General features: G+C 40.4%; 3 protein-coding genes across 4 annotated transcripts in view; 1 reads left to right on the top strand and 2 right to left on the bottom strand.

Annotated features, from left to right (window-relative positions):
- Window positions 1–17,620, top strand: part of SEMA4D (semaphorin 4D) — a 20,265-nt gene extending 2,645 nt beyond the window's left edge. Inside the window, exons 3-14 of the mRNA XM_009947854.1 lie at window positions 18–80; window positions 3,193–3,291; window positions 4,521–4,614; window positions 5,567–5,680; window positions 7,036–7,187; window positions 8,910–9,085; window positions 9,199–9,355; window positions 10,151–10,373; window positions 10,831–10,946; window positions 15,142–15,314; window positions 15,545–15,588; window positions 16,704–17,620. Coding sequence (XP_009946156.1) covers window positions 18–80; window positions 3,193–3,291; window positions 4,521–4,614; window positions 5,567–5,680; window positions 7,036–7,187; window positions 8,910–9,085; window positions 9,199–9,355; window positions 10,151–10,373; window positions 10,831–10,946; window positions 15,142–15,314; window positions 15,545–15,588; window positions 16,704–17,620 — 2,328 coding nt within the window. The remainder of the gene's footprint in view (window positions 1–17; window positions 81–3,192; window positions 3,292–4,520; window positions 4,615–5,566; window positions 5,681–7,035; window positions 7,188–8,909; window positions 9,086–9,198; window positions 9,356–10,150; window positions 10,374–10,830; window positions 10,947–15,141; window positions 15,315–15,544; window positions 15,589–16,703) is intronic.
- Window positions 17,621–35,509: 17,889 nt separating this feature from the next.
- SECISBP2 (SECIS binding protein 2) lies at window positions 35,510–63,520 on the bottom strand. 2 transcript variants are annotated; one of them, XM_086479162.1, is made up of 18 exons: window positions 63,479–63,520; window positions 61,664–61,809; window positions 59,609–59,801; window positions 57,493–57,622; window positions 56,847–57,070; window positions 55,656–55,743; window positions 53,208–53,353; window positions 52,504–52,662; window positions 49,511–49,612; window positions 47,227–47,346; window positions 45,952–46,084; window positions 43,387–43,556; window positions 41,642–41,780; window positions 41,055–41,184; window positions 39,033–39,253; window positions 38,219–38,373; window positions 37,466–37,667; window positions 35,510–36,621 (listed from the first exon to the last, which is right to left on the bottom strand). In XM_086479162.1, the coding sequence occupies exons 1-18, from the start codon at window positions 63,518–63,520 to the stop codon at window positions 36,512–36,514; spliced, it is 2,610 nt and encodes an 869-aa protein (XP_086335288.1). In that variant the 3' UTR covers window positions 35,510–36,511. The 2 variants fall into 2 exon arrangements, with proteins under 2 accessions (XP_086335288.1, XP_086335289.1); XM_086479163.1 differs by lacking the exons at window positions 59,609–59,801; window positions 61,664–61,809; window positions 63,479–63,520 and having other exon boundaries at window positions 52,504–52,659; window positions 53,208–53,356; window positions 57,493–57,510.
- Window positions 63,521–65,351: 1,831 nt separating this feature from the next.
- CKS2 (CDC28 protein kinase regulatory subunit 2) lies at window positions 65,352–68,242 on the bottom strand. The gene is made up of 3 exons (XM_009960775.2): window positions 68,088–68,242; window positions 66,441–66,568; window positions 65,352–65,808 (listed from the first exon to the last, which is right to left on the bottom strand). Exons 1-3 carry the CDS (start codon window positions 68,144–68,146, stop codon window positions 65,756–65,758), a joined length of 240 nt encoding a protein of 79 aa, XP_009959077.1. The 5' UTR covers window positions 68,147–68,242; the 3' UTR covers window positions 65,352–65,755.
- Between the last annotated feature and the right edge of the window lie 2,863 nt (window positions 68,243–71,105).

Below are 71,105 nucleotides of genomic sequence, written 5' to 3'. Positions count from 1 at the left end.
CTTGTTTTTTCACTTAGTTACACTGGAAGGTCACAGAAGATAAAAGGACTAAATGTGCAGTCAAGGGCAAATCGGAACAGGTATGTGCTTTTATTGAGCTTCGAGAAAGATGTTAGAAGTTTCACTTCAAGAGGAGTGGTGTTAAAAGAAGAAAGGCTCCAAATGTTTGAAATTAAAATTTTCAAATAATCATCTAAATTCTTTAATTAACTTGAGCTTTAGAAACTGCAGCATGCTTAGTTGTATTTTTTTAATTCTTACTTTATTTTTTTCTTGCTGGTGAATATTATTTGAATGTTTGAAAATCAGAACACACCTTGATGTGTGCTTAATGTAACAAGTTTTTCTATTAAAGTGATAAACCAGTATTACTTTCACTGAGGTAATTGATAGCAACTGTTGTGTTTTGTTACTGCAATAATTCCTCCCCAGCATTTGATTTTACAAAATGACTGATAATTTTGTTTGCTTTGCTTTAGGGCATAGGGTTTCTTTATTAGGCTCCTGCTGTTCCACCAGTATGTTTTTCACTGACTACATATATCCTTATTGCAGTGCTTAGCAGGTGTGCCCTGTGGGGCAGCAGCTTGCTGGTGGGACTGCTCACATGTCTCCCTGGCACCTGGGCTGCCTGATCTCCTGATGGCTGGACAGTGCAGGCAGCTCAGCCCCAAGGGTCCCTTGGTGTTTGTGGGAACTGTGGGCTTCTCATGACTGACAGCGCACAGGCTGGCTTGCTCATTTTGCCTTTCTGTGGAGAATGGCTTACTTGTGATTGACAACGGTGATTGACTATATGTGGGTGCAGCTTTCCCCTTGTGTAGCGCCACTGCATTCAATGATACGGTAAAGTGAGGGTTTGCTGGACAAGACTGGTGGTCAGGGTTTTAGCAGAGGTTTGAAAGTGGAAGTCTGCAAGCCCTGCAAATACAGAAAGCAGTCCTACTCTACATTTGCAGGGATTTGACATCAGCACCCCTGAACCTGCAGCCTGTTTGATTCACACTGTTATAAAACCCCAGGTGCTGGGTCCAGGGCTGATAGATAGCCTGCATTTGTGGGCCTTCTCAAGGTGGGAGTGGGCTCTCTCTCCTTTGGCTCAGCTTACTGCCTTTCCTTGACTGACAACCATCAATACATTATCCTAACATGAGGTATGGTGGGTATTTAAGAGCCATTTCCTCCTTGTCTGCCTCTTCAGGATGCACTCAGAGAGTGTAATTTGTGTTCTCCACGTTCAGTTGGGGTTATTAGTGATAATGTTCACATACAGCCACAATGAACATGAGATGTGAATTTCTTGCATGTACCTACTGTTAAGCGGATGGTGTGTGGATCTCTGCCAGCCCTCTGCAGGGATTTATTGGTGTTAGTTACAAGGGATGTTAGACCCCATAAATAGGTAGTTTGTCAGAGCTCCAAACTTGTCTTCTGCTTTTTTCCCCTAGCCCTAGTTTAGCAAGTCACACTTACTGCCAGCCATGCTTTTTCCTCACTGTGTTCATAGATGTTTTAGTAGTCACTGTGATGTTTTGCACAGTGCAATGGTTTCAAAAGGGTGAAGCAAAATTAGAAAGCTTAACAGGGGAAAACTCATTAGTCCTCATGTATTTTATAGGTATTTTTTGGAAGAAAGACAAATATGTGCTTAAAAAATACAGGGTTAAAACTCCTTTGGGTTGATAAAAGCAATGTGTGAGCCTTTGTATCGGAAACAGCGTGGCCAGCAGGAGTAGGGAAGTGATCGCACCCCTCTACTTGACACTGGTGAGGCCCCCCCTCGAATACTGTGTGCAGTTTTGGGCCCCTCACTGCAAGAAAGACATTGAGGTGCTGGAGTGTGTCCAGAGAAGGGCAGTGAAGCTGGTGAATAACCAGTCTTACGAGGAGCGGCTGAGGGAACTGGGGTTGTTTAACCTGGAATAAAGGAGGCTGAGGGGAGACCTTATCGCTCTCTACAAGGACCTGAAAGGAGGTTGTAGCCAGGTGGGTGTTGGTCTCTTCGCAGGTAACAAGCAATAGGACAGGAGGAAATGGCCTCAAGTTGCACCAGGGAAGGTTTAGATTAGACATTAGGAAAAATTTTTTCACTGAAAGGTTTATCAAGCCTTGGAACAGGCTGCCGAGAGAACTGGTTGAGTCACCATCCCTGGAGGTATTTGAAAGACATGTAGATGTGGTGCATAGGGACATGGTTTAGTGGTGGACTTGAGACTGCTAGGTTACTAGTTGAACACAATGATCTTAACGGTCTTCTGCAAGCTAAGTGATTCTATGCTTCTGAGGTATTAAGCCACTATTCCTATTTCTTACTACACTGTTTAGTGCCAGTAGAAAGCATTTATGGAGCTGTTCAAGGACCTCATCTGACAGAAAACTGATTTTGTGCTTTTTTTCCCCCCTAGTTTTCTGCTATATTGAACCCACCATACAGTCACAGAAATACCTGGTTTGGCTCGTAAGAAGGAAGAGTAAGGACAGTGCTTATACTTGCTTAAGTAGTTCATGGAACTACAGTACAGTGGTGGTATCTGACTGTGTACCAGCAAGAATTAAGGGGTGCTGTTGATACCGGGTTTTTTTTTCTCCTTTCTCTAAGTGGGTGTTTAGGGTTGTTTTTCTTGGTTATTGTTCTGAAACTTTATAGTATCCTTTATTCAAGGCTTTACTCAAACTCCTTGTTCTATTTCAGAGCAGAAGGAATTAAGAAGCTTCCTTGGATGAAAGAGCAGTTGAAATATAAGGACTAAAAAAAAAAAAAAGACAGAAGTGACAAAGCCTTGTAGCTAATTTAATGGTATTAGAGGTTTCATCTGGGCTTACAAGGGATGACAAAGTCTAAAACTTATTCTGTGTTTTAGTTGTTCCCAGGGATCGGATATGTCTTTGGAGTTTGTGCTTTCCTGAACTTGAGATGCACCCTCTGAGTGTATGGTATTGGTCATGTTACCCTGATAGGTATACTGAGGCAGCTGTGCACTGCTGGCTGTAGGAAACCAGATGCTGCAGGACTAGAGCTCCTGGAGATTGTAGGGAGGTGGTGTCCCAGTGGAGGTTGTGTCACCCAGTCTTACTTGGTGTGGTGGGGCATAAGTAGCGGCAACAGACAAGCTGACAGCACAACTTTTAATTGTTTATTTATGTGGAAGCTGTGGTTTATCAGACTGGTCCTTTCCTCATCATCTGTTACAGACGGAGTGTCGTAATTATGTGCGTGTCTTGCAACAGCTGAATGATACTTTTCTCTATGTGTGTGGAACTAATGCATTTCAGCCAACATGTGATTACCTGGTAAGAATGTTCATACGTTTTGACCCAATAATAACTGTAGCTTAAAAGCAGCTCATTTAAACAATGAGTTAATCTCCATTCCCAAAGACTGTGGCAATTCTGGTGCTGGTTGTAACATTTGGAACATTTACTACACTGTCTCACAGTAATGAGGAGAGTATGGAAATAAACAGTGCTGTTCTTTTTTCAAGGCACTTACTGCATTATTGATTCATCTTGTTTAACTGCAGATTTACTTTTTTCTTAGCTTTCATAATTCTTCATGTATTGTGCATTAGCCTAGAAACAATTTCTAAAACTGAAATTACATTCTTTGTACCTTCCATCCATTACTGAATCTCCCTGAAATTGCTCAGATTCCTGTCTCTGCTCGTCTTGTCTTTGCTCCTAGCTATGCCACAGCTTCATAGTGCTGAATGCTTCAGAGTGAAGTCTTGGCGCAAAATCAAAACTCCCTTTTCTTGCTGCTGACTCTTGTATTGTTCTCCTTGCTGTGGCTCTTAACAATTCTGAAATTGAGAAATCTTGTAATTGTTTGTTCTTTTTTGTCTCCCCTGCCTGCAAGTCTGCCTGCCATCACCTCTGGAATGCTGCCAGAAGTCATTGCCCTTAGCTTCCAATGTCTTTATTACACTGTGTAACTGATCACTTCCCCAGTACTGTGGCTACAATTCTCCATCATCTTTCTGGTCCTCATTCCCTCGGTTTTTAGGGGATTTATACAGTAGCAGATGAAGTACTCTGTTGCTTTTTAAAATTTAGTTGTATTATGCCCCATCTCACACGTTTAACATAATCTTGAAAATTGCTAGATCCATTTCAGAAAGTCTTCTTGATTTCTAAAACTCTGTATTTTTGTCCAGGCTAATTCGATAATTGCCAACTCTTTCCATATATCAGTTAACTTCTCTGCCTTTCCTGCTGTCTGGCTTTTCTGGGTGCTCTTTCTTGAGGTCTGTCTCGATTTAACTTTTTATCCTTTGTTCTTTTCTGCCCCAGCCCTCACAAATCATAGGATCACATTTCCTCTCTGTCTGCTGGAGTCGATAAGATTTTTCTGAAAACAGATATGCCTTTTATATTCTTACAAAAAGTGCCTTTGATGCTGGAAGTTGATTGTATATAGTCCATTATTTAGTTTTAATTTTTCAGTTACCTTTGCATGAGTCAAGTGGCTGAAAGAAAAGTACCAACAGTTGTTTTGTGGTTTTCAACTTAATTTTTTACAGAATTTAATTTCATTTGAACTTGGAGGTAAAAATGAAGATGGTAAGGGCAGATGTCCATTTGATCCTGCTCAAAGCTACACGTCTGTTATGGTTGGTAAGTTCAGACTTTGCATACCTCGTTATTATGTATAAAAATGTTCAATCTTTTCCTCTGTCATTCTCCAGTGTCAGTATCAAAATGATAGGTTGCATCCATATTTTACATCTTTACTGTATATCTAGATAGACATTGAAATATTTATGTAGTCAACCTTAGCGTGTTTCTTGAAAGGAGAGGTTAAAACTCTAGGTTGTTTTGGAAGCAACTTCTAAAATACTAATTTTTAAACTGTGTTTTCAGGTCTTTAACATATTTAGTCCAGGTAGCCTAAATGTACTTTGGCCACCTGTGTAGTATCCATTACTGTCATTTCAGTTAATTTAACAAGTAGGATTTTTTTAGCTGCCCTGGAGACATAGCCATGAAACAGAATGGGGAAGTGAGCTGCTTACTGGGAGTGTATTACTGCATGGTTAGACACCACTGAATCTTGATTTGGTGGAAACAGAGTTCAAGACTGTACCCTGGTGTCACAAGATCATAAAAGAGAAGCTCAAAGTAACATGAAAAAGGAAATGAGGAAGAAAAGAACACGCTCCCTACACTGTTGTCTAAGTTCTTAGAAGTTGAGTTTGAATCATGGTGGCATAGAAGGAGAGTAAAATAATTACTTCCAAAACTTCTGTGGCGTTTCTTAAGTAAATTTGCATGTTTGTACATGAACTGTAGATTTACATGTTAAGTGTTAAATTACCGAAAAACCAATGCTGACTTTTGCCAGTTGCTTGTGTTAGAGCAATAGTAAAGCCAAATTGTGGAAGTGATAGGCTTGAGAATGGTCAGCAGAAATGTAAACACAGAAGACATGTCTGGGGCAATTTAGAGGAAATCCTTGTTTATCTTTTCTGGTGGGAAGTTTAAGCTCACATAGTCTCCTGAAATATTTATGTACCCTTTTGGTATCCAGTGCATAAGAAAGTTTAAAATATTTGTTTTTGTGTTAAAGATGAGGAGCTTTATTCCGGGACTTCTTACAATTTCTTGGGAAGTGAACCTATCATTTCACGGCACTCTCATCAGAGCCCTCTGAGAACAGAGTATGCAATACCTTGGCTTAATGGTAAGTGGGCATGAGAACTGGCCCGGCCAAATCAGTTTTTGTTCTTCGGTGTCACACTTGCACAAAGAGTTTAAGTGTCTCACCTGGGGTAAGGGGCAGTTGTCTAATACCTGAAAGAGAATGCATTTTGTTACACTGGCATACACCGACGTGTGTGTGCGTGCCTTCATGTGTGCCATCAAGAGATTTTGTTTTGAAATTTCAGGAAATTTCTCGGCATTGACAATGGAAACAGCATCAAAACAGTCAGGCTTCAATTTGACATTAAAGGTCTACAGTTCATTTTGTAGCTACTTGTTCATCCTTGCAATAAGGCAGTATAGTTATGATGCAGTAAGGCAGAAAATGGTTTTGGTTTCTAACAGGTTTTCAAATTGCGCTGATGTGGCTCCTGTTGATTTTGTGAATTTTGAAATTCAAGAACTGAAGTTTCGTGAATGCTGAGACATTTGTGGCTTTCTGCCAAAAAAGACCAAAATCATGAAGTTAGCGTATTCCAAAAGATGCATTCTTTCAAAAAAGTACAGGATACTGAGTTTTGTAATACATGTTGTAATGATACTGTAATTTTTAGTGTTTCGGCTAATAAATGTTCCAGGCGTGGAACATCTCCCTTATGATGAAAGGCTGAGGGAGCTGGGTCTCTTTAGCTTGGAGAAGAGGAGACTGAGGGGTGACCTGGTTAGTGTTTATGAATATGTAAAGGGTGAGTGTCAGGAGGATGGAGCCGGGCTCTTCTCGGTGATGGTCAATGACAGGACAAGGGGCAATGGGTGCAAGCTGGAGCATAGGAAGTTCCACATCAACATAAGGAAGAACTTTTTCACTGTGAGGGTGACAGAGCACTGGAAGAGGCTGCCCAGAGAGGTGGTGGAGTCTCCTTCTCTGGAGACATTCAAAACCCGCCTGGACGTGTTCCTGTGTGACCTGCTCTAGGTGGTCCTGCTTTGGCAGGGGGGTTGGACTAGATGATCTTTCGAGGTTCCTTCCAACCCCTAACATGCTGTGATTCTATAATAGCTGAAATAAAGGACGGTACCCCTCCAGGCCCGTTGGAAAACCATACTTGAATGTGAACTGAAGAATGTTGAAGTAACAAGGTATCAGACCATAGAGATCTCTCAGCTACCTTAGTGCTTTCATCTAGGGTCTGTTGTTTTGGTTTTTTCTCTGGTTTTTTTTTTTTAGAAATGCTGTTCATATAAGGAACAGCAAACTGTGTAGGCAGGTCAGTGACTGAAGAGCAGGTAAATGCAGGGTGTGGTTTGGGTGAAAGAGGACTCCTAGAGGGTCTTTGAGGGAATCAAGTTAGTAGTCTCATATATAGTATAAAAATCTTCTCTTTGTATCTGTAGAGCCCAGTTTTGTTTTTGCTGATGTGATAAGAGCAGATCAAAACACCACAGATGGAGAAGATGACAAGATATACTTCTTTTTCACCGAGGTGTCTGTGGAGTATGAATTTGTTGGAAAACTGATGATTCCAAGGATAGCTAGAGTGTGCAAGGTGCGACATGGTTCAATTTGCTTTTACTAATTTGTCTAGAATTTTGTGTGTGTGTGTGTGTGTTAAAAACCCTATTAAATGGAAGTGGTCGAACTTAGTGAATCAGCAAATCTAATCAATTCCTCAGAACTGAGAACACCTAACTGTTGCTTTGGGAAAAAGTACTTCATTTAATTTTGCACAGTGGTGAAATTTTAGTACATCTGAGGGTTCTGCCCACCCCTGGGGGGGAAAAAAACCAATCGCCACAAACCCCAGCAACAGAAAAAGTGTCTCCCCTGGCTTTCCTTTTTGTGTGTGTTGTGTTTTTTTTTTTTTTTCTTAAACAACCATTAAGTACAGCTCCCTGGGAAGAACTGACTGTGGTTGGAACTGAGCAGATAGGGTGTTTGTCCAGTTAATTTCAAGTAGCTGTGTACAAACAAAACCATAGCTGTGTCCACAGCAGAATAGCTCTTGACTGTGGTGTAGCAGATGGGACTTCCATGAAGCTGTTAGAGCTGCTGGAGCCTCAAGGAAAATGGTCACCAGCAGCCTGATTCAGTCACACTTGCTGTGTTTAAACCTCAGTGTGTTAGGCTGATGCAAGTACGTACTCAGGAGTATCAGTTAAAATTCTTGCTGATGGAAGAGTGTTTTTTCCAGTAGAAAATGTTGATTTAACAAAAACTTTTTCAGTGGAATGTATCAATTTCCTCAGGATTTTTTTTCCAACAGGAAATTTATCTAGCTGTTTCATTTTGATGCGGTTGAAAGATTTTATTTTGACTTTACTGTTTTATATTTAAACATGGAAGTCAAAACAGCAATAACAAGTTAGTGCCCTTGAGATTTCCATTAAACAAGCAGCTGGAAGGAGATTTACATGGGACTTATTATTATGGCCCTCTGCCCACGGACAGCTTGTGCGCGCTTTAAAAGGGGAGTGTGTGGAATATGAGAACTTTTATTTCAGCAATAGGAGTCAATGGCAGGTTGCAAATCTATAAGCATGTAGACTTAATGTTTTTCATAAATTTTGCAGACTTCCTTTAGTACTTTGCATGACAGCATTGGATGATGAATGGGAACTATCAATTGTGTTCAAATATGCCCTGCATTTTGAAGAGAAGTAACAGAGCTACAGCTCAAGCATCAAATACTTTGAAACATTTCTAGTCAATGTATATTTACTTCTTTAAGCCTTGGTACTGCAAAGACTTAGTAAAGGTGGTAACTGCTTGCAGGATTAAGCCATTGCTGCATTTCTTCTAATGGAATTGTTAATGTCAGGCAAGTTTAAGTGCATATTGCAGCATTAGAATTTAATCACAGTTTAAATGTCGGAGAACAAATGCAATGTGACTTATTTCTCTTAAGGGCCAGTGTAATAGTTCCGTGCTTATTTTGCTTGTTCTAAGAAGCATTTTTTTCTAAGGGTGCATTGCTCATCTCAATTTTTTAAGTGTTGCTGAAGTGTGGTTACATTGTAAGTCTCATATCCCATCTTACCTCTATTGAGAGAAACCATTCTGCATTATTTTTGTTGAATCAACAAATTTTCCTGTGTCTTCCTTACTTTTCTGTTTGTGGATGTGTTAACATTTATTGCTGTTGCTGTAGGTGAAATGTTAGAAAATAACAGGGTTCGGTCATTTCATGCTGTATGGCAATGGTTCTTAAATGCAAAAATGCTGCTAATTCTCCTTGCAAACACCTTTTTATTTTTTTTAATATCAAAAGAGGGACCAAGGAGGACTAAGAACCTTGCAGAAGAAATGGACTACTTTTCTCAAGGCCAGATTGATTTGTACCATCCCTGATAAGAATTTAATTTTCAATATTATCAATGATGTTTTTATTCTCAAGTCTCCAACTTTAAAGGAACCAGTCATATATGGAGTCTTCACACCGCAACTGTAAGTGTGGTATAGCCTTTTCCTGGATAAGTATTTTTAATCTCAGTTGGTTACTACAACAAGTAATAATAACTCCTATGATTTTTTTTTTTTCTTTCTTCCTGAACTTTTAGGAATAATGTTGGGCTGTCAGCAGTGTGTGCATACAACCTGTCTACTGTGGAAGAGGTTTTCTTGAAAGGAAAATATATGCAGAGTGCTACAGTAGAACAGTCTCATACAAAATGGGTACGATACAATGGGGAAATTCCTAATCCTCGGCCTGGTGCGGTAAGTTTCTGTACTCTTGTATCTGATGACTAGTCTTTTTTTAATGCTCAGGAGTAAAGAAACGAGAAAACATTAGGGAACATGCTAAAGCTTAATTTTGTTTTGTCCAGTTCTGGATACTTTTTGTTGTAAAGACTTTGTATGTAGAAAAATACTGAAGTGATTTGTTCAGAACTTTGTATCTGGGAATCAAAGTGGGTTTTTTTGTTTTACAATTGACTTATTTGCTGGTTTTTATTTTCATTAGTTTGTTACTGATTTTCTAGTGGTGAAATAGATGTCAGTATACACTAAGCAACATAAAATACTTTTTAGTTCACGTGAACCGATGTATGTCAATCATTGCATTGTCTCAATAGATTCAGCAGGTTTATCCAATGCAGTGCATTGCTCTGCAAACTAGAATGTTCATAGTGTTGCGTCTCTTTTGCACTTTTCTTACTTTCTCATGTTCTCTGCAGTCATCTTGTTGCTATGGCTGAATGAGGTGACAGTTAAAAGTAGTTAAGAAACATCAGAGTCCGGAAAGAATATTTTCCTAAAACATGTTTTGGCCCCAAGCAAAAATGTAGTCCGAAGCTCGGAGATTAGTACATCACAAAAGCCAAAGTGCCATGAGACCCAAGGACCTTCCTTGGCAGAATGAATATAATGTAAAGGTGTGCTTACTGGCCAAAATAGCACAGAGAGGAAAATGCATGTAGCGGCTGTTAATTGTCTCTGTTTTGTACAGGTAAATTATATAATTTGGTTGTCTTTTTTTTTTTCTCCCTGGTTTGTCCCCTGCCCTGCTAGTGTATAAACAATGAAGCCAGAGCATCAAACTACATGAGCTCTCTGAATTTACCAGACAAGACATTGCAGTTTGTTAAAGATCATCCTTTAATGGATGACTCTGTGACTCCAATGGGAGACAGACCTCGACTAGTAAAACGAGATGTGAAGTATACCCAGATTGTAGTAGACAGAGTCAGAGCACTCAATGGCACCATATATGATGTTATGTTTATCAGTACAGGTGAGTTCTGCAAAACACTTTTTTTTTTTTTAATGAAGCACTGATTCTTTAGGCTAAAGTATGTTCTAAGAGAAACTCTTGAGACTTCCATGTTTGCAATGGTTTTACACCAGCAAGTGTAAAAAGTAAGGGGCCATGGTGAGTAAATGAAGACTCTTACATGCTTTGAAAAAGTATTGCAGGAAAAGACCTGCAAAATTGCAATGAGTGCGGCAAAACCACACAAGATACTCTCTAAGTGATCACTCTTTGTCCCAAAATGTTGTTTCTTGCTTGGAACTCCTTATGGTGGCAGCTTTAAGCCTGCCATGGTAAGGTTGCCATCGGCACAGAGTTGTGTGAAGTCATCAGCTGAACAGCAGGCAGATTATTGAGACGATTTACAGGAATTGTGCCATTTTTTTCCTGCCTTTTTATTTTAAGGTTCTTACTTAAATATATTGTTTCATTGTTTCAGATCGAGGAGCCCTGCACAAAGCTATCAGCTATGAAAATGGAATGCATATTATTGAAGAAACACAGCTTTTTCCAAACTTTGAGCCAGTCCAAACTCTATTGCTTTCATCCAAAAAAGTAAGCGCTATAATCATAACGGCATTAATCTCATTTTGCTCTTCCACAAAACTTTTTAGTATCACCCTGTAACCTTGTCATGATGAAAGACCACCGTCACTGTGCACAGAGCCAAGGGCTGCATCTGTTAAGTCCTTGTGCTGCAGCCATGTCACATATTGCCTGCTGCATTTCAGTGTGTTTGGTAGGTGGCAAGCTTCTGAAGGTATGTAGGTATGGGGAAGCTGGGTGGGAGGGGGTGGGGGGCAGCACAGGTGTGCAGGTCTTCTTGGATTCCATGTGCAGAAGCTGAAAGTCATGACATATTTTAAGGTACCAGTTTTCAGGTTAGGAGTGATGGAAAAAATCCTGACCCCTTGTGGCCGTTTCCGTGAGGAAACGTCCTCGGGGTTTAGCAGAGGAGTGGTATATCTTTTTGAGGAAATAGAACTAAGAGAACAGTTTTGTCTTGCAGAGAGGCTCATAATTATGTAACTAATTGGTTTCTACTGTCCCAAATCTCACAGGCTCCTGCATGCTAGGTGTATTGTGAGAGCAGTCACATTGGTGTGGTGGGGCTGAGGACGTCTGGGGAGGTCCTGTCTGCCCTGCTGGGCACCAGCTGCAGCTCCAGCTGGGGGACGCAAGTCTTGCCACAGGCTCCAAACCCAGTGCTTGTTCTGTGCTGTTAATCAGTCCCTTGGTTTAATCAGAGAGTGGTTTTGTGACAGTGGAAGCATAATCACTGTGTGTACTTTGTACGCTGGTTAGGCTTCTGGCCCTAGTTATTCAGACCTGCAGATCTGTGAATGTCTGTGAGATTATTACCCTAGAAGTGGCAGATTATTACTCTAATCAGACCCCTCAACTGGCAAAATTTTGGTATTTCTTAAGGAAAGAATGACTCTTTTGAAGTGTGGTAGTAATAGTGGCGTTCAGTAGTGATCGATAAATGCTTTGCAGCTAGGGATTTGGGAATATTGCTAAGATATCTTAGAAACAGCTTTTATTTTTGTTTAATAAAACTTTGCTTGCCACACGATCATCTCAGTGGAAGAGAGCTTTACCCATCATTATTTCAAATTCATCTTGCACACCCGTTTGTCCTTTCATATTTATAATAGAAAGAAGTCTATTTCATTTGATAGACAAATGAAAATCAGTGATTAAAAACTTCCATGCTCATAGAGATGTTTGTATTATTTTTGTACGATGCAACACACTGTCAGCTTACTGTGTATATATATATACACACATATATATGTATTTCTGTTTCTGTGTATGTAAATTGTGTGTGTGTGTAGATATATATATAGCTGTATGTATACATATAAATGTTTGCTAGTTTATTCTGCTTTATCTGCAAAGAAAGCTTCACATGCCTTGCTTTGACGGGAGGTTTCAGCATTTGCCCTGTGATGGAAGATAATGATAAATAACTCTTCTAATAAATATGCTAATGCCCAATCTTCTAATTGTGGGATCGTTCGTAGACTGGCTTAATTATGATTCCCCCATTTCTGGGGAGTGGAAGGGAAGGGATGGGATAGGCATTACAGCCTGATACCAAGGACACGTGATTTAGCAGTTCCAGCACACGCTTGGTAGCCAAGGCTAGTGTAGAAATGATGGTGCTGAAATTATTCGCTGTGAATCCAGGTCCCACATTTTCAGTTCCTCAAGAATAACCTGAAGAGGGGAAATGTGAGACGTAGCATAGTGGCTGCATAGGGCATGTGCTGTCTTTTCACAGAGAAACTTCCCTTAAAGCTTAGGATTGAACCAAAGCACTGCTTCCTGCATGGCACTGTGGAGAGTAACAGTTTGTATCTTCTGCAAGGGGAAACTTCCATGTTGCTAGAATAACTTCTGGTGTGCAAATCGAACACTCAAAACTGAAGTGGTGCTGCCTGGTACATTTCACATAAAAGCAGTAGTCCTTTTCAGTGATGAGGAGTTGGAGGTTGAGTCAGGTGCCAGAGTCATGAAAGCTGTATAGTTGCGGTACCGCCCAAACAGGGATTACTTCTGCTCCCCACCGTGAAAACACAAGTTTCTACGTCCTTGGACGTTACAGAAGCAATCGCACTCAGTTGCTAGTGAAGTGATTCATAGAGCTGGTGTTGCGATATGTCTAGTGGCATCCCTCAGCAATGGATTAACCACAAGAGGGTAACAGTTGTCCCCCTGATGGTGGGCTTCAGACCTCTCTGGAGTCAAGAGTCCTTTTGGAACACATTATTTCAGTAGTCTTCAGGCCCTTCCCGTATACCTTCACCTTGTTTGAAGGGTGGTGGGCAGAGTTAGATGAGCCTACGGTAGATCCTCAGAACTCCTGCATGACTGAAAGATGTGTCTGAATTTTTTAAAATGGTCTGCTCAGCTTGCTGCTTGCTCTCTGAACTCATGCGTGTACCAGCTGGGAACCATGCTGAGACACTGCAGCCCACATGCAGCGTTGCATTGTTGGCTTTTCTGTTAGCTAGCAGAGCGCTAGAGAGACGAGCAGCACTCCAGTGCATTGGGGGAGCTTTCTGGCAGGGTGGGAAGCTTTTCCTACAAACTTGTACATCTCTGGCACTGCAAACTTCCTTCAGTGGGCACTGCAGCATATTCTGACGCTAACCTAAGTTAAATTTCAGGATGAAAGGCTGCATTTAATTGTATGTCTCTGATTCTCTTTCAAAATCCATCTTCCAGCAGTGCCAATGGATTGTTTTTTGATCCAGTTTTGTCTTTCATCTTCCAGTGTCAACAGTTTCCTTGAAAGCTGCCTGCATGCATTATATGAGGCAGATACAAACTGATTTGTGCTTGGTCTTGTGGCTTCGTCTAGAAACTGCTGTTAGTCAGAATGCATCATTCACTAGCTTCATTTTAAGACAGACTTCCTCATCATCATTGAATTAAAGAGACTAACCTGTTCCAACTTCTTATGGCAAAACCTCTTTACATCCTTAGTGAAAGAGTGCCACTGAGCTCTGAAACCTAAAATCAGCCCTAAGATGTCCTGTTAGTTGTTTTGTTAAGGCTGTTTCTGATGTCAAGACCAAAAGTCTGCACCACAAACTTGAGGTTTTTGAGGAACGTTTCTCTACTAGAAATCTTTCTTGATGTCTGCCTGTCACTTTGTGACCATATTAATCCTGCCAGAGTCAAGCAGTCTCACTGCAGACATGACCCCTGAGTAAATTTCTATATACTGAGATCTATATGGTTGCAGTACAGGAAAAGCCACCCTGTGCTTGCATCTGGCACATTTGCCATGACAACTGTGGTAGAGCACTGATAAATCTGCTTGGTATTCTGCTCAGGATGAAGCCAGCCCGCTGCCAAGGTGGGGTGTGCTGTTCGGCTTTGTATGCACAGCCTCTCAAAAGGACTAGAGGATTGGTCACTGGTGATTTTGGGTTACAGCACAGGCCCCTTTCTTGAGGCTTTGCATAATAGTATGTAAATTGACAGTGTACCTTCAGCCATTGGTTTCCTTGAGATTTGAGACAGAAGAGTGAAATAAGGCAGCTGCCTTTTACGAGAAGCATGTTTGGGATGAGTGTGGTCTTTTCCTGCTGTGCTCAGCAGGAATCCCCAGCAACAATGGGTCAAACAGCTGTTCTGTTTATACCCCCCTTTTCCTAGGTGTCCTGCCAGTGCTGTTTCCTTTCAATACTATCCAGTGTTCCTCCTTGAGTAGCAAGTAGGCAGCTGGCATTTGACTTTTGTAAGGCTGATGCTGATGTGGCTGCAGACACCTGACTGGTAGAAAAGCTGAAGGCAGTAGGGCTGCTTTGGGTTCGCAGGAGCAGGTTCTACATACATCAAGCCTTGCCTGTTCAGGCTTGCATGTGCCTGCTGCAGCCTCATCAGCGGCCCAGGCTTGCCTTGCCTCATACAAGGGTTGCCAGTGCATGCATATTTGTGGAAAACCTGTGTGATATATGGTTACTGTCCGTTCTCATAAACTGCATCTGTTTCAGGTTTTTGTTCTTTTGTCTTTGGACTTCTAGCATTGCTGAATATTTTCAAGATAAGTTTCCTTTCTAGAAATAAAAGCTAATCAAAATGGTTACTCTTCTCATGCTCCTGTTTTTACAAACATGGCTGTATGTATGCAACTCTCTGCTTTTAATGATTTTTAGATTGTTTCATGAAGTGGATTGTTCAGCTTTGAGAAAGTGATTGTGGGTTTTTTTTTGTTGTGCTTTGGTTTTTTTAGGGCAGAAGATACCTCTATGCTGGTTCAAATTCTGGTGTGGTTCAGTCTCCGGTGGCATTCTGTGACAAATACACCACTTGTGTTGACTGTGTTTTAGCAAGGGATCCTTACTGTGCTTGGAAACCCCTTGAAGCTTCCTGCATTGATATTTTTAAAGAAAGTGACATTGAAAGGTAATGGTAGCCTTTGGTTGCCTTACAGTTACAGTCAATATTGCATCAGTCTTGCCCCTTACCAATAACTGACACTTTTTTAACTGAATTTGAAAAAATACTGACTTTTTCCCATCCATCTATATCTGCTCATGCTATTTAGATAAGATGAATCTTACCTAGTACAAGAGGGTGGGCAGGCTGTAGGAAGCAAGATTTGAAGTTGTAATACTTGGACTTCCTTTTTACAGGAACTGGATTCAGAACATAGGTGGAGATGCGTCTTCTTGTTCTGGTGAGTTAGTCTTTGAAGAGCTCTTTTACACGTCTAGGTGGAGTAGTGAAAAAGTTGTGTTTAGTTCAGCTTGTTTTTTGCAATTATCTGGATGTTCATTTATATTTTAATATGTATGAGATTCTGCTTTTGAATATTTGAGCATCTGTACAGCCCGCATATTGTCTTAAAATGTCTATGTTTGTATACATTTCAGTGTGCAGTGCACAAACCCTTGAAATGCAAGGGGCATCTCAACAGCGACTTCTGAATGAAAGCAGTATTTACTTCTAGTGCAGGGGCTTCTGTCTCTGTGATACAGTATTTGACATTCTACTGTGAGCTTTGATAAGTGCTTGGTTATTGCTGCTGGATCACATGAAATGATCCTGAAAAAAGCTGGTTTTATGGTGAGAGGGGAGGGGGACTCAGAACATGATACAAGGAAGCTTAAGTACCTCCTTTAAGGCAAGTAACCAGAGGTCCTTTCTTTATAGTGTGTGCTGCTGCCACCAGATCAAAGAGATCTTAAGGAAGAGTAGTGTTAGCAGAGATTTGTACTGCAGTAAACAAAGCTCTTAAGAGTTTGATTTACTCTGTTTTTATTTCTAACCCAAGAAAAGCATGGACTGCCATAATTGTTTTGCTTGTTAGGTTTTTTTCTTTAATTTGTGGTGTTGCATTGTGGGTGTGCCATAAGTGCTGATATTTTTTTAGAAGAGAGTTTGAGTAACAGCACTTTGTTCAATTTCTTTTTGGATATTTTGTATTTGCTGATTTACTTAAAATGCACTAATTGCGTATAAAGTGACACCAAGTTTAGCATCTTGTCTCAATGACTCTTCTCAGATGCGCGCTCTGTTGCAGATCAACGAGGTCTCTTCTTTATCTAGAAGCGGAGGCTGTCTTAGAGTTTGAGGTGTCCTATCTCTTAGTCTGTTTGATGTCTTGTACACAGCCGTAGCTTGGCATTTCACTGAGATTCTTGCATGCTGTCACCTTGGTCTTGTGAGGTAATCTAAATGCTGTAATCCTTACATTTCTGTTAAGACTATAGCACAGTCTTGTGAAACTGTACGGATTAGAGCAAATGGGAATCATTGCTGATATTCTGCACGTTTATTTTGATGTTCCAGATAAAGTAAGAGAGAATTCCCTACAGCATACATTCAAGCATGGGAGCACAGCAGAACTCAAGTGTTCTCAAAAGTCCAATCTGGCACAGGTAGTTTGGAAGTTCAAAGATGATGTGCTGAGAGTGGAGAGTCCCAAGTACCGTCTGCTGGAAAAGGCGCTGCTCATCTTCAATTTATCAGAAGGAGACAGCGGTGTTTACCAGTGTTTGTCAGAAGAAAAAGTGAAGAATAAGAAGTTCTCTCAAGTGCTGGCTAAGCATGTTTTGGAACTGAAAAAGATCCAGCATACCACGCTGGGCCCCACCGTGGCAGCTGCACCAACAGAAGGTAATACCAATGTGCCAAAAGTGTCAGCTGTATCAACCGAGGGGTCTGCTGCTCACACCTCGACTACTCATGTGGTACCGGTAACGACAGGAAGGATAGTAACAAAGCCCATTGGCCCTGTCCTAACAAGTGCAGCCTCCAACACAGAGCTCTTCAATTCAATTCCTGACGCAGTCCCAGAAAAGACAATGTTCCTCAAGTCAAACGATAATTTCCTGTTGATGTTCCTATTCCTCTTCTTTTTTATTCTCTTCTTGTGCTTGCTGTCCTACAACTGTTACAAAGGGTACTTGCCAGGGCAGTGCTTGAAATTTCGCTCTGTCATGCTGCTTGGTAAGAAGAAAACGAAGTCAGATTTTTCTGATTGCGAGCAAAGTGTGAAGGAGACGCTGGTGGAGCAAGGCAGTGTCAGCCACCAGAGCGGGGAGCAGCCGAAGCCGGCGCATGACACAGGCTATGAGACTGAGCCCGACTGCGGGAGCGGCCATCTGCAGCATGGGGATTCGCAGGCATCCCGAGAGGCAAAGGACAAGCCCTTCGATGTCAAGTGTGAGCTCAAGTACGCCGACTCAGATGCGGAGGGGGACTGAAGGACTCAGTCGTCCGTTTCAGTAGTGGAAATCAGCTGTGGTCCTGTGGCTAGCTATTTGAGCACAGAGAGCGTGTGTGCGACAGCTGAGCCATGGCGGGGCTCACATGTACAAGCTGTACAGCAAGTGAATTTGCGTTCAGATCTCGCCAGATTAGAGAAGTGGTGTTCTTGTCTGCAGACCATAGCATCTTGTGTTGTACTGTCTTCTTTTTTTTTAAATGGCCAGTTTCAGATCACCATTTGTTTGTTCCCAATTTTTCCCCGAGCGCTTCACTCTAGTGAACAGTTACTTCCTTGTTCTTCAGCCCTGTTCTTCCGTAGGATAAACGTAACTTTCTAATTCAGTTGGCTTTAAAAAGTACTTCAGTCTACACATAATTTTAGCCACCATTAAAAAAAGACCTAGTTTCATTTTAATTCCAAATTGGAAATTAAGTTTAGTTTATCAGATTGGTAAATTATAGACTTTTGTCCGGATTGGGACATTTTTTTTCCTTTGCTTCTAGTAATTAGTTTTATGCTTTGTGTTTTGGCACACTAGGTCTCTTTAGTTGGTTAAAGTTAATTTTTTTAACTGCTTTTTGAGTATCTTACATTTTAAGGTATAATGGGGATAGCGTGGCTTGATTTGTGTAAGACTCTCAGGGATAATCTTGTTTAAAGGCTTTTTTTGTTTGCTGCTTTCTAGAAATTTAGGTAAAACAATATCAGTACAAAACAGGGAGTAAGTAGGGGGGAGGGAGGAAATAATAGATTTGGAATCCTTTTCCTTTTTTTCCTGTCTGCCCACCCCCCCCCCCACCCCCCGGCACGCTGGACATAGCCACATTCTATTTTCTATACAAAACTGGATTTCTTTTCGTTTTGTTTCTTTGGTGTAATGAAACAGTACAGGCAAGCAGCTGTCAGTTAGCAGTGACACACACAGAGTTTTTTTGCACTGTGGAAGCGAAATGGGGATCAAGAAGAATTAACTACAATAATTCAGCTAGTGACTCGCTGTAATGGACTGTTAGGATACAGCCTGATGAGAAAACATTGCCGATTTTTTTTTTTTCTTTTTTCACATTCAGAAATAACTCAGCTTCTTGTGACAAATCTTTGCAGCATCACCCTTTCTGGATGACACCTTCCAATCTCCTATGCAACTGGAGACTGAAACTGGAGCTGCTCAAACAATCGGTCATTTGAACTGTTTATGTGAATCTGCCTGCAAACGTGAAAGTGTGCATTTGTTCTCAGCCTGGTTCACAGCAGCACTGTTTGTCTGTAAAAGCATTTTGTGCGGTACAGTCCTGAAGAATTGTTCCTCTCACTGCATCTTTCTGTAAATATTGCTAGAAGTAGAATACATTTTAACAGTAAATAGCAGTATGCCTGGGCTGCTTTTCTATGTTGAATTTTCATGCAAACATAATTTAGACCATCTTAGTGTAAACAGTTTATATTTTATAAGATTCAGTTTCGTTTTATTTTTCTATTTTTAATTATGTACATATAACAGAATAAATATTAAAATAAATTGTATTATATCTTGACTTTTATGAAACTTCACACAATGACCCTGCTTTCCATATTGCAAGTACTAATGTTCCTTGTGGTTTCCTTTAAGGGGGAAAAAATGAAGAACTTTGGCAATTAATTTGAAGCAGATTCTCTTCTCAGCTTTAGTTGCATGTGTTACACCCCCAGGGGGATTGGAAGGATGGAAAGAAACGTGGGTGAAGGAAGAAAGCGCTCTTCTCTAGGGCCCTAGGGACACTTCCTCTTACTGCCCTTCTAAAATTCATTTGTCTTTTTGCATTATTTCTTCAGTGTGTGATGTGTTTCTTACAACTTTTTTCCTTAGTACCCTCTTTTTTTTTTCTTTTCTGTCCTTTTCTGTCACACAGCCTCATCTCCTATACCTTTCCCTCCTACTGGTACCTCCTTTTTGTCCTGTGTGGGAAGTGGTTCACCTCCTTCACCCACCAGTACCCAGCCTGATGTTTGGTCTAGCACAGACCAAAAGGTCATGTTGTTGCCACCTTTCCTAAGTGACCAGGCACAGCATGTTAGTGTCCGGGGACCCTTTCGCCTCTTCTGCCAAGCCACAGGTATGTTGGAGGAACCTGTATAAAGCAGTGTTTCCTGCATTAAAGGTTTCGGTATGTCACCATGTGCTGTATGTTTTACTTTTTCGGTGTTTTGTTTTTTTTTTAAAAAAAAAGCGAGCCACAAAACCCACAAACATTTCAGGGTGTATTGTCGACGTGCTGTTACCAAGAATCTGGCACTGCAAATACTGTGCTGTAAAATGCAGACTTAAAAAGGTATTAATAGATAAAGATTAATTTTTAAAAAGTAGCATTATTTCATACCTGTCTCTCTGTTAGTCAGTGTATGTTAGTGTTACGTGAAATCAGATCAAAATGCGTAAATCTTTATTACAGTAGGTCTTAACAAACACATGATTTGTATTTCCCTGGCTAAAAAGAAAAACAGTGGGATCAATTCTTTTGTAGACTAGAAAACAGAATCATTTAGGTTGGAAAAGACCTTTCAGCAATAATTTGTTCACTGTTTCTGTAGACAATTCAGAAACATTGTATTGTCCACAATGAAAAAAACTGTGATAATAGCATAAATAGCAGAAAGGATTTAAATAGTTCGATAATCGTGGTACAGATCCAGAATTGATTTTAAAATCCCTTTTTTTTTTTCATCTAGCAATGTCTGTTTTAACATGATACTCACGTGCTGCTTTTTAAAAATTGTCAGTAATTGTAATTGCCTTGGCAGTGAACTTAAGAAAGAAGGAGCAGTGTCCTAAGGTCAGCCTGTGGAATTCACTCCTGAGGAGGTAGGGACAAATAGTGAAAGGAACTGTAACAAGAATCAGACACCCAAGAGGTACGGTGATGGTGCAGGCAGGGGCAAGATGAGCCAGCTGTGGAATCATTTCTGACTTCTCTCGGAAAGCAGTGAAGGACTGGACTTTGTGTTATGGATGGGGGTTTTAATCCCTTCGGGAAATGGGACATTTGGCTGATACTTCACACCCTTCTCTTACCCAGAAATGCAACTCTTATCTGTTGATTTAAAAAAAAAAAAACCTCAACGAGCGCAAAGCAGCGTACCAAACTGATGTACATCTTTTGCATCTCTCTGGGACCTGCATGTGAGGATGTATAAATTTATCCTGGCTAGGGGGTGGCTAAGCAAATACTTTTACTAGGAAGCCCTCTACTTGGCTTTATTCATATTCTTTCAGTGCCTGTTGATATTTCTTTATAATAAACATAGCTGTAATGGAACTGTATTTCCCTCAGCTATGAATATAAGGTGAAATGTGTTTGCAAGGAGCGGAAGGGTTAAGTGTCAGACTGGCAGAGTGTTAAATGTCGGACCTGGTTGTGTAAAGGATATGGTATCAGCAAATGTATGATGCAAATACTAGACTGCCACATCATCCAGTCAAAAACCTGAAGCTTATTTTTAATTATGTTTCTAATGTTACTTTTATGAGAATTACTGAGTCTCTTCTTTTTTTTTTAATTGTAAATGTCTGTTTCAAGCTCTCTGGAAACTCAGCAGGAGTTGGTGAGTTCTCTTACTGATCTCTTACTCATCCCACATGTTTTAACCTGAAAGCTTGCCTGAGGATAATACTTCACAACATTGTAACTGGCTCATTTCAGCAACATTAAGTTGAAGTGGATAGAGCACAAACAGCCACTTGTCACGTAATGTTAATTATTTTTCTGGAAAATGAGTTTTTTCAAGAATGGAATAGTCCTGCCACTTCTGAAAAGGAAGGAATACATCTGCCTTCACAAATTGCCTTCTGGTTTCTCTCTCTACTCGCCTGAAGGGTCTCACATGTCCACATTTCTCCAAAGACCTGTCTGCTAGATACGCACTGGCAAACATTAAGTGTCCTCTGTATTTTCTCTAATAGAACTCTTCTCTCCCATTACAGCGTTTTTAAACCCTGTAAAGACGTTTGAGGTGGGCTTCAGATGACTTGAACAAAGTACTACACCATCTGGTGCAGGGGAGTGTCAGTTGCAGATGTATGCACCTGCTTTATAATTTCTCTGGTGTGCTCTGTTGAATTACTGTATAGTAGAACACTGTATAGTAGAAAACTATTTCTAGCAGTTTTGGTTCTGCTTAAAGATGTTTTACTGACACCTCCTCCCCCAGCTGTAGAGTAGTATATTCTTGACCTTAACTTCACAGACAAATGACATACTAGAATATCCTAGGTATGCTGAGCAATAATTTAAACGTATCAGAAACAGTGTAAAACATTATGCTTTGCTTGTATTTCTGGCCTGCAGATTGAGACTCAGTGTCTGTTAAGTTAAGAAGTTGTACCTCTCCCCTTAGTTAATCTGAAGCTGGAGTTTTTCCATAACGTTTTCTTAACTTCTCAGTCTCATTAAAGTAACCCTGGGAGTGTGAACATAAAAATTCTGCAAACTCAGCAATATACATTAAAGGAGTCGTCATTTCATGGATCTGATGAGACCCACATACAATGGGGTTGTATTTCCTGTGGTTATGCTATTTTAAAGGGAGGGCAAGAAAGCTTCCCGCATCCGTGTGGGAAAAGATCCGTAACTTGAAAGAATCAGAATTGCAAGTGATTCACTACAGTTTTTGTGTCTTTGGTGAACCTTGAAGTTGCACTGAAAGGCGTGCGGAAGGCTGAGGAAAATACGATGCACGGCACTGCACTTATCCAAGCACGCCTGCAGTGCGAGTCTGAAACAAGCCTTGCCCAAGGCTGTGTCCAGATGCCCGAGGGTTGGCTGTGCTGGTGTTACCAAGTGTCCGTGCAACACAGGTCTCCACAGTAGGCCTCGAGTCCCCGTGCCCCAAGGTGTGCCTGATTTGCCCCTGGGAGGAGGAACATGTCTGTCAGAGATTGACTTCCCCACGGAAATGAGTAAGCTTTTTCTCTGGAAGTGGCTTTGTAAGTCAGTCTTGGGTGAGGTTTTAGATTAGTTGCATCATGTGCTGGGATGGTCTGTTTGGTTGACCTGCTGCAATGCATTAAGAACTCAGTCAGGAGAGCGTGGGGGTATGCAGCACCCAGAGCAGCATGAGCCTGCTTAGGAAAGTGCTTTGTGCTAGACCACAAAATGTCCAGGGCTACAAGTTACAGCATTTAAATTGGAGCATGCTGTTATTTTAAAATGTGGGTTTTCTTCAGTTGCTACTTTGTTCTACTTTTTCAAGAACACAAATGCCAAAAAGCACTTTTCTGTGGACATACACTTGTGTTCTATAACCAGTTGCAGTTTTCCAGCTTTTTTTTTCCTTTTAGTGAACTGTTGTATAAAATAATTCCCAGAACATTTCCTCTTTCTGCCTTTGTAAGAGAATGTTTCTTAATAATTATGCCTGTGGACAGATCGATCATTAGTTTTTGAAACTTGACAATGGTTTAACTGGTAGCCTAGAAAGAAAAAGCACTGCCCCTCCCAGGGCAATTCATTCCACTTCACAAATATTTTCAAACTTTCTAAAATAACTTTTTAATTTTTATACAGTGAGATTTACCCTTGACTTTAATCTATATTGTTACTTAGTAATCTGTGAGTTGTTCATCTTTACCCTCATATGGGAATGCCATGTTTATACCTTGTTAAACAGTTCCTGTATCCCACTTTACAAATTAGCTTCTCCACAGACCTTTGGTGTTCTATCTTGTGCTATCTGCCTACGATTCAGTTTCAGCATCTTTGGCTACAGTAATCTGACAGTAGCTGTTAATTTGTGATTTTGTAGTTTTATACCACTTCTTTTACTGATTTCTGCACTGACTGAACATTCATCAATTAAAGGCATCTAAGTATGATAAAACCATTCCTACATGTGGATCTCTGACATGCCACCTGTTTTTTTTATTAATTTGAGATGCATCTAGAAGGTAAGTTGAAAAAATAAGATTGTTCCTTTGATGTATTAACAGAAAAGGACTTGGAAGTCTTGATTTAAGGTTATAAAATCAAATAAATACTGCAGACCCATTTTTGCTTAAAAATCACAGATGTTAAAAAGCATCCTTTTTGTTACTTTAGGTTGCCGTATCTTACAGCTGCAATTACCTTACTAGAACGTTGGCATTTCTTTTAGACACCAGAGCCCGCGGTGGCCTTCTTAATCTAACTCTGCGTGCAAAACCAGCATTAAACACCTTTGTAAGTGTTAGTGTTATCCTGGTTCTGAAGGCTTCCTCCATACTGACTTCTGTAAGACAAATGAAAATTAATTTCTGTAAGGACTAAGACATGGATGATGCATTCTTAAATTCTGGCATCAGCAGCAAATTTCAAAAAATTTCGTAGAAATTTCTTTTTTTGTAAAGGCCGTGGTCAAGCTAAGAAATACATGGAAAGGTGTGCAGGAAGAACCCCTTCTTCCTTTTTTTAATATATTATTTTCTTCTAAGGACTACAATAAGCTCAGCGTAAACATAACTTAGGCGTAAGGCACATCAGGTTAAAAAAGGGGAGAGTAAGGAAGAGCAGAACCAAGAGTGTCTTACAAATTCTTCCTCAAAAAATTTCTTTCATGTGTTTTTCTGCTGAATGGAATGTTGCCTTGAGGCTATCTGTATTCGTACAGGTTTTTTGTGTGCAATGAATAATAAGGTGCAGTTGGGGAACCTTCCTCTTGTGTGACTTCTGATAATTTATAAATTCTTAAAACATGAGAGACTAAAATACCTTTCTCCCCATGAGGAAATCAGTCCAGTTAGGACTAGTAGTTGCAGTCTGCAAGTAATGACTACTGTAGTAATGTGCTTAAAACGTTTCAGACTGCACGCATGTTGTAGTGTTTCCCATATATAGCAGTAGGTAAGTGTTATTGTACACTTCTTGGTAAGTTTTACCAGCTGCATTTTATGTCAGCAGAGGGCTTAGGTAAATTAAGCCTGTTGCATGGTTTTAAAAGTTTTTGATGGCTCTCTGCACAGTTTGAATAAGGCATCCTTTTGAGAGAGCAAGTCTCTTGAGACTAAGGAAACGGCCGGTAGTGAAGGAGTACCTCTGTGTGGCAGCGGTGTAGCTGCTTCGCTGTTTAGTTCAGCTCTTCAGTTTACTTCTGGAATAGAGTGCTGCACAGGCCGTTTGTTACTGCTGTAACAAACCAGGCAGTATTCACCATCTGAATGTAATATACACGTGATTATGGGGGGACTGCAAGGTGGCGAGAACAAGAGGTATTGCAGAGTCCATGGCAGCTTTTTTGGTATGGCTGGGTATGTACAAAAGGAGAAGTTTGCTTTACATCAGGGTCTTCAAGATCCAATGTAATTTCTAAATTACTTTTGGCATGTGCCATCTCTCAGGAGAGAGATTCACTTTGGTGTATATTTGCTTTTATGTACTGTTTGCTTACAAGGTTTTACCTACCTCCTAGCTTAGCCTTTCTTCTTTTGCAATTCAACATAAATATTTAAACTGTTTTTCTCCTTGCTAGTATGCAACTCTGTTTCAGCTCGGAGTGCTACACTGGTACTAACTTCTAAACCCTTGCCATGACTGAGAAGCTGGATTTCCCAGCCCTGCCTAGTGAGTTGTGATGAGCTTGGACTGGTGTTGGAGTCTCTGGAGCGTAACCACAACTTTATGCTCTTTTCTTCAAAACTTCTCGTTACCTCCACCAGCCCAGTTTGCAAACTGACTACCCGTACACTTATTTTTCTTCCTTTCCCCATGAGAGCTACAACCTGTAGACTTGTGATAATTAATCCCTCAGTGTGATGGCTGATTAACTGGGTACTGATTTGGAACATAGCTGTCACCTTTCTGCAGAAATTGCTTACCAGAGCTGCTTCAATGTGTTGTGTGCATTGTCCCCTCAGTGGAGATTAAAATCTCATTTCCATCTCTTCCAGCCATCTTCCTGCTAGATTGGTCTGGCAAACAGAGGAGCAAAAGCAGTCGCTTGTGCTCTCTGGAGAGCAGGAGTGATTTCTGGAGAGCATGTTACTCCCTAAACTATGTTCTCCAATTTTTTCACTTTATTTTAATATTCATGTAGTAGCCTTGTTAGCTGATAGGAGGGCAAAAAGTAAATAAGTGAACTCAAACTGGAAACTTTTTTCCTTGCTGCCAGTCCCTAGTTCCAGCTTGCTCGTGCTTCAATTAATTAATTATCACAAGCAATTATCAGGGTTCCAATTGCAAAACCTTTTTTTGAACTCACTCAGAGAATATCTAAATAAATGCTGTTCACGCTGGGAAGCGTGGACAGTTACGAATTGCATTTTCATCTCGTAGGCGAGTCAGCCGTTTTCCCATTTTCTGCTTCAGCATTCCATTCTGGGGAGGCAGAGGCTTTTCCTGCTTTCACCTGCGCGGGCGGTGCGTTGCCTCCTCTGGTGACTGGCGACATCCTCCAGCTTTCACCTGGTTTGTGTTTCTCAGGAAGCGCTTCCTGCTTTTGATCTGCCTTGGTAAGGCCGTGTCAGCTGGTGGCGTGGATGTTACGCGAATGAACTCGTAACTTAACAAAGGCACCAGGTTTTTGAAGGAGTCTGTCATGCGTTCTTCGGTACGAGTTATTTGGTGGTTGATTCTTTGTTGGTTTTTCAGAGAGGTCTATTTTCCTTGTGTTTTTAAATGATTTTTTTTTTTTTTTACATTGCTGTCAAACTATTTCCACTTTGTTTTCTAGAATGTATACTTTAAAAAACCCAAACCAAACAAACGAACAAACCTGAAAAAACACCACCAAACCCCAGAACTACAAAAAAAAGTTGAGATGCCTGGTATCTGCCTTTTTCAGAAAACTGCAGAGGTGCTTGTCTCAAAGTAAAGATTTGTTCTTTCCCCGCTTTTCCAATCTGTTACCCGCCTGATTTCTTCATTTACTATTTATTTTGGTAGCTTGTCAGCAAGAGTAACTCAGGCTCCTACAACTCAAGGAACTGCGACCAGCCTTAAATCTAACTTTGCACATACTGGCTAGTGCTGGTGGTGGTTTTTCATATTAATGATTGACTAACCTTTTCCTGTGCTACCTTTGATCTCTGATTTAAAATAATCTTTCTGCACCCAGATTGTAGCATCTTTGTAAAACTTAATCCCTACTCTGGATGAGAGCTTCCTGTGTGATCTTGGTTGTTGAAATCTGGGATGTTTAGTTCAGTAGCATCCAGTACAAGCCAAAGCTGCAAGCTAGATAGCAATCCAGATGCTTCTTTTTTTTTTTTTTTTTTTTTTAAATCTGCTGCTGCATGTTGTGACCTTTGGAAGGGGTTTTGGTGTGTACTGGGGAATACAGGGGAGTTTTCTCCCAAACCTAAACTTCCTGTCACTGCACATAGTCTCTGGTAGCAGTTCTGTGTCTAGATTATAGGAATTTGTGAAAAGAACTTTTTGTTACCCTGCTAGAATTTCTCTATGGAATACCTGTCAGTTAGCTTCACTGGATTTCAATTTGCTGTGAACTTGCAGAGATTAGTTTGGCTGGGGAAAGCTTTAAGAGGTTTAGGCTTGCTGATGGCTCCTGCTTTGTTTTACTCAACTTGCCTCCCTCTGTCTTGAAGTGTTTCTCTGAATAACTTATAGGGAAGACTTGTTTTAATGTTGCCCTTCAAGGTTTCTTGATGGTGTTAAAGATGAGGACACACAGTGTGCTAAACCAACAGCAATGGGGCAGCACTTCTGTCTGTTTCAGTATACAACTTCACGGGGTCGCTTCTGAAATGTCTGCACAGCTCTGCAAGTTGCAGCGCCCGGCAAAAGGAGCTAGCTTGGCCAGTAGTCCCTCTTGCTCCTCCACCCCCAGCCTTGTGTCAGTGAGCCCCACTTAATCCATAATCTCCTGCTTTTAAATTAGTATCTCCAAGATTTCTTGAAAGCTGTGTGTTAGGTTTTGATGCATATATGGCAAATGCTTTGATTTGGTACAGTTTAGGAGGGTACACGCACATGCTGCTCTGAATCTGTAACTGTCTCCTTCAGTTCTTTAAATCTGTGTTTATTTATTTGTTGATTTATTTTAACCTAAAATCACAATTTACAGCAATAATTCAGTGAACACAGTTAAACTGTGAGTAGAAGTTTACAAGCAGCTGCAGTGGTTTAAGTTTTTAATGCTATCTACGGCTGCTGAAATTTTTCTGTGTGCAAAATCTTGAGGCAGAATCAGCTGGCTGTTAAATACTTGTTTTGTGCCAATCCACCTGACTTGACATAGGTCAGAGAACCCATTTTGCCAGTAGAAACTACCTGGGCATTACTGGGCTGTTACTACCTGGACAGTACCACTTCGCTCCCAAGTGCTGAAAGCAGAGGTATAGAAAATGAAATCTATACGGAAAAGTAGCAAACACTTCTATGGACACTGGAAATTATAGAGAGCTTATGCAGAGAAAAGGGGTAGTTCAGACAGTGCAGAAAGGCTTTTTTACTTTGTTTGCTAATTGTTAACCTTTCCCCTTCTAAAATCGTTAAGGTGCTGAAGTTGATTATTAATAACATATTTATGGAGACTGAAGCAATGTTTCCAAACTTAACTGTTTCAAATATCTTTCACCGTAGCTTAAACATAGCTACTTACATACCTAGACTGAAGTGCTATTTAATCCTCTGCTTGAATATTTTAATAAGACGACTTTTTTTACATCTTTCAAGCATTCTTAAAACGGATGGCAAAGTAAGTAAATCAAATGTGTTAGAAATTTGTATTTTCAAGTTTGCAGTAGACATGTAATTAGTTTGCATTATAGCAACAGTAGCAAATGCAGAGTGTATGTTCATATTCATTTCCTTTATCTTCAAAAAATACTTTTCTGTTACGTCTGATTCTGAATTTATCTCACTATAGAGTTGTTGAAAATGTGCATTTAACAAATGTGATTCAAACTTTTTGCAAATGAAACTGTTTCACAGTGTGTATTTTCTGTTGCTCAATCCTGAAAAGAAAATCAAAGTAGAGAAAGTAATAGCCTGAAAATCAGGAATAAACTGCAGTGAAACACAAAAGATCAGTAAAAATCCTGACTGGTGCTTGAACCTAAATTTTGCTGTTGACTAATTTGTACGAGTGGGGATGAGTCTGTCTCTGTGGGGATTTCCAGTGCTTCTGACTGCACAGAAAACAAAGGCAGGGTGAAATTACCTAGTTGCAGCTTCTTAAGGGGCTGACCTGAAACAACACAGCTTGGTTTCCCATATAAATAAATTGTTGGATTTTAGTCTTTGGCAAAATGTGTGTCTAAACTGAGCTGGAATATTTCTGCAACAACTGTGATCTTTAGCACCAGAAAACTGAGCAGGTTCTCTAGTGTGAATAGTAACATTTGAAGGAAGTTTAGGGAAGTGTCAGGCACTGAACATGCCACTTCCTCACATGGCCCTAGAATGGCATTTTTTTCAAGCTCATGGTTTTCAGTAATGGCCCTATTCCCATGTGTTAAGTCTTAAACTACTGCAAGTAAAACTTGTGAGCTTGTGGCTTTACTCGAGCACCTGTAGCTTTACAGTGACAGAGTATTAACACTTCTATGCTTGGAAAAGTTCATCCTGAGGCTTATGTGACAGCATTCCCTTTTCTTACTGATCTTCACTGTGGTCAAGTTGGTCTTCTCCAAGTCAGCTTGACCTCTGTAAACACTGTATCAGATTTATTGAGGAAATTATAATCCAGTGTTTTTGAAGGTAGGTTTCTACTCTTCAAAGCCTTTGTTTGTTTCTTTAACATAAAAGATTTTTCTGCTGTGCTTGTATTTACTTATTATTCCTCCCATTTGTCCAAATTCCAGCTTCAGCATTAATTTACTGAAACAATTTGTCCCTGGTTCCAGACTTACCATGATTTTAGAGACATGTAACCTCTCTACTGTTAATCGTAGGAGTACAAGCATCCATAGAACACTATTTTTTGTTTTTAAAAATGAGTGTGCAATAGGCTAGCTGTTTTCGTTTCAGCATATGCTTGCCCTCTCCATTTTGTCAGAGCTGTTGTCAGTCCTTCTTGAGGGATTTTGCCACTTCCCTCCCTCCCTCTTTCCCTCAGAGACAAACTCTACCAGGCTTTAACTACATCATGTGCTCTGTCATTCACCCTTACTCTTACTACTGATTTCTGTCTTCTTACTTGTAGTATAGTGGTTTTATTTCCAAAAGAGTTAAGAATTTAACATGATATGCTGAGGAAGTGCACAGATGCAAAGACTACCTTTTTTTCCGTGCCTGCCTGCCTGCCTGTGTATCTACAATTTAATTAGTTTTCAGGACACAAACCTAGATTCAAATCTTTTTCTAGAGAAAAATGCCGCATCGATTTGCAATCTGAAATGCTCATAGTAAAAGCTGATTTCTGTAGTAGCTTACCTGTTTTTTCAAGAGTTACTTGCAAAAATACTTTATTTTCTTTTTACCCCAAATTTATCTTTATGTCTTTAGGCCCTTTTATTTATCTTTAGGCCCTGAGGGATAAATAGGCATGTTTTAAACATCAGCATTACTGCAAAGTTCTTAGCATGGCCCAGATGTCTTTCTTTCAAATGAAAAGGCTCCAATACTGCCAACCTTGCTAATTTTCTGGGAACAGCTGTTCTGCCCTCTGGGCTACTGTCAATCTCTGATTTATTCAAATTCTGTCCTTGCAGGTTAAGATGAATAACACAAGAAGGCTAAAAGATTAGATTGCTCTTTGTTGTTGATCCAAGCTTCTTCCAAGTTCTGTCTTGCCTAATTGCCTGCTGTGACTAATGGTTCTGTGCTTTTTCCATTTCTGCTTCTTTCATTATTAGCTCCACCATCTTTGACACCCTGAATTCTTGAACTCTTTCCCCTTCTGGCCTTTATTTCAGATTTTGCAAGGAGGTCCCAGATATTTTCAGCTTTGTGCCAGAAGCTAGCTCGATCAGCAGTAGGTAATGTGGCCTAGCTCTACAGGAAATTGTGTAGGCAGATGGTGCTGATATTCATCATCTATTCTATCATGTTTGTGGGAGAAGTCCCCCCTTGTGACAATCCAGACAGAATTCCTTTATACCTGTGAACTCTTTTACAACTCTGGCTTGAACTTGAATTACCAGTGCTAGCTCCTTTATATTCCATGGTTTTGGTACTCAGAATTTCAGCAGAAGAAACCTAAGAAATGTTGCAATCAACCATTTATGCTTTTGAGCCTCATCTTGAGGTCTGAGGCTTTTCTTTTCAAATTCTCACCTTGTATCTTCTTACAAAATAAGCTGACTGACATTTTTACAGGTCCGGATGACTCGTATTTTGTCTGGAAGAAGAACGGACAGAAGATGAAGACATGCATCACTGAGCAATCTCATATGCTGTTTGATGGCAGAATGCATGTTCTGAGTTGGGTGAAAGATTCAGTATCAGAAAATACGGACTATAAATGTTCATTCATCTCAAAAGTTGGGAACACATCATCAGAAGTGCTCATCACAGTGGAAGATAAAGGTAGGCTGGTTTTGAACGTATGCCATGAACATATGCCACGTTTGGCCTGACCCCAATTATGAGTTGAGTAAAGCATCCATATCTGAAGGTGGTAACTCTTGCGTACTGTATTAGTATCCACTTCAGTTGTTTATGGAAAGGTTTTAGAGCCATAAAAAAGTTTTTCCACCCCCTCTCACAAAGGACTAATCTGCAAATTAGCAGTTGTGATCTAGAAATGAAATCAAACCTGCTAAACTAATGGACACAAACTGAAGTCAGAGGAGTACCAGAGAGTTTACTAGAGAGTTATAAATAGGTCCTCTGCCAGAGCTCTACAGGGTAATGTAGAAAAATTCTTTAATGCTAAGGAAGTCAGATGGTAAAGAGAAACACCCACCACCCAGGATTTTTAAAAATTAGACTATTTGTAAACCACCTGTAGTTGGGTGAGGTCAGTTCCTGCCTCTTCACTGGGATGCTAACTGGGCAGGAGGTCAGTCAGTTAGCTTCAGCAGCTGCACACCATCTCTGGGTACCCACAACTGACTGATGCAACTTGAGCTTCATTTGCAACTAGCTTTTGAAAACTTACCGAGGCCTGGAGAAGGTCTGACTAGTCTTTGAAAAGACAGGAGAAGCATTACATAGCATGGATTTTCTTGTCAGGGTGAAGGAAAAATTAATTAGCTGTTAGTAACAATCATGAATTTGTCAAGAACAGCTCAAGCCCACTTTTTTCAGTGTCAGAGAAAAGAAGTAGTTACACAAGTTGTCTTGCCATCACTCCAGTTACTTTGAAATCTGTTTTGGAAGCAGAATGAAGAGCATATCAATGAAACTACTGTAAATGTAAAACAGAGGGAGGCTTCCCCTGTGCTCCAAAAGCATTATATACTGTTGCTACTAGTGTCCCAAAGGATAAATAGAGAAATACTACACCTGTGTATGTCACCATCAGGGTTACATTCTGCAAGAAAAACTGGCAGACAGAATTAGAACTAGAATTTTATCAAGATGAAGGAAAGTAGCCCTTTTGAAGTTCTTAATGGAATGAAGATAACTAACTACATAACATTACCGAAAAATGGGGAAATTACACACTGGATACAGCCAGCTCTATCATATTCTTTTCCCCAGGCTTGGTATGATCTAACTGGAGCATTCCTGTGCTGCTTAGATGGGTTTGAACTCTGACTTGTAGGTTGTATTTTCTAGACCTTGAATCAGAGGGAAAGGCACTGACTCTGTTTACTCTGGAGGCTATAAAGTTTGCTGCAGAGGGGAGGAGACATGACCATTTGCATAGAACTTATTTCCAAGTAAGTTGAGGAGGTAGAGCAAAATGAAGGAAGGACAAGATGGTGGCTTTTGTTCTTTCTAGCCCAATCCTCCACAGGCAGTACCACAGCAGAACAGCTATCAGTTTCCTTCATCATTACATAGTTTTGTAACCACCCCATGTACAATTCTCAGGTAGTGCTGGTCAGGAGGGATGGACCAAAGAATTTGACTCCTGGAGAAGTGCCATCAGTGAACATGACAAGATGATGCAAAACTGGAAGAAAACGTGGGTAAGAGTTTTTGGAAAACGTATCTCCTACAGTGCTTTCTACATGACACACTACAGTCTTGGTTTTATAAACAGCCTGTGACACTTCTGCAGCCAAATGTATTTATGTAACAAAATGATTAGTATTCCTCTACATGTCACCATTCTTGACCCTCTTAGCAGTGAGACCTGCTCCATCTATGACACACATTACAGTTATGTCAGCTTGCTCCTTCAGTCCACTAACCAAGTGCTAATCAGTCAGTAGTTCTCATCCTGCCCAAAACAGTAAGTCTGTGTATAATTTAATCTATATTCAGTAATCACAGCTGTAGACTAATTGGATTGCAGAGACTACTGGACTTCAACAATGGTACTGTCCATCAAAGCTAGCCTTCCTTTACAAAAGCTCATACTTGGCTTTTAATGTTTTTCTCTAACAGCTACAACAAAGATTACTTTTGGATATGACACATGCATGTTGCAGATGAAACAGACAGTATAGATAAACTTTAAACTTAGCTTAAATTTTTAAAGCAATATTAACACATCATTCTGAACTTTTTTTTTCCTTCAGGAAAGCTGCAACAAGAAAAACAGCCTCTAATGGACAAAGGAATGAACAGGCTAGAAGGACAAATGTACTGGTTACTGTAACTTGCATACTCTTAATACCACAGCACTCAAAGAGGTATTTGTGAGTGCTAGTGCTGGCATTAAAACTGATATTCAGGAGAATCATGTGAAGTTGAGGTGGGAGAGGATATCCTTACTGCACCAAAGAACACCCAAGTTACGTGCTACAAAAAAGGCCACCCATCCCATGCTGGAACTGTCTCTGGTTTTCTGATGCCAGTTATTTCAGCTTAATGAAGAACAAAAGTGGTCTCAGTAAGACTTGTGCTGCTCAAACAATATCATGTAATGTATGGCTTCTGTTTTGAGCTCATTAAGTAAACCAGTTAATTTTGGGCTTGAGGGTCCTGGCAGGTGATTTAGAAATTAATAATAAGATGTGGATCACATTTATTTAAAGGCACTTCAACCTACCCATTTATTTTCCTTTAATATGTTTACCCTTATACTCTGTTCCCAGTATTTTGAAGAGCATTCCTTCCTGGTATCAGCAAGTTCATCTGTTCAAACCCATTTCCTTTGGTAATAAAGTTTCTGTACCAAATAAAGAACTTCTGATTAATGCTCAAAATACAAACAGATTACAAAGCATCCAAGTTAAAGCAGACTCTTTAGTTTTTGCAAATTATTCTTCTATATTTAAGGTAACTGTGGTAGCTTTAAATTCTATGTTGAATAAATTCCAAGGCTATTCCTAGTGAATAACTGCAGATTGAAAATGTGAGGACCTACTTAATCCATAGTGAAATTGTTCTACTGCATTGCTATTCAGAGTTTCGTTCTTCTGCATCTAATAAACAAAAGTCTGAGGCATAATTCAAGTTTTCTGTCTTCTCAATGGTTTTCAACAATCCCAAAGCAAGTAAGATGCCACCCAAGAATCATTATAGCTTGAGTCCGTAGGGACAGCTACTCCTAGCACTGAGTAGGAGAAAGTGCAGAAAGCTTCATACTTATCCCTAAATTATCCCCTAACTGGTAAGATGTAAATTAGATTGTTTCCACATTGAAGAAAGCATTCTCCTCACTTGAAGACTTTCCTGAATGACACTTTTTCTTTTTTTTTTTTTCCAATACCAGACCACCTTGTGGTCACACATGCAGTGTGAAAATTCTTATATACAAACCATTTTCCTTATTTTTCACATTGACAAACATAAAATAATACTGATGAAGACTTCTGACACCAATGTTCAGAGGGAATTTTTTACCCATTGTGTTTTGCTTAGGACATCTTTTATGGCTAAGGGACAACTATAAAAGACTTTCTTGAATTGTCCCTCTATTGTTCAATAGATTTGGAGCAGACTTAAGTTTAGTTCTCAAGTGCTGAGTGGGAAGGTAAGACTAAAATTGAGGTCAGAGTTTTAGATGAGCACAACTGAGCTTTGCCTTGTTCTGCAGTAAAGTACTGCAAGGAATAAAAAAAGATTGCCAGATTTTTTTGTATAGCTCAGCTTTGTGAAAAAACATCTGTGTAACAGAATTACTGAACACAGCTGTAACACAGTGATTTTTTTTTTTTTTGGTAATTCTAAGAACAGGAAGTAACTCCCTGAGATTTTGAACAACATACAATGTTTCCAAAGTAACTTTTCATGCTCTTCTGCAGTAAGACAAAATAGAAAATATGGTTTAAAAAAAAAGCGCAGCTGTTAATGTGATCTTCACCAATTAGGCCCCATTCCATGCGGACTAGGTTTAGCAGTTTTAGGTGTGTATCAAAGTGGCCCAAGTATGAATAAATCACAACTTACCTCTAGATCAAGGACATCTGCAGGCCAAAACCATCTTTCATAACTGCGATCTTTCACCTTCAATTTCCATTTTAGATTACTAGAAACTAATGCAAAAATATCATCCTTGTAGCTAGCAACCAACTGTGCATTTCAGCTTAAGGCTGGCTTCCCTTACCAGTGTTCTTCCTCAAAACTGACATTTCAAGTATCATTAAATGTCCACCAGAAGAGTTTACTTAAGTCACAACCATAATGTATAGAATCAATATATCATAACAGTTTGTATACAATTTATATTCTACAAAATTGTTTGAATTTCAAAATTATTTAATTTTTTTATACCACTTATAACTTGACAAGGCAGTTTTACTTTCCCAAGTGTTGCACTACAAATCTTCAATGTAGTGGAGCACTTACAGACACACCTCAGAGATGCTTGCAGTTACTTTCTTTAGGCTTGTCCTCCTATGTCTGCAACTTATAAACAATGATATTTACAGAAGACAGTCCCACGAAGGAGCTCCACCACCATTATGAGCACATTTTGTTCTTAAAATTTTATTTCCTGTAAGATATAAATCTTCCCCACCTTATATACAAATGGAGATTGATCAAAAACTCTTACATATATAAGAACACAACCCCAAACTGAAGGAATGAGGAGCCTGTCAGCATGGAGAATGTATAAATACAAGAGCAGGCTGGCACATTCGCTGTCCTTCAATTGCTTCTGACTTCAAAGCAGGACCTATGATAATCTAGTCTCAGTAACAGCAGAAACATCATCATTGTACACTTAATCAACTTTTATAAAATTTCCAAATGGCATTTTCACTTCAGGAACTTCAGACCTTTGTAGTCCATGCTCTCTCCCTTAGACCTGCTATATGATTCCAGAAGAATAAAGTATCAGACAGAATAGCTAACGGGGAATTTTGTCATCATGGCCTTTGTTAATTAGTTTCAATCAAGATGCCTGAATGAAATTAATTTCTTGATGACTGGAAGAAAGTGGTATTGATGCCAGCCTGCCCACCTGAGCACATTTATTTATGAGAAAAAAAGAAACCCAAACTCACAATCAAAAAACAGTTGAAGTTCTTTAAACAAGAGTTAAAAATAAAAAGCATTCCACACAAGCCCCAACCTTCTGGCTCACAGAATCTCTTCCCAAACAGAATTATCTGTCTACCAATTTCTTTTGGTATATTGTATCACTAACAAATCATTGCTTGTCCATAAAACCATTAAAATATGCCAAGCCAGTTCAAGTGGTTCTGGGCTAAGACAATTTGCTGTTGTCATCTGCTATAGTAATCAGCCAAGGTCCCTTCCAACCCAAACTATTCTATGATTCTGTGAAATACATAGAACGTAAAACCATTAGCCCATGCCTTCCGTGCTCCAGTGTGTATTTTGCTTAAAGGGATTCAGAACAGTTTACTTAGCTGACTTCAGATATTTCTTTAAATTATTTTGTTTTGCTACCTTCCTCCTACTGGTCAAAAAAAATAATTAAAAGCGCGATGGAATTGGATCTGGATTTACTGATGCTCTTCTGAATTCACTGTCACCACATCAGCAGTTGCACCCTTTTCCAGTTCCAGTGCATATGGGTTATACTCTTCTTCAAGTTTTCTCTTCCAGATTTTAACTAGGGAATATTAGAATAAAAGAAAAACAAACAAACAAAAAACAAAACACAACGAACAGGTTACTTGATAATATATATACTTGATACTTGATAATAATACTTGATAATAATACTTGAGGAAAAACGTAAAATGAAAGTCACACTGGTTCTCCACTTCTTCCTCAAGTGCTGAGATAAGTTGAGCACATGGCCACGTTGGCATGTACACCTTAAGACATCAGATGACACATGAAAATACTTTAGGAGTAATGGCATCCATTGAGGTCCTTGTGTCCATCCTCCTACTCAAGCAAGGCTAACTCTGAAAGTGGATACAACTTTAAAATAAAACTTAGTTGTTTTCAAAACTTTCAGAGAAGTTTTAAGTTGCCTAGTATCTGTGGTAACTGCTGTTGTCTGGCAACTGTATGTGCAGAGCCATACAGGAGGAATGGGTTTCTAGAAGGGGAAGGCCTTTACAAAACAGGAACACTTTTCAGACAGGAAGACGCACGTCAAACAAGCTTCAAAACAAAGCTTAAGTCTACCATAGTTAAAGTATGCATGTCTAGAAAAAAAAGAGGATTTTTAAACAAATAGAAATAAAAAGGAACACTGTTAAAGCTCCTTGGACAAAGCAATGAGTACCGCCTGCCATCAGTGGATTTCAGAGAATTTTCTCTAAGACTTTCTCAGCAAGAGGTGACCTCAGGTTTATAAAATTAGGGGGGCAGGGGGAAATCACAGAAAAGCAGAATTTTCCTCCTTACTAACCACTAAAGTGTCAGGTGTTATTTGTTTCAGTGAAAATCGTAGAATTGAAGAGCACTTTGAACGAAAACTGAACCAGTCAGTAAATACTCACTATAATTTGGTACATCTTCATCAGAGTCCTTGGAAGATGTTTTACCAGTTTCTGATAAGCCATTTTTTTCATATTCAGTGGTTAAAATGCTGGGTTGGGTTTCTCTTAGTCCTCCTTTAGCTTCTTCCTCTAAAGTTGCTATCATATCTTTGTAGGCCTTCCTGGCCTCTGTTGTCAGTTGTACCATTCTGTGAAAATGGTCCTATAGAAATATAAAATATTAGTAGAGCTTAAATCATTGAGTAAGTTTTAACATCTCCATGAAAATCTGTAATTAATATTCCTTATTCAGAGCATACATGTTCATATATAAAAAAGCTGAGCAGCTAAGTATAGAATCATGGAATCATTCAGCTTGGAAAAGACCTTTGAGATCATCGAGTCCAACCATCAACCCTACTCTACCAAGAACACCCCTAAACCATATCACCAAGCAAAAGATGTATAAAGACACAAAACCCAAACTATATAGAAGCATTTATAAATACACCCATTCTCTTGAAAAAAAAAAAAAAATTTGGAAAGAGATCTAGATGGAGATGTCAAGAAGAGACAGCCAAACTACTTTTTTGAACAGAGATGAGTGGCTGTACTTCTAAAATTAATTTTTTGTGTAAGCCACTGACCTGGGATAAAGAGTTTAAGTAAGAAAAAGTAAAACAAACAAAACCTTACAGTCAAGGTATTTTTTTTTCCCCTTACAGGTCTAAAGTAAAGCTAAACAGAAACACAAATGTACGTATTTCAGCTTACCTGAGCCCCATCATAGCTAAAAATTCCGACCACACTCACAGGCACTGCTTTGTTCACACAGCGGCCTAGGGCCTTGCGATTAAGGGCAAAAACAAATGGGATATTCTGTTCACAGGCACAGTCGATGATGTTGTGTAGAGTCTCATCCAACCCACCTGCAGCAGACAACAGAATTAGCAAAGAAAGACACTATTCAAGGTGATTATAAGTAAAGGACAGTACTGTTAAAAGACTGCAAAAAGCACCCCAAGATTATGGATGCATTTGGAAATTACAAGAGTTCACAGGAAAAAAATACATGGATCTCAACAATAGTGTTAGATCCCTACTTTTAAAGAAGAATTTGACTTTTTCTTAATTAGCAGTATCCTTAGGCAGCTACTATTCTGTATTTTGTTACACGTGTAGTAAAGTATCGAAAATGACAACAGTTACAACAAATTTCAAACAAACTATCACTGACACCTTATTGTCAATCTGTGGCCTAAAAGAGACTGATACAGCAGGAATTCTTGTGGTGGCACATCTAGCATCAGTAACCTTTATCTCTTCTCAGCTGTGCCAGTGCAATCTTTTGTGCAGTTGCACTGCGAATCGAAAACTAAAGAGATCCTAGCTTCAGACAACTTCCCCCACCCCAGATAGTCTTGACTCAGCTCAAGCAGCAAACAGTCTGAAGAAGGACGGCATCTTTGTATGACTGGATTTCAAAGGCTACTCAAGTAAGTTCCTCCAATAATACTGCTGCCAGTATACTGAGTCTGCTTTTTTTACATTGCTTTTATTAAACATTTTTTTCTTTAAACTTATTTACCCTTTGACTGAATCTTTTCACAGTTAGGAGAGATGATGACACACTTCAGTTTTTTCAGCTTCAGATGTTTCAAAACTTCTCTAAGACCCATGACAAGCCTGCGTTTTATCTTGGCCTTTACTGGGTCTTTCTGATACAAGCGATCTTGGAAACGAACCAGTTCTTTTAAGAGATCGGTCACACAACTGTCAACTTCTTTACTAAGTACCTGGCTGCAATAACTGGAAGAAAGAACCAATTAAATGTTAAAACCACTAAAATTACAAATGTGTAATACATAAATATACAATATGTAAAATATAAACAGTTTAACTTCTGTCATATGTCTCTAGTTCTGTTCTATTTCCACTCCAATCACACTTGTTATATACATGCAAACAAAAATTTACTTCAGATTTTTTTCAGTGGCTCAGAACTTACAGAAAGTTTTGTTACTTGTGGTATCTGGCTCCCCTGTCAAACTATACTCAAGATACATACACACATGTACAATAAACCTATATATGTGTATGTGTATATATTTTTTATACCAATAAATATATATGTACATATGTTTTTCTATTGAATCATTTTTCTGAAGGCATTTATTTTACCCCATATTAATCAAAGTACAACAACCAGAAGTATAAAATTCTACTTTACTTCTATAAATACAAGGCTACTTGTGAACAAAGATGGAAATCTGGATCAAATTCCTCCTCCCCAGGTTCATATTTTTTGTCTGTCATCCTATTCCACTTATCAGACTACAGCCTTGTGGCATTTGTAAGGGAAGGATAAAAACAGGTACTTCATCCTTCTAGTATTCCTTGGTAAAGATCAGGGCTCCAAATTATCGTCCCCCCCTTCTTTTTACACAAAGAACTGTTCAGTAAAGAAGGGTCTCAAAGAGAAAAACTAAAGATATCTCAACTGCAAAGTCAACAGAAAGATGCCAAGTGGCAAATTCACATAAAATTATGAGAAGAGATCACAAGATCTATCCTGGATCTTAGAGATTCAATTATCTCAAAGTTTTATTTAAGTTACAAGAGTTTTTATCTACTATTTCCAGTTGATATCTGGAAGTCTACTAAAACACGGAATCTCTTATCTAAAGACACAAAATACTCTTAAGCTTTGCTGAATGCTCTACATCCTATAATAGGTAGGACTGAGTTGCCCTGTACATACTCAAGACAAACTCTGCTTTCAGTAAAACAGTGTTGCATACACACATATTAAGTAATTTTTAATGCAATTAGAAGTTAAGTTAGAGCTAAAACATAGCATCAGGAAGATAAGGAATGGCTGTATCAATATTAACCATTATTATAACAAGAGCTGCAAAAAAGGCCAGTGGTGCCTTTATGGGAAGAAAACTAAGAGCTGAAACACTGATTACCTAAAGTAACCGTTTTAAACTCTGGTTCTGTGACTGGATCTCTGACCTCTTCACATATAGTAATAATTATTTCTTCTTTTATTAGGAAACATGTATACACATCTGTTCAAGCAAAACTAAAACTGTTTCCACATAATAACCCATAAATCTTCCCTTTATTTCTCTGCCTAGCCACCACACGAAGATGTCATCTGCCTAGTCACATTCTTTGTATTTTTGCCATTTGGTCTGGCAGCAGAAAACTGAAGTACACACTAAAAAAAAGTAAGGTCTACTACTCTTTTTCTCCAATATTAAGCTGGTACTCTATTTATTGAAAATAAGGTACTTTTAACAGCAGCTCCTTTTCCTTGCTTAGCCTTTGATGAATTTCTGATCCTTTTCTTCCCTTCAATAAAGACGCATTTTGAACTGAGAATTACAACAGTGTACAGACTATGTCTCTGGGTATAATTTCTTTGTTTGTGTGTCAGCTTACAGAAAAACTGAAAAAAAACCCCAAACATTTAGACCTTTAGTCTAATCTCCAATTAGTGTTGCACAGAATACAACTGAAGTGTTTTTTCTCAAAAAACTCTCATTTGAGAAAATGCCTGGTCGTACTGTGTAAAAACAGACATAACACAATCAATACTTACTCTCTAAAATTCCTACTATGGATTTTTGGAAGATGGGAGGTTAGCTGCTTTGAAGTCATAGAACCTTCTGTAGATTCCTTGATCCCTGTGTTCTCCAGAAGCCCTTCAGCAACTTGCATTACTGGAACAGCTATCACGTAAATAACGACATTTCAATTAAAAGACAGACCAAAAAGCATTGTGAAGAGACTAACTTGTCAACTATCTTTTGAAGAGTCACTACTTCAGTATTACAACAGTCTGTGGTAGCAAGGGAACAGGTCATATATTTTTTTATCTCTTAGTTTTTCTTATTGTATCTCCTTTTAAACAGATTGCCAGAGAGAGATGCAGTGACTCTTATTATGACATATAATCAATCCAACAGGCATAAAAGTGTGGAACAGTAATCAGAATCCCAATTACTCAACTGACTATCAGCTTTGGCACACTTTAAACTCTAGATAAGCCCCAGCTGAATCTTAGAAAATTCTGAAGTTACAGTTTTCATCTGGCAGTATTTGGTACACATTTTTGAAAGTACTACGTGGGCTCACTCTCAAATCTTTATCTCCGTTCTGTATTTATAGCCTTCTCTTGAAAGATACCTGCTTGACTACCCTGTAGAAGTGTTTCATCTTCAGTAATATTTTCGGCAGACTGACAAATATTATCTTCATTTTTTGGTACTGCTGTCTGTTCTAAAAGGTGTTGCTGTTTTCGTTGTTCTCTTTCTTTCAGAATAATCTAAAAATATATATATAAAAAACCCAAATAAATTCAATGTCACATAGATGACAAAGCAGTTTCTCTTACAAAGTGTTTACATACAGACCATTCATAAAGAAATTTGGCACTATCATTCAAAGTTTACATTTGGGTTTTTTTTTTTAATTTGCACATAAAAAGAAGGAAAGATACTCCCTAAACCAACACAGAAAAGGGCTTTTTCCTTGATTACCAGTGTCTGGACGGAGAAAATAATTACTAGGGATCAACTACAAATGTAGAATTAAAGCTAAAGCCACAAATTGTTTCAATGCAGAGGAGGAGTGAAAGGGTGAAGGGTAAAGAAGTCTCCCTCTTTACGTTTCTTCTTCAGACCATCAATTGGTACCAATTCAGCCAAGTACATGTATATATACATACACACACACACATATCTATCTATCTCCAAAGTTACTCTTTCCCTTTATTCCGCTGTTAAAAATCTTGAGTCAGCCTCACAGATCACTGCCTCTGAATTTTCTGGTTGAAGAAAAAGAAAAGAAATTGCTATGGATAGCTAAGCTGTACAGCACACGGAAGGAAGGGAAGCAGGACATACACTGGATCCAAACATGCTACCATAGGTAAGAGCAGTAATCAGTTTCCTGAAACTCATCTTCCTTCTCTGCTTTCATAACTGCTAAGAAGCTGTTATTGTATGTATATATGACAACTAGCTCACCTAACCTACCCAAAATTTGTAATTAATTACACCACAGAATCTAATTGCAAAAGTAAATTTCTCTATTTGCATTTGCCAAAGATGAACAAAGAACAAAAATAAGCTCTTTACCATACTCTGTGTTCTGAGAACACAGATACTACAGACAAAGCAATCTCTGTATTCTTAAACCTTCTTTGGAAAATAGATGGCATGAAGACAGAACAGCCAGGAGACACAGTAATTAGTATCAGGCCCCCAGGTTTGTTACATGTTGTTCATATTGCACAGTTCTCAAATTCAATTAAGTAGCAAAAAATGACCACTAAACTACCTTCGCTAGCTCTGTAAGAATTGTTCTAGACCAAAAAGTGACCCAGCGATGGAGTGGTACCTCAAAATCCTCCGTATAGAAGACATGACAGGAAGCAATGTGAATGGGCAAAGAGGGAAGACACAAGAGAAATCGCCAGGTGGATCTAACACTAGTTGCTGCAGAATCAGCTGAAGTGCTAGCTTGGAAGAGCACAGAAACATTAACTACTACCTGTGTTTGATCCATTCTCCCCAGTCCTGCAAATAAGCATATCTTGTCCGAACCGAGTAAGATTTCTTTGGATGTCCCCCTGTACCAACAATGTGGACACTTGTGTGGACACTTGTGTAGTTGCACTTCTTCAGCTATCAAGTGATTTAAGTGAGAAAATATATTTTGGGGGAATTATATATGCTATTTAGTAAGACTCCCCTCTTCTCCCTTGCACCCCTCCTGCCTATTTTAAACCAAGGAAAAGCTACAACTGAATTTAGACAACTGGACACTGAGAGGCAGACCCCCATACCAGAAGGTTTAACAGACTGACAAGAGTAATACTGAAGTTAGATTAGCCCATATTGTACTATTTAAGGTAAAAATGTGAGCACCTTTTTAAGAGGTGTTGGTCTCTTTGCTTTAGGGACTTCTCTCTGTTTCCCTTTCTTTACCAAAGGAGCGCTGGAATCCAAAGGGTTATGAGGCATCTTCCCTTGGTTTAACCGGTAACTTTTTGTGGTTGTAGCAGGTTCTTTAGAAAGCAATGGTATGGCACCACCAACTGAGATAAAAAATAAAAGTCTGCATCAGACAACTATAACAAACACCTAAACTAGAATTCAATGCAAGTTTAATAATGACTGGATTAGGACTAGCGTACACATACTAAATTTGTGTTGTGTTGCTATCCAGAATATTTATAGGCAATCCTGTGTCATTAAACAATGTTATTTAATAGAGATACTCCTCCCAAAAGACTGATGTGTCCTTTGCTTTTATTATACAACTAAAATCACAAACTCCGTCCCTGAACTCTCAAAAGCAGAATTTGGCAAAACACTCCACTCCAAGCTACCTTCAATGTCATGCCACACCAGCTTGGGAAACCTTCGGGAATCTCCATGTTTCATGGTATTGGCATTTCCTCCTCCACACATTCTGTACCGTGTTAAGATAAATACTGAGTTGCAGTATTACAGATTGTAGATTTAATTGCTGTAAATAATCTGGAGAACTTACTCCTACGATTTGTTACACCTTCATGAAGTTGGATGAAGTTCATTTGCAGATGAGTAATGAGTAATGCAAAGCTACAGCTAAGTCTCTTTTGCTTAACCAGCACAGCTCTCAGGAGATACCTCCTTTACTTGCATTTTTCAGAGGGTTTAGAGCACAGAAGCTTTAAATGACTGGCCAAATCATGGGACCTGGACCTTCCAAACCATGACCTCACATCCTAAAAACTACTCTCACTTTTCAACTCCCTATCAGTAGGAATTGCTGTATCCTGTCAAACTTCAGTTACTTGCAATATAAACCAGGTTACATTAGCAAGTCAACGAAGAGGATGACATAAGTACCAGTCGAATGAGCTTGACACCTTTGTGCCTCAGGCAATCTCTCTCCCCTAAAAAACACCCAAAGCTTCTAGCAGCTTGTCTTAAGCCTTCTTCATTTACTGCCTCTGCATTTATATGCAGACACATGGTATTTCCTTCACTGCACACATCACCTCTTCATTTCAAATTCCCGAAGTTCTCATGTTCCTGAACTTGAGGGCTTTAACAGTTTGTGTCATTCTGCACGATTGATGCATTTCCAAAATGTAATTTAAATTCAAATAATTACTGCTTTACTATGCTGTTCTATCAATATGTTATTTACCAAATAAAGTAGCAAGTGGAATAAAATAGATCTGTCTGCAGTCACACCCCTTGCCCTTGTTGTTCTCTGTGCCTCTCTTCTGGTTATAGAGGTCAGCACAGATGCCCCTTCACAAACTAAAGTCATATTTTGGTACACACCAATTTAATGGCTGCACTGAAGGTTAAGAAAAAAGTATAAAGCTGAGGTAACATCTGCCTTATACTTCCAGGATACAAACATGACACATCAATTTCCCTTCTGCAGCAGATTCAGACACAATGTAATATTAGAAAACAGGTATTGTGACCCATACCTTTGTGCTCCACCATCTACTTGCCAATCCATGCACTCTGTAATTTATTTGTCTATAATTTAATTATAGAAACAAGACTTGTTAGCACCTCTGCAGCATTGAGTTTGACTGACTCGAAAAAAAAAAAAGAGATCAATTTCAGAAAAAAGAATTTAAAAAAGCATCTTACAAGTTCTCTCAGTTAGTGAAGGAAAACCTCATTGATGCTTGGTATTTGACTTTTTTATTTGAAAGCTCAGCTATCATATTAAACACTGAGAGATGAATTCTCTCATGATTAGCTCTCTTTCTGAGGTAATTTAAAAAAAAATCTGTACTAAGGAGAGAAATTTTATCATCATCAAAGTCTAACAAACATCGTGCTTCCTTTTGTAAAATACACTGCACTAAGCCAGCCAAGACTAAATTTTGACCTACAATGAAAAAGACACCGAGAGATTTGTTTCTGCTTCCTGGTTATGCATCTGCAATGTCTGAAAGATTCTCTCCATCACCAAAACTAATTAGCAGCAATTATTTCACAATTATCAGGCATGGCAGAACTCATCCTTTGGCTTGGACTGATTGACTGTGTTTGCAAAGGAGCTTTTTCCACTCAAGGTACAGCTCCAGGATTTCTAGCACCAGAAGAGCTTAAGAAAGCCTTTGTTATGGTGTAGCCCCTTCCTGCAAGTTCAGATCAAAACAGCAACACATATATTTAAGACAAAGCAAAAACCCCCACAAACATGAGTGTTTTTGTCAGTCTCATATTTATATTAGGTATTCTTTTGTAAATTATTGTCCCGAAGATTTTTCTTTCCCCAAGTCTTCCTCCAAATAATTGAGATTGCCATGCTTTTTAATTATTTTTTTTTGAAGAAGAAGAACCTTCATCTTCTCTTGTATCTTGTGAACTGTGTTCCTGCTTGTACATTCAGAGATCACTACAGATATGAAACCAGGCCACATTTAACTTAACAACTCCAGCTGAAAGAAAGGAAATTTAACCCAATACCTGAAAACACCACAGGTTTAGAAGACTGTTTTGACTTCTCTGTTTGCTGCTTCTGCTCCAAGACTGCCAGCATGCCACCCAAATCCAATTGCACAGGAATTTGACTCTTCTTACCGCTGTTCCTGGATGTTTCCTGAACAAGTTCAGTACCAATTAGTAATGCTCTCCATTTCAGAATGTAAAGACTGTTATTATTTTGTATGGTGTGTAATACACTCAACATCTTAATCCACAGTAATTTTCATTTTGAACTTGATTCAATGAAAGTATTTTGATCTTTAAATACACGTTGACTTTAATGTGAAAAATAAAAAAATCAGAAACAGTTCAAATAATTTTTAATAGCTACTGGAATAAAGCATAAAAGTATAAACTCTTTAATAAACGGAGGTGCTTTATGTCAGGCTCCCACTTTGGTCAGACTGCCACCTATCTTTGAAAAAAAAGACTTAGCAGAATGTAAAGTCTTGTTAAAAGCACAGAAAAACTACTCTGAATATTTCAGGGTATGTGACTGCAATACACATATATCACTATCTTCAATGCCTTATTAAAAAGAAAGGTCATCACCTTTAAGCACCACCTCCTCACAAGCAGTAATCTTCCTGTCTGCTTTGAAGAGAAGGCAAAAGCAGTGTCCCACACTTGGTACCACATTTAATGATTCAAAATATAAAAAGACTACAAATGAATAGTCTAGCAAAGACTACAAAAGGGCAGAACATGGTAAGGAAATGACTCACAGATTTTGTACTTTGTAAGTCTTATCCTGGAGGATCAATTCATTACAGCTTCTGTTACAACAGGCTTAAGGAATGTGACCTCCTCCTGAGCCCTGGATCTCGTCTTGCATCAGAGCTATGTCAGAACCTACTCACCAACACTGAACTACTGATTGACCTCACTTGCCCCAAGCGGATCTCCTTGTCTTAATCTGACAGCACCACTTTTAAGAGGCTCCCAGCTGCTTAACACCATCAGTTTGGACTGGATTTATGCCATGATCAAGAAAGAAAAATTCCTGGTATCTGAAACTCACAGACACTAATGAAAAGCTAGTATTTTTCCCTAAACACTGTATCACAAACTAAGGGCTAGCAATTAGTACCACTGAGTGGTCCTAAATCAAGAGGATCTTGTCACTTACCTCAATGAATGAATGACAAAGTATGAATACCATCACATATAAGCTTGGACTTAGTCTTATATTTAAATATGCTAATTTCCTTTGTCCTTTTGAGTTGTAAATGTCTTTTCAAACATGAATTAGTTTACCTGCATTTTCTTTCTTTCTGATACAGAAGATGGAGCTTGTTTCCCTGCCAGTCCATCCACCTTGGGAGTTCCATCCAGTGTGGGAGATGGACTATTCCAAGGCTCTTCGGGGAGATGGATCTTTGAAATTTAGAGACAAATGGTGACAAAGAGGAAGAGAAAATATTTAAAGACACATGCAAAAGGATAAAGTGAAGATAATATTAAATTCAAATAGAACACAGACAGTAGGATTGAGTGCACCCTCAGCAGTTTGTGAATGACACCAAGCTGAGCAGTACAGTTGATACGCTTCAGGGAAGGGATGGCATCCAGAGTCTCCTTGACAGGCTTGAGAAGTGCGCCCGTGTGCACCCCATAAAGTTCAACAAGGCCAAGTGGAAGGTCTTGCACCTGAGTCAGGGCAATCCTCAACATCAACACAGGCTGGTGGATGAAGTGACTGAGAGCAGCTCTGCCAAGAAAGATGGGGATACTGGTGGATGAAAAACCGGACACTCGCAGCCCAGAAGACCAATTCTATCCTGGGCTGCATAAAAAGAAGTGTGGCCAGCAGATATAGAGGGAGGTGATTCTCCCACTTCTAGTCTGCTCTTGTGCATCCCCACCCAGAGTCCTGTGTGCAGTTCTGGGGTCTCCCACACAAGAAAGACATGGACCTGTTAAAGCAGGTCCAGATGAGGCCCACAAAAATGGTCACAGGGCTGGAACACCTCTCCTGTGATAAAAGGCGGAGACAGTTGGGGTTGTTCAGCCTGCAGAAGAGAAGGCTCTGAGAAGACCTTCCGGTGGCCTTCTAAAAGTGCAACCATTTATTGGGTGTCATACTACTTAATCAGACTCATTCTTTTTTTTTTTTTTTCAGATTTGGAAGAAAAAAACAGCAAGGCAGCTGCATCTTCAAATATTTGTTACCGAGGAGTATGAGTGGCTTAACGATCACATGACTCTACAGCTTATGTAAGCTTTCAGAGGTTATATCCCACTTACACCTACAAAGCTAAAAGGTTTCTCTTATTTGAGGTACAAGCCTGTATAGCACTTTCTTTATGACAAACCTGGTTTGAGCAATTACAGTGCCTCTTGCTGCTCATTCCTACCTGTCCATGCAATTTACTGCCTCAAACAAAGCAAACCAGGGTTTTGGTTTTCTGTGTTTTCTTTTTTTTTTTTTTTAAACCACTAATATTCATAGTGAAGCAAAACCAAGGACAAAAATTTCTAGCAGCAAAACTAGTTTCAAAGACAGAAACCTGGAATTTCACCTTTATTATTTACATTATTTGCTTTGCAAGAGCAATCACAAGAACCACAGAATGTTAAGGGTTGGAAGGGACCTCGAAAGATCATCTAGTCCAACCCCTCTTCTAGGGCAGGACCACCTAGAGAGATCACACAGGAACGCATCCAGGAAGGTTTTGAATGTCTCCAGAGAAGGAGACCCCACCACCTCTCTGGGCAGCCTGTTCCAGTGCTCTGTCACCCTCAATGTGAAAAAGTTTTTCCTTATGTTAATGTGAAACCTCCTATGCTCCATCTTGCACCTGTTGCCCCTTGTCCTGTCACTGGACAGCACTGAGAAGAGCCCGGCTTCATCCTCCTGACACTCGCCCTTTACACATTTATGAACACTAATGAGGTCACCCCTCAGCCTCCTCCAAGCTAAAGAGACCCAGCTCCCAAATCCTTGTGATTTATGTTTGGGATTCATCCTCATATTGAATGAATCTCCAAATTAATCCTTGGAATTTATGTTACTTGTGGAAAAAAAAAAAAAGCTTGGATTTATAATTGATGTTAGACTCAAATTCTCACGCTTGCACAGCTTGATAACAAAGTGTTACACTGCTCAGATGCCCTTGAAATTTGATAATAGGAACAAACAGCAAAGGCAGAAATTGAAAGAGTCTTAGAATTATTCTTATGAAATGCAAAATTAAACTAAAACACTACCTGTAGGAAAATAAACTACATAAACACAACTCATTTTACCTAACTTCAAGTGTCAACAACAGAGGAGTCTATATCAGAATTAGTAGCCCAGAGTTTAGGCAGCAGTTCAGAGACCAAAAAGGTATCCCCTTTGGAATGTTATGAATCTACTGAACACAGCAAGTAGCTCTTCACTGTCCACAGAGTAGCTAAGGGGATTGCCATGGGCAGAGTACCACATCATAAGCACCTACATTTACTCAAAAGAATTCCACCTTTAGTCTCATTTAAAACTTGTAGTCCTTTCCTGCTTATTTTCTTAACATTCACATAATGTGATAAGAGTACTTACTTCATCCTGCTTTCTGACAGCAGGAGTAAATGATGATTTCTGAGATCCTAGCCTGTTTCTCCTATCAGAAGCAGCTGCCAGATCAGGAAACTCCTCAGCATCCTAAACAAATAAATCCAAAAATGATTTTATTAAGAACTACCAAGTCTATATTATCAAAACTGATTTTCCTACATTCAAATTATTTGCTCCCTGGTTATCAAACATTCATCATAATTTGTTTTACTGTACAAAAATTCAGAAGCCAAGTGCAGTGCCACCAACTATAATCAGCACTACAATGGTTAAGTCATCCATGCGGCAGATAATTCAGGGCTGAAAGAGCTTACAAGAGAAATGCTTCCAACAGCAGCTTGTTATTGCAGCCATCTGATACAAATAATTCAAGGTAAATGGCTCCTAAAGGAATGTTTTTTGCCTTGCAAACAACTTCCCTCTTCTTCCAGTACAGTCTCCAGCTGTGCAATTCTGCCTTAAACATGTGAGTGATGAAGAACAAAAAGGGCTGCCAAAAGGGTAATAACTCTTGACTACAGTATGGAAACAGATAAATCACTCAAGTGATTATGTAGGCTTAGACACAAGAGTAGATTTTATTAGCAGAGGATACATTATCCAGACTCTGGATTAACTAAATGCACAGACCGAAGCTTGCTCTACAGTGGTCACCTTATATCCACTGTCTCAATCATAATGACCCTGATCCACCAGCTTGGTGTTCATTCAATTGCTTTTCCTCCCACTTTCTGAGAGACCTTTTTAGCTCTGATACAATACTACTGAACACACCAACACTTCTGCAGCCTGATAGACTTCATCTCAAGAGCCCAAGCTAGGAAGCTCTAGCTGAAGGACAGACACTCTTCACTCAATGAACTATTTTTAAAGAAGACTGGAAGTACGTCAAAAGATGACTTCAAGAAAGTGAAAAATGTTTTACGAAGGCACTCTTCCTGCTTAGGGACATAACGAACCAGAAGTAGTTACCTTCACATTTAAATAGCCCTCACTAGAATAAATTTTTATTTCAGTCTGTCCAGTAACTTCGTGAATTCAAATAAATTTCTGGCATTTGCAAAACTCTGTAGAAAAATTAATAATTAAACTTTAGCACTCAGTGTGATGTTACATCCCCTTATATTTACTCTTAACTCATCACCTAAAAGAACCAGAGGACCTCAAACACAACTAGAAGATCAAATAATTTTCTTTTTATTTCCTTGTCACTTCTGAATCCTACTTAGATGTCTATTTTACAGACTGAGAAGACCTAGTTTATTCAGTCTTGCTTCCCACAGAAATTGCTTCATACCTTTGATTATTTCTAGGCTTTTGCCTGTCTTTTTTAGATCAAGTATGTATATTTTTTAAGGAGTGGAGGAAACAAACAAAAACAAAATCCACACTATATTTAGATCAGATACATCCTGGATTTACATATTCTTATAATCCATTTTCTTTTCTACTTTCCTCATAATTCCCAGCACTGTTTGCATGTTTGACCAGTACTACCAGCACTGACCTGATTATCAACAGCAGCTTCAACTTTTTTCCCCTCAGGGAAAATACCTAGCTCAGGGCCTGTCACTGGAAAAAAAAGGATTATTTTTCCCTAAATGCATCCATTTATGCTTATTAACAGTTGTCTATAAAAGAGTGACTTTTATAAAACTAGTAAGCAATCCAATATACCGCTCCAGTGAGCTGCTGCACATAACAAAACCTTCTTAAATTCCCTGGGTGCCCAGACATTCCATGTGTATGTTCCTTTCATGCTCTTCTATTTCAAGGGCATCATATAAGCATCTCAACTATTTTTCAAACTGATGGGCACACAAGCATTCCCAGCAAACCAGGAAGGTCTGAAAGCGGTCCCCAGCTGCCACAACATTTCCTGCATCCTCATCATGGATTTCAGTGCAATGCATATGTCCTGTTCCATGATTTCACGCCATTTTTTTCCACTTTTGTCTTCAATAGTCAAACTATCTTCCTACTATTTTCCATGGCTCCTGCTATTCTCTTTCTGTTCAGATTGTAAGTCTTTCACAAGTCAGACACTGTATGGTAGCATATAGTAAAAAAGGGGGTGTTCTCATGAGGAAAAGAACCTGCAGGTCTTTGATTCCACCCATAATTCTCTAACAAAAAGTCTGTAAAAGGTAATTTCTTGTGTCATTCCAGGACAATGAACCACACAATGAAAAGAACGTGTAGCCACAGTTCTGCTCCATGTTCGACACTAAAACGTACAGAACAGAAGCCAGCCAGAAGGCTCTTTAGGCCGTCATTTCACAGACTGCACATTACGTACACTAGATCAGACATATAAACTGACACATGTTCATTGTGCTGTACAATACAGGGCTTTCAATGAAGCACTGTTAAACCACACACCATACAACAATTCTCTAATGTGTGAGAGCCTAAAGCTTTCAAAATATTGACGCACAAAAGTATCAAAATACTAATATGTATATTACAGTTACATAAATTTGAAAAAAAACCTGGAATTAGCAATCAGAAATGTAAGCAGTGACAACTGTGTTACATAGAAATTACTTCCAGATGTGAGATGGGTAGAACTGTACTATCAGTACCACATTCTTCAAAACTGTGGCACACTATGGTACGCAGTATACCCCCTATTACTGGAAAGCACTTTGCTTTCTGCAACAGTTAATACAGAATATTTTTAATTTAGGAAATTTGACTTTTATTGTACTCTGTTAACATCCGGACTCTCAGATGCATCATTCCAAATCTGCTCCGAAGTCACTTCTGCATTCTGTGCCCACTGAATATGTGGTAAGTCAAAAGGCACAACTGTTCCCCACCAGTAACTTCTGAGAAACACCTCAACCGTAACGGACCTGGACCAATATCCTCTACAAATAGGATTTGAACTTAAATTTGTACAAAGCTGTGTTAACACACAGTCTTCCAATACACTCATAACACTTAAAAGAACAACAAAAACCTCTTCACTGTACCTCAATCCTTGGTGGTTCCTGTATTTTAGTAGATTCATTTCGAGGTTTCTCTACATCAGTGGGTGACTTTGTTTTTTTCTTCTTTTTCTTCTTTTTCTTCTTCTTTTCTGACCCTTCTTCAGGCTCGGTTTCACTAGCATTATTTTTTGTTTCTACCTGCTGAAAAAAATCATGAGGTGTTACCATTAGAAATTCATTTATTTCAACACCACCTATCAAAATAAATGCCAGTGACCAAACTTATAAAACTAAAGAGTATCTTAATCAATTCAGGCTAGGACATTAAGTGGACAAGCCAAAGTCAGGATCTCTTAGAACTTCAGAGCTACTGCAAAAGCTCTTTATTTGAAACATATTGCACAGCTATTGGAATGTATTGGGACTACTGAGATTTCAATAGGAAATATCCGTCCAAATAAGGGAGGAGTTCCATGTTTCATGTCTCATTCTGAGGGTCAGGAATCTGAAAAAAGTCCAGCCTAAAAGTTGGAATTCGTATTGCTCGAGTAGCACTGTCTTTTTGACATCCTGTTATTCTTTTCCACTACTAGAGAAGAAAAATTCTAATAAGGACAAAGTGACTTTACATTACTTCTTAGCAGCGACGCTGCACGGAGCCTAGGAAAAAAATGGCGATGTCTCACATCAAAAGACACAATCACACAGTGACAGAAATTAGTTTATAGCAGACAATTCTCAAGTACCTTTGCTTCATTATCCTCCTTCCCTTTGCCTTCAGAAAGACCTTCAGTTGCTGGTGATGACACAATTTTCTTTGGGGGCTGTGAAAGTACCATAGCCCAAGACACATGTGGCTGAGCAGAGCCATCTGCAGGTGGCGCAGTAAATGCTGCTGGGCAAAAAGCAATACACAAAGATGTCTCAAACATATTTCTCAAATATCCAAAAGAAAAAGGATCAGTAATGAATTAATCAAGGACTAGCAAATACAACAGAGAGCCATATTCCTTCTGAGGAAGGACTGAAATAAGACACTCACTCACACATTTCATTTTTCCAGAAAGCTTACTAGAATTTACTCCATTTATTGTCCAGCACTATATACACACATGTACCTCAACTGAATTATAATTGGAAATATATACTGTGTCATGCTAGTTACATACAAATAATTCCATGCTCATTTTCTAAGCTATTCTTCTTTAAAATAATGAACTTCTGCTATATTTACATATAAAATATGCCTTTAATATTTAACCCACTCAGTCATACAGCTTTCATGCACAAGGCCGCATCAGTACTTTCTACTCTCTAAAACTTCCTGGTTTTATAGACATATGTGCCAGATGAAAGACTTCCTAATGTGCATCAGTGTACAAGAATTTCATCCACTACCTCTCAGAGGTATCAAAGTTTTGAAAGAACTCACACTTATCTAAATTTTTGTTAAGAATGAGGAAAACTTTCAGTGAGCATGTAAATAGCGTAACGGGTTTACACAGCAAGGTTTCGGTAGTGGGGGGAGGCTGTAGGGGTGGCCTCTGTGAGAAGATGGGACACTGCCAGGCCCAGTTGGCTCCAAAACAGACCTAATGCCAGACAAAGCTAAGCCCATCAGTGACACTGGTGGCGCCTAAATGGTAAGATATTTAAGAAAGGGTAAAAATTATTGTGCAGGAGTTGTGAGAGGGAGGGTTAAGGAAAAAAATGTGAAACAACTCTGCAGACACCAGGCAGCGAAGAAGGAGGTGGGAAAGGTGCTCCAGGCACTGGAGCAGAGCAGTGATTCCTGCAGCCCCTGAAGACGACCATGGTGGAGCAGGCTGTCCCCCTGCAGAGGAAGGACTGGCAGAGAAGAGCTGTTATGAACTGACTGCAGCTCCCATCCCCTTGCGCCACTCAGGGCAGGGAGGAGGTAGAACAGTTCAGATGAAGGAGTAAAGATGAGCCCGCGAAGAAGACAGAGTGGGGTGAAAGTGTTTATAGTTTTGTTTTTGTTTCTCACCATCCTACTCTATTTTTAATTTGCAACAAATTAATCTTTGCCAGGTCGAGTCTGCTTTGCCCGCGATGGGTGACTGGTAAGCAATGTCCCTGTCCTTGTCTTGACCCACAAGCTTTCATACCTGATTTTCTCTTCCTGTCCTGCTGAGGAGGGAGAGTGAGAGAGCAGCCGGGTGGGAGTCTGGCTGCCAGCCAAGGTCAACCCACCACAAACTGCTACTTTATTCTGGGGGACAGGAAGTTAGGATAGCATTTGAAGAAAAAACATTATCAGATTACTTTAACATTTCTGGAATAACTTTAACTTAGAGGGCCCTTCAAGGTACTTCAGCAGACTAACCTGTCCTTTCTAATCCTTACTGAAGTCAGTGGGAAGGACTGAACTGTGCAGACTGACACGTGTCTGGTGCGTATACACAGAAATCCCTTGAGAGGCACTTAAGACAATTCAAGGCATAATGCATGTCACACATCCAAGACAGAGTCCTGCTGAACTGAATTTTCACATAATTCTGGATTTAAATATTCCAATTAAATTTAAATACTTACTTGAAACTAGTCACTTGATAGTTTGTGGCAATTTAAAAGAAATTTAAAAAGTTCTGCACCCCCACAGCCAGACAACAGGTAAACAAAACAAAAAAGGGGATATTTCAGCATCAAAGTTCTCCACAGCTATCCTTTGGTTAACAGGCTTGACAGATATAACATATGCCACAGAGTAATTTTTAAGGTACATACTAGACTCTAGACTGCCAGCTACTTAAAACAAATCTGCTTATCAAAAACGATCAAATATTTATCCCTCATTTATTCTTGAAAAAAAAATATGAAAATGACTCAACAGACTTCCAATAATCAATATACATTACTTCCTCTCCTCTTAGACAACACAATAGGCTACTACAGAATTTGCCCTTAAGCATCAATGAAACAGAGAAGGAAGGTAATTCCAGTTTTGATCTGATGAAATCTATAAGCAAGAATAAGCTATAAGTGGTCATCCCATTTGAAAGAAACTGATACAGCTTTATTTGCCTTTTTTTTTTTCTTTTGTAATGAGCTTGTTGTTTAATTCCTTTTTTACTTTACATATGAACAGCTTCCTTAGAACACTTTAGTTTTCCAAACTTATGAGATGCAAGCAGTTAAAATAGAGGCAAATAATTTGTGCCTGGAGCACTTACCTCTACTGTCAAATGAAGACGGAATTAAGCTGGCTACCGTTTCACCTAAAGATTTTGATGAAGCTTCGCGTTCCACAGAGGTATCTTCCTGTAAAACAGATAGTCAAGTATGACGAAAGTAGGATTAAGATCACTGACTTAAACAAGCTAAACATAAAAAAACCCCAGAAATTAAAAAATCCTCAACCCGTGCACAGATAAAGGCATAAGGAATTTTGTAGCCTGATTTCTGTTTCTTTTCTTAGTGGAACCATCACTTTGACCTTATAGCATTACAAAATATAAGCAGATGCCTCTTCACTGCTGTACAAGCAAGATGATGCCTTCTTAACATTTTACAAAAGCATCCAAACAATGATTCTAAGAATGAACAAGAAAACGTTTTAATGTTCCAAGTACATGAAAAACCAAGTCCATCATCAAACTCAAACTAGCAATGAAAAAGGAAACTCAAGTAACAGCAGAAAGGTCTTTTTTTCCATCACAGGCAGTTTTCTACTAAGAGGTACTGGAAATATTATGCTGTTTGGATCCTTCAAAATTCTTAATTTTAACCACTGTTGACAACTCTGATTCAATACACATGACATACTGATTAATGTGTCAGTGTTACATTTAATAACAAGTAGGGAATTAAGGAAATCAAGAAGAATAATAAAGTCAAATGTTTATGTCTTAATATTTTTTCCTCCTTCTGGAATTGTTTCTTATTTCTATCCTTTAGCACAAAGCAATTATGTACAATACCCCAGAGTTTTTTTGTTGCCTTTTTTTTTTTTTTTTTTAAATCTGTTGAAAGTGTTGGAGAAGTGACAGGTTACTATTATTTCTGGGTGAGAGAGAAAACAAGAAGCTGTTAAGAAACCTCAGGACCATACGTGCTCTGCATAGGCAAGCTAGCACTCTAGACTATAGCAGTACCAGTCTAAATTCTAAGGGTACTTGGCCTTCCCCTACCTACTGGCAGCACAGACAAGGAAAGAACAGTGAGAAAGAGGAAAAGAGGAGACAGAGTGCACTGACACCATCTACAAAAAGAACCATAAAACCTCTAGCTCTGAAACTGCTTGCTTGCAAGGTCCTTAAACAGCTCACTACCATACTGAATACAAAATACTTGCATTCAGAAATGCCTGAACTTTAGATGAGTTGTATTTTTATGACTTCTGCAACATGAAACCATCAGCTAACCTCTGTGTTCAATAAGAGAGACATCTGTGGTTGACTAAGGCACATAACGTTACTTTCCGCTGAACTTATTGGTCCACTTCTATGCTGCACATTCAGTATCTCACTGCTTCCCAAACTCTGTGACTTGTGGAAATCCAGAACGGTAGCTTCCAGTGTGGGTACAGGAAGAGACTCTGTTTTTGGAGTCTGAGTTGACTTCTTGTTTGTAGTTTTACTGAACCTGTCTGAATAAAGCATGTAAAGTCTAAATAATTAAACCTGCTTGTGATCATTTCTAGGTATATTTTATAGTGCACTAGTTGACATAACTACAGTCATTGTCACAAGAGCTACTGCTACATGCTTATATTAAAAAAACAACCTAGCATTTATAACCAACGTGTATATACAACACTGACTCAACAAGCAACTGTAAATTCAGATGCTTGCTTAGGAAATTTTTCGTATCAGTTTACATGAACTTGTTCAATTGGCAAAAAGATGCAAGTCACCATCCCTTGTCAAAAAGTCACACAGGAAAGAAAACCTGTCCTTAATTATTCTATATTTAGAAACATGGTCACAAACTGGAGGTTATAGCACAGTCAACCATTTTACACCATTACAGGTATTCAATGTGTTTCTAAGCAAACAACACATTTTTTACCTGGCTTCATGGAATCTCTGCTGCATGCGGAGGTCTGGAACGAAGTCCTGCTCAGAATTCTGACAGAAGAGTCATCTCCATCATGCCTTTTCTTGTCTAATATTTTCTCACCCTCTTTTGATCTCCTCTGCTGCAAGTATTTGTGACATATTTAGCTGATTTTACTTGAACTTTGTAAAGTCATCAAGCTTCCCTTAACTTGAGTTACAGTTAACTACCTCTGCATCTGGAGCTTGACCACCAATACAACATAAGCAGTTAGTACACCATAACCACAAAAAAATCAATAGAAACAGGAAGAGCTGGTTAAAGATCTGCTATTTAATTTTATCTACCTTGTTAATTGTGCCATTTTTAGCACATATTATAGCCCAAGCAAGAGGGATTATTCCATAGGTTTCTAGACAACTGTACTTTTAAGATCTTACTGATAAGAGCATTTCCAATAGTTTAAAATGGTTTGGTCTTAAATTATCCAGTCTGATTTTCTAAAACCAAGTTTCTTCTACAACAGGGCTAAAATTTTAAAAGCATTCCAACCTTTCGACTAAACTACGTATTACAGGCAAAACTAGGCAAGACTGATGTCACAACATCTAAAACACTCGGAGCAGATGGAAAGTAATTAGAAAAGATACACCTATATGATCGCAGTAAAGGAAACATATTTACCTATTCTGTAAGGCCCTGAAAGCCTTGTGATTCTCGCAAGAGACATAGTTTGGCAGAACTGGGCTCAGGAATCAGTATGGCAGTCAAGGAACAAGCACTAGGCTTGCATCTTATGCAAAGTTATCAACCCAGATGAGTAGCTTAACTCTTTCTGATTACAGGATGCTGGACTAAATTCGAAGCACATCTGGCAGCAACATGATTTTCTTGGGTGGGATGACAATGCACTTCCTGACTCCCAAAGCTAAACTGCTAAAGCTTCAGGATATGGGATCAATTAACACAAAGTCGCAAATAGGAAAAATTTCTCTTCAAGATCACAAAACAAAACAAAACAAAAAAAAAAGGACAGGAAACAATAACAAAAAGATTGTCAAATACTACACAGCTCAGCCCAAGCCCCTACAAAGACACAGAACTCCTCCTGGAAGCTAAACTAAGTTTATTCTTCACCTGTGCTAAGGCCGAGATAATCATCTCCCCAGACAGCTTCAGTATTTGACTTTTCTCTCAGCAAGAGAACTACTAGTTTTAGGTGCCTAGCTTTTGTGTTTTATGTCTAGTAACGCATGCTTAGGGCCTAATCTTACAACTTCCTGTACACAGGCTTGACCACAGTGAAGTTACGAGGTCGCTGCCTGGGGAGTAAGGTCCACCAGAAGGATGTGACTGGAGAACAGATTACTTGAACCTATTGGAAACAAGAGACACAATGTCTACCCACAGAAGGAAATGGGTTAATAATACATTTGGTTTTTTTCCTGATTTTTATATTTTGAGGAGTTTGTCTGGTTTTGGTTTGAAAACATTACCCAAGTTTCAGGAAAGTTATCCCCAAACAGGCACACATCAAAAATGAAAGATGTTTGCTGAATATCTGGCTTATTTTTGATTGAGAGAAAACATTTCTAACATCAACCTTTCTTCCCTCTCCACACCAACAGAAGTTCCTACTCTCTTGTGGATTGTCTTCTACCTGTAGCAGGTCTTGGAAATCCTTCAACGACAGATGTGGTCTCATCGCTTATCAGCCACATAGCTGATGACAGCCACCAGGTCTCTCAACTCAGGTTCCTGGAAGCTGCCTCTGGGCTCAAAAAAAAGCACTTCCCCGCTCCCCCCCTCTTGTAAACAAAGGAAAGCATAGTTCACAAATGAATGGCCTTTTTTTTTGGCAGCCAGATGCTGCTTTCTGAGGAAGAAGAATTAAATTCCCATCATGTAAAAATACTGCTCGAAAAACTGTATTAATTTGAACTGTAGAATATCATGAACTTTTTTGAAATCTGAAGTTGGGCACATTACTACCATCCTCTTTAAATGCCATTCATTATCACTACAAGAATAGAGAGTGATTATTCACTTCAAAAAAAATGAACCAAACATTTAGAAAGACTGATTTAAAATAAGAATTTAATTTTTAAAAAACCATGTATTTGCTCACCTTTGAAAGATTCTTACTTTCTTGTTTGATTGGATACGTTTGCTCAGCAGATTCACTGACTATTCCTGAACCATTATAGTGTGTTGAGTTGTTAGAATGATATTGTAAGCCAGCTACTGGATATACATTTGAAACAACATCAGGTGAGTAACAGCAGCTGGAGTATTCGCGGAAGGCAGGATCTCCCAGAACACTATGTGATGGACATTGAGAAAGAGATGAGAAGTCATCCCGGGGCAAATCTTCAGCATATACTTGTTGCCTAGATAAAGATATCATTCCTTGGCTGAAGAATTTGTTTAACAAGAAAGCTATTATTTCAGAAGAAAACTATTCCATGTTACTTCAATTAAGTATTTACTCACTGCTATAGATTGCTTTAAAAATAATTAATTTTGTTTTGGGAAAACACTCAGTTCGGCAAATATTTTAAAACAGAGGTGTTATCTAAGTTTCAAAGCTAGTCTGCTTTGCAGTTACTAGTCCTCATTTCTGTTTAAGGTTATCAAGATTCTTGGTACTTACATTTGGTAGGCTTTTTCTTGTGAAACAAACCAAAAGTACAGTATAACTACATGACATGCATTACATACTTGACCGCAAAAATACAAACATTAAAGAGTAAAACGTGTCTTCAAATGCCTTAATGACAAGGCAGGAGTATGGCACCTTACCAGGTATAAGGCATACACGAAATACAATACAGAATTGTCAGATAACCATTAACTGACCTGCATTTAACCATCACTGTTTATGAAAACACAAGTCTAGGGCATGTCTTTTTCCTTCAAATATACACTCAAATTTCCCTTCCGATTTCCTCCTACATTCCATACAGAAACTATGCCGAGATCCGAATTTTATTAGGGAGAAAGGAAATTTCTCAGCTTAAGAAAGCTGCATTTAATTTTTAAAGCTATTCACTGTGAAGTGGCCAACTTCTAGATCTTGGTAGATAACGAAAACCAGAGAAACCTTCTTGTCAGAACTAGAGACTTCAGATAACACATTTCTTACTGCCTGTTGCAATTCTGATAGACTGTAGCGAAAACAACTCTTGCAATCACCGTTTACACACACAGAAGAAGAGAAAGAAATGAGAGTCAAAAAAAAACCAACTATGGCTCAGTCCCAACAAGGCAAAACATTCATCAGAATATTGCTGCTGTCTGCTGTGCTTTTTTTAATGCTAATTGATTTAATGCTAATGCTGTTTTTTTTCTAATGCATAGATCAGGCCATACTCACCTCAAATGTTAAATTTCTACTACAAATCAAAATGAGTTGAATATACTGACATTTCCTGTAGCATAAAATGAAGGCCTACAATGAACGTGTTCACTAAGGCTCTAACTGAACTTGTCAGGATGCACCAATAGTAACTGCACTAATTGCAAAATTATTCCAATGCTTAGAGTTCTGAGAAGCAACTAGAAAACTATACAATCACAAGAGTCTTACAAGACTTATATACTTCCTATCCTACTACACCGCTTTTTTATAGCTTGCTCTGGCGTTAACAACACTTTTGTAAGTCTACCATGAATGCCTTTTTTTTTTTTCAGGCCTTATTAGAAAAAAACTTTTAGAAACCTGTAGCATTCTTACTAAAACTTCCTTTCTGGGGATGCATGGGTTGTGGAGTGGAGATCCAGGAGAAGCCCCTTACATTATTTAAATGTTTTACAGCACAAGAAACCTTCTTGGAAGATCTTCTTCTTCCTTTTATATGACTACATTTACCCCACCCTTGTCACAACACAACCATTCTTTCACCCGAGGACTGGATTCAGCTCCTTCCGAAGCACAAAGAAGCCAAATCAATCATTACAGAACAACAAATCCTCCTTAACGCTCTGTAACAAAACGGGAGACATATACCAGACATATACCCTAAGAACATAAATGCAAAAACCTAAATCACGAAGATAATGCACAAGTGTTTCTACAGTTAGAATATTAATGTATCAGAGCTTTGACTTCCTAAGAGTATTCAATGTCCAAAACCAGAAGGTTAAAATCCCCCAAGAAATAAGATTCATAAAATAGACATACTTATCCAAAGATGGTTCCTGAACAAATGGGTAGCATGTAGTTAAGTACCTAGGAAAGACACATGCTTCTGAGGGTTCTGACCATGCCACAGTTACCGCCGCATGTTTTGGAACAAATGGTTTGACCTCTGCTGACAACTTGATGCCCTGAGAAACAAAACGTTTTTTGGCTACATGCATTTGGAGATTAATGTTAAAACACTCATCCTTGTGAGCTTAACTGTCATAGGAAAGCGTTAGTTTGCTCTCTTCTAACAAAACATGCAAAACAATAAAGCTCACCAAAAGGAAATGGAGGAAGACTAGGAAATAAAGCCAAGGAATTCTAAGAGAAATGTGACTGCACTGGGAAGTTATTTCCTTTAACACCCATATTTATCGTGAAATACTCACAAAGGTCAATTATGGAAAGGACAGAGGCTTGCTTAACACAAGATACAGTAAATACTAACATACAAATTCTTATTTTAGTTTTGAACAATATAAGCTAAAATTCATAAAATATACTAGCACTACTGTAAAATCAAACTCAGGAAGTATGTAACAATAGCTTTGTGTATGTCTGTATTTTAAGGCAGGCTATCTGAAATGAATACTTAATTATATAACCTTCTCATTTCTTGCACAACACAAATCTGTTAATGTGAATCACCATCAACTGAAAATGGATATGTATATATAGAGCGGCATTGAAATGAGACTCAGAATACTGCCATTACAGTGTTACACGGCTTTACTCACCCTAATACATGCCACAAGTAATTCCTACAGTTGATTGTGTATTTTGGGATAACTAATACACTAAATGAAAACCGGGATTTTTTTCACTTGTCAAAGACAATTTCAATAACTGAATAACACATAGGACTTTTTAAAATATTTGAACGGTAATTTCAGTGCTTGAGCATATGAACTAGACTCCCTGCATCCTCTAGTGGCTCAGCAGTCACTTGCATCGTAAACATTTGAAGAGCTCTAACAGCCTAAAGTAAATTACAAATAACTGCAAACTCTTCCGTTGCTCAAATTACCAGGCAGACCCGAATCGACAATGGACTTCCATGGTAACCCTTACACGTAAAACGCGGAACTGGAACAGTTAAGAGCACTAACAGATGTAAAGCATAAGCTTGTGAGGTAATTAAAGCAAAGCGCTATTGAACAACTATCGAGAACACCTTAGTCACTAAACACGCAGTGTATCCCACGAAGCAACTGCGACGGCAGGCTGATCGCTAACTTTAAACACCCCCGCGCCCGACCAGAAAGCACGTCCACGTGAAACGCACGCCGGCGTCACCGTTAGAACGCGTGCACCCATCTCTACGGTGACGGGGACGCGACGGGGACGCGCGCCTGCCCTCGCAGCAGCCTCCCCACTCTGTGGGCAAGAAGTGGCTTTCAGGCTCACTGGAAGTGACGTCTCCGGCTCCCCCTCCCAAGGAGTGGAAGTGCATCACCCCGAGCCGCCCCTCACCCCCCGTCCGGCCCTTCCAGGACTCCCTCCCCTGCTCCGACCTAGCAGCTGACTCAAGGCGCGGTGCGAGCCACCCGCCTCGCCCCGGCGGAGGCCCGAACACAGGCGGAGCGCTCGGCCCGGCGGGGCCGCCCCTGCGCCGGCAGTCCTCGGCTGCCGCCGGCCCGGCCGCCGGGTGGGTGAAAGGCAGCCGGCCGCGGCCCCGGGGTGCGGCTGGCCGAGACAGGCCGCCCGCGGCTCCAGCGCCGGGGGGAGGCTCGGCACCGCCGCTACGCAACAGGCTGGCGGGAGCGGGGGAGGGAGCGGGGGACCGCGAGGAGCTGCTGCCGGCGCCCTTACCTCGCCGCCTCGGCCCGAGCCCGGCCGCCCCTCCGCGGACATGGCGCGGGCGGGCCGCGGTCCCCGCCCCACCGCAGACCGCTGCACTGCCCGCCCGTGCGCGGCGCCAGGGCGCGCCGCGATGACGTCCCCGCCGAGGGAGCGAGGCAGTGGCGTCGCGACACCGCCCGGCGCCCAGCGCGGTTTTCCGAGCCCGGCCGGGGCGGGCGGCGGCCACGTAGCTCGCGGCTGCGCGCTGGGGGCACGAGCAGGCCCTGCTGCTGCTGTGCGGAGAGCGGCCCGGCGCCGGGCGGACGCGCACGGGCAGCGGCTGGCGCTCGTTTCTGCCTGAGCTTGAGCCGGCCTACGGTGACGTGCGGCCGATCTTCTTCCCCCGCCCGCCAAGGATCACCCATGGCAGTGGGACATCGAAAGACAACGTCCAGGACGTTGGTGCTAAAGCCCTGGGGAAAAGCGTGGCTGAAGCCCATCCCCCTGATATTCTTGCTGAGGGTTCTTCTAACCGAGGTGTCTGCTTGGCCCTTGGAGAGCCTCAGTCTGCAGGGCAAGAGTACAGAGCTTACACTTCAGCACCGAGGGCCTGCTACAGACCGTTTGACTAGATAGACATCTCTAGCAACGTTAGAAGAATGACTGCGAGGGTTATTTTCCTCACCAAATTTGGCAGGTTACTTACCTCTGGCCATCATCATAACAACCTTAATGACAGGCATACATTATACGAGGGAGAGCACATGCTTTATCAGGCAGGATACATGCAGATGTCCCTGGAGTTGTTGGCTTTCCAAGATCTACACGACTGTAACACTTGCTCACATTTGAAATGAACCAGACACGATCACTGGTACTGTACAGTTACTTAAACACCATATATACCACAGCACCTTTTTTAAAAAGTCTGAATGTATGGCTACTAGTACAGGTTCCCACGATGCCATTACCATTTCGATGCAACTGGCAGATCAAACCCATCCAGCACATCACCTTTGCTGTCACAGAGCTTCCTAAACCAGGACTGATCAGTTTCACTGTGTTAGCCCTGCCCTTGTACTGGTGAGGAAACAGAGTTGATACTGTCCTACAACCAGCAGCTGCTTTCATCAGATGAAAAGCACTTTGTTTACTTGGACAACACTTCTAAATCCCTACTGCCCACACAAAGACAGAGGACAATCTAGCATCCAAGAAGAAAACTGTATGCAAGACAGGAAGTGCAGGCTAAGACTCCAGGCTAAAAAGCTTGCAGCCTATGAAATATAAAATAAAAATGCTACTTAACACCTTAAGACAAGTTATACCCAGTCATCATTGAATATCCTGCGTTGGAAGGGACTCACAAGGATCAACAGCAGCTCCTGATTCCACACAGAAGAACCTCAAGCTTAAACCATATCTCTGAGGGCGTTATCCAAACATTTCTTGAACATCAGCAGGCTTGGGGCCATGACCACTTCCCCAGCAGTCCAGTGCTTGACCCCAATCTCAGTGAAGAACTTTCTCCCAATATCCAATCTGAACTTGCATTAAGCTGTTACCTTGCGTCCCATCACCAGACACCTTGGGAGAAGCAGGATGACAAGTCATCATTGCAGAGTAATTAATCCCATTATAACCTGCATCAGCTGCAGAGCCCCATTAATTCGAGCACATCAGAAGCCAGTTTGAGTACTACCCACCACAGCCAGCTTCCTTTAGAGTGCCTGCAGTCCCCAGTTCAAATCAGGGTTAGGAACTTTGGCCTGTGGCGCAAAATAATTCTTGCAGAGAACAAACATAGGTTCACCAAGTTAATTTTTTTCTGAAGCAGGCATTCTTAACATGTTAGAGAATGAGTATTTGTTTTCTCTGATTAATTAGAACTCTAGCACTTCGGTTTTATAGAGCATTAAAATAGTTTATTTATTTATGCTTACTACTAAACAGGTAAGCCATTGTATTTGAACATGCTACAGTTCAGCAGAAAAGCTCAGTGCACGTTACTGAACACAGGTGACAAGTGACTAACCAGTCAAAAGATGCAATTAAACCTTAATTTAAAAAAAAAATCACTGAAAAGTCAGATAGGCACTTACATTAACAGTAAAGAAGATAATGTCATCACTCTTTGAATACCATAGCAGCCTACTTGGAATTGCATTTGTTGCTGTGAATAATACAGCTTATGCACAGGTATGGATGCATGTTTTGTACATTTTAAAAGTACTCACTGAATACTACCAACATATATACACTCATATACATAGTTCCAGAAGATTTAGAAGATTTATAGACAATGGTTCATTTCTGCTCATTCTTTGGAAGAGGTCTTCTGAAGAGAAGAATATGTGGTTCTGCAGAGATAAAATTGAACAAAGTGTCAGTCTGTTCCCTCAGTCTTATTACAGAGGTTTCTTCCATTTAAGAAGTCTTAAAGAATAGTTAAAGCCTGATGTCAAATAATAAACAGATTAAGAAGTCCACAAATATGGCCCCATGTGTAGTATTAACAGACCAACTTTGTAGTAAGCTTACAACAGTCAAACAGGTACTTTTAAAAAAGTTTCACACCAAATGTTGGCAACATTATAAACTTAAGATACTTACAGGAAGGAAGTTCTGAAAAAAAATTAAGAGTACTTTTAGTTAGTATTGGTATGAGCTTATTTCTATAGGCAGAGGTAGGAACAGTTTCCAGTCTGGCATGTTTTTGTCTAGTGATAGACTGCATGTGCCTGAGACAAGGCTAGCATTTTGCAGTTCTGGGAGCAAGACATGAAGGTTTAAAATAAAGGCTGTTATGTTGCATTTGTTGACAAACGGCTAAAACAGCACAGAGATAAGAGGAGTCTAACCATTCAGTAGTGAATTCCAGCTGGATTCCACAGCAGGAGCAATTACACACAATTACACTGTGTTTAGTTGAGCACCAGCAGTTGATGTTTTGGACACTTTTGTTCATCTAATTCTGTCTAGATGTGCTTACCTGGCTCATGGATCATATAGTGGACCCAGCCAAGACTTTGCTGAACACCAAGTCTTCTCCACTCCTCTTCAGACATTAGATGGGATTTTGGCACTTGCTTTGAAAGTTCTCTTGGCAGCATCACATGTCTGTGGAGGTATAATTATTAAACACACAGTACACACACTAATTGCCTGTGTACACTACTCCATAAAAGTCACACAGATCTACACTGAGAGACAGTAAGCAAGTTCAGTTATGAATACCAGCATTCCCTATGAAGAGGCCTAGCGTGCTGACTGATACCACTGGTTTGATTATAAAGCATCTGTCCCAGAACAGAGTTTGAAAATCACTTGGTCTATAAACATTACATCTGTAATGCAAGCGTATACTGCAACAGTCAACCTGCTTCCTAGAAGAGATTCATTCCTCTGCATGCTCTGATCATGCTACAGAAGTATGTGTTCCTGGCAGTTGGCTATCATATCAGCTATTTGAAAAAGGACTTTGGACTTTCAGAACGATTGATAAAGTCACTCTTGCTTGTATTTTGCATTTTGTAACCAAGTTTGTTTCCCAAAGCGACCACAGTGCTATTTTAGAAAGACAGACAAGGAACACCACTTAAGGGCCTGATCTGTCAGCTGAGGAGAAAAATACAGCATGCTCTCCACAATTGCAAGACCCTTTATCAATATAAAGCGTTCAGTCTTGTTTTTGAGCTCTAAGCCAGCAGGTAAGAGGGACACTTTTTTTCTACACTCTAGGCAGTGGAAAAATACCCTGGTTTGTAGCAGCACTTTCAAGTAAGCCTAGCAGACTGAACTTCAACAGTATCAGATATAATCCAGAACTGACTGCTATGATCACAGCTTTAAAAACTAGCAAATAGAGCACTGTCTCGAAGGCTTTACGAGCTACACTTATTAGTACTATGTTTTGATGTGGCCTTATGAGCTGCCTTCAAAGCTGATGCGGTAATCAAAATGCGTGCTTCACCCACATTCACAGCTCGAACTGAGACAGTACAAGCCGTTATTCTCAGCTCTGCAAAACACGCTGAAGTTCCCTGCTTCAGCACCTCACGGCATACGAGCGAGCGCAGGCACAGGCCGAGGCAGCCCGGGCGGCCCAGCCCCGCCTCCCCCGGCAGAGGCTCCGCCGTCCCCCCGTGTCCTCCGCCGTCCCCCCGTGTCCTCCGCCGCCCGCGTCGCCTCAGCAGGGACGAAGAGCTCCCCGCCAGCAGCGCCGCCCCAGCCTAGCTCTGCTACAGCCGCCGCGCCAGGGAGGCGCGGCGGGCTTCGCCCCTGTGGCTTCCGTCAGCGCCCTCTGGCCGGGGCTCGCGTTGCCCGCTGACCGAACGGTCGCCCTGGAAGGGCCGGCCGAGCGCAGCGCTCGAATCACCCACCGTCCTCCCCGCCGCCGGTCGAGAGCTACGTAAAAGCCCGACGGGCAGAGGCAAGGCACGGCCCCTTCCCGCAGGCTTTACGCCCCTCTGGGCCCACGGAAGCCAGAGCCACGCCACCAGCGGCGCTTACCCCTTGAGGGCATCGCACAGGCCCCAGGAGAGGCGCCTGCCCAAGCCGCCCCCCTCCGGAAGGGCCGGTAGGAGCTCGTTCCCAATGCCCTCCGCCGGCCCTCCCGCGCTCCCCCACGGTCTCGTACCGGTACTCGTACTGCTCGTCAAAGTACTTGTCAGAATAGTAGATTTGCTTCTGGGCCATAGCGAGAGGCAGCGAAGGCAGCAGCGGCGACCAAGCCCGCTCTCTCCCCTTAGCCCCGCAGACTAACGGCCACTTCTGCGCCCCGCTCGGTTTGAATCTAACAGCTCAACCCCCATTGGCGTGGCCGGGCCAGCCAATAGCGTGCCGCGCCACCATAACCGCCGAGCCGCCGCGTGACTCGAGCGCCCGCCCTCCCCCCCCCCCCCTTCCCCGCAAGCTGCAGGGCCGCATTACGTAAGGGGGTGGTGGTCGGGAGAGCGGCGGGGCGGGGCGGCGGCAGGGGCCCGAAGCGGAGCGCGGAGCCGCGGAGCGTTGCCGAGGGGCGTTGCCGAGGGGTGGGCGCGAGGTGCAGGGGCGCAGCGATCCGCCAGCCGCGGCCCTGGCCGGGCGGTTCCAGCAGTTTCTACACCGTGCGGAGGGGGCGGGGGAGGGAGCGGGTGCGTCGGTTGGGGCCGTTAGTGGGCGGGGCCGCGGCCGCGGCCGTGCGGAGTCGAGCGGCGGGAGGGAGCTTGCTCCGCTTCCTCATGGCGCGCTGGGCGTGCGTCACGTGTGCGCGCGTCACGTGTGCGCTGTGCGCGGCTGCTGGCGAGCGGTCTCGGCTCGGGCCGCCCTGGGCCGTTTCACAGCCGTGCCTGCGCCCCGGGCTTGAAAGGCCGCGGCGTCTGGAGCGCTTCATGCGCGGCTTGCTCGGAGCGCAAGCGGGAAGCAGACGTGGGGTGCGGGTGTGTCCGGAGCTGTGCGGGGTCTGCGGGCAGGGTTTGGGCTTGCAAACGTGTTTGCCCAGCCAGACGCCGCGGTTAATACTCTGATGGTAAAGCACGAGTAGCCGCTTGCTGGGATTTGGTAGGAGGCGCTGCAGTGGCGAGGATGTGAATGTTATTTCTGGCATCTGTCTTTTTCAGTCGGTAAATACTGAATTCTGCCTTTTCCTAAACTCTGGTGGTATTCTTGGGTGCAGTTGCCCTGTGGGATGAGATGAACTTAGTGGAAGTGTTGCCAGAAAGGGCAATTTCGCAGTTGCTTTCTTCTTCATGTTATGGGTCACTTGCCAACGGCCTGCTCCTGTCTTCTCTGCTTGATGGGCCTCTGTAGCAAAAGAAGACTGGTTTAACTTTCTGCTTTCATGGTGCTGCCAGACACACCACTATTTTCTGTGATCATGTAATACATCTGTCTGAAAACTGTTCTGACGGGGGAAAAAAAAGTTGAAATCGTGTGTGGCACAAGTGCTGACACATGTGCCTGTGTAGGGATCGTTGTTTTTAGCAATTGTTTTGCTGGTGCTGCAGCCTAATGTCTTAAATCTAAAGTTTAAACCAGTCTCGTGCCTTACAGCTGTTAAAAGGAGTGCCTATCATAATCTAGTTGTAGTAATACTTCTAGCTGGGCTGCATCTTAGGGCATGTTGACACAGGTCATTTACAGGCAAAATTAAGTCAGTATTTTTGTACTGGTGTAGTTAAATGTGTGAAATTGCTTTCATTAACAAAGATCCTCAGCAAGAATATCAGTTCCAATATAATCATTCAAGTGCAACCATCTACAAGTTTTCTAAGGTATTGGTTGGATTATTCAAAACAGTATTTTTTTTTAGCTTAGTTTCAGCAGCACAACTGTTATTTTTGAATACTTAAGGCAGACAGTACACAATAATTTTCGTTAGGAATGGCATTGTGTAACAATGCAAAGAGAGAGAAACCCACGAAGACAAAGGGGTTCTGCTGGACAGGAGAACGTTTCATCTATGTGCTGTCTTTATAACCTTTCAGTTTATCTCATGCATATTGAACATGTGAGAAAATTGACCTTTATGGAAGCCTATGTATAAGCCTCCTTTGAGTTCCCTTAGAAGTGAAAGCTGGTAGTCCCTTTAAAGCCACTTTTCTTTTTATTGCAAATACTCATACGAAATCATAACTTTTAAGAGGATTAAAAGGATTCTTAGGCACGCATCCAGTTCTCTTTCAGATCCCTTAAATTATTTTGAAAACCCATGTTCGCCAGGACTGAACAACTGTATTTGTCAGGCAACTGGTAGAGCTAACAAAACTGACATACTGGTTTTAGTAATCCAGGGTTAGGAGATCTCATTTAGTACAGGAGTGCCATTTCAGGTTCTTCTTTGATAATTTCCCTGACAAGACTTAGAAACATTGGTGAATGATAAATAATGCAACGGTACCAGGAATTTGCTATGTTCCACTATTAATTTGATACCTTTTTCCTAACATGAAAATCTTAATGATGGGGATGTCGTTTGTAAAATTACTGAAATAAAGGAATAAGCTTACTAAATGGTTAAGCTTGATAATCATTTCCAGGCATGTGAATGACAAGCATCAGGAGTAGTCAGTATGGATTCACCAAGGGGAAGTCATGCTTGACCAACTTGTTAAACTTCTGTGATGAAATGGCCTGAGAGCCAGGGACAGAGTAGTGGTTACTGTCTACCTAGACTTCAGTATGGCTTTTGACACTGTCTTCTGTAGCATCTTAGAGAAGCTGTTGGGTTATGGGCTGGATGTGCAGACAGTGAGGTGGATGACTGGGACCAGAGTGGTGATCAGTGGTGCAAAGTCTAGTTGCAGGCCAGTAACTGGTGGTGTATCCTAGGGGTCAAGACTGGGCCTGATCCTGTTGAACATCTTCGTTCATGATCTGCACAATGAGGCTGAGTGTACCCTCAGCAAGTTTGCAGGTGACACGAAACTGGGGGGAGTGGCTGATATACCAGAGGGTTGTGCTGCCAGGTTGATGGGCTGCCAAAATGGCCTGGCAGGAACCTCATGAAGTTGAACAAAGGGAAGTGCAAAGTCCTGCACCTCGGGAGGAACAACAGACACCAGTGCATGGTGGGAACCACCCAGCTGGAGATCAGCTTTGCAGAAAAGGACCTGTGAGTCCTGGTGGACAACAAGTTGAACATGAGCCAGCAATGTGCCTGTTGTGGTTTGAGCCT

Source organism: Leptosomus discolor, chromosome Z, assembly GCF_034619465.1.
Source record: "Leptosomus discolor isolate bLepDis1 chromosome Z, bLepDis1.hap2, whole genome shotgun sequence".
NCBI classification, from domain to species: domain Eukaryota; kingdom Metazoa; phylum Chordata; class Aves; order Leptosomiformes; family Leptosomidae; genus Leptosomus; species Leptosomus discolor.
The sequence above is the reverse complement of the archived record's forward strand: the minus strand, read 5'-3'. Positions and strand labels throughout refer to the sequence as shown.

What these genes read in the sequence shown, in the direction of transcription:
- CKS2 (XM_009960775.2), bottom strand. Translation starts at nt 68,146, where the DNA reads ATGGCCCAGAAGCAAATCTACTATTCTGACAAGTACTTTGACGAGCAG. An exon ending in GACGAGCAGTACGAGTACCG is followed by an intron (nt 66,569 to 68,087) that starts GTACGAGACCGT and finishes ATACCTCCACAG; the next exon opens with ACATGTGATGCTGCCAAGAG. An exon ending in CTATATGATCCATGAGCCAG is followed by an intron (nt 65,809 to 66,440) that starts GTAAGCACATCT and finishes TTATCTCTGCAG; the next exon opens with AACCACATATTCTTCTCTTC.
- SECISBP2 (XM_086479162.1), bottom strand. Translation starts at nt 63,520, where the DNA reads ATGTCCGCGGAGGGGCGGCCGGGCTCGGGCCGAGGCGGCGAG. An exon ending in CATAGTAGGAATTTTAGAGA is followed by an intron (nt 39,254 to 41,054) that starts GTAAGTATTGAT and finishes TCTTTCTTCCAG; the next exon opens with TTATTGCAGCCAGGTACTTA. An exon ending in TTAGCTATGATGGGGCTCAG is followed by an intron (nt 37,668 to 38,218) that starts GTAAGCTGAAAT and finishes ATATTTCTATAG; the next exon opens with GACCATTTTCACAGAATGGT.